Below are 72,089 nucleotides of genomic sequence, written 5' to 3' on the forward strand. Positions count from 1 at the left end.
GTAACGCTATCGCAACATGTAACACTCGAATGTCTGACTTACATAATTTAGTAAATTCTCAGTCGACAAAAATTGACGCTTGCATCTCGGAAATAGCGGTTCTAAGAAGAGAAAACGAACAGCTAAAAATTAAAATCCAGAAAATAGAATCCTCTCCTCCCGAAAATATCCTTATAGAGCTGGCTGATAGAAAACAAAGGGAAAAAAATGTTTTGCTCATGGGTGTTCCAGAAAATACAGAATCCGATGAAGTTAATGCACAACAAATATTAAATCAGGTAGCTCCTAACTTACAAATAGCTTCGCATCGCCGGCTTGGCTTTCCTCGCCAAGATATGAAACCAAGGCCGCTGAAAGTTACTATGATGTCCAGTGAAGATGCCCTTTTTGTTCTTAAAAATAAATCTAAACTGAATCAAAACTCAAACTCAAACATATACATAAAACAAGATCTGACACCTTGCCAGTCAAAATATCTAGCTGAATTACGAACAGAGCTACAAAGTCGTATAGATAATGGGGAGAAAAATTTAACGATTAGATACATAAACAAAATACCTAGAATTACTACAAGAGGAACAACCAAACGTGATAGAGAGGAACAGGAATCACCTAGACGTGAAAAGGGACTCAAGACTTCAAAGCCTGCTTTATGTGGGGCAAACTCATCTGTACCTGAATAGCAATCATTCAAAATAGTATTTTGGAACTGTCAAGGATTTGCCAATCTGGATGAATTTGTTAGAGATTACGATGATTTTTCGGTTTTATGTCTTACTGAAACATGGCTACTTAATGAGTGTAATAATTTGTCAATTGTTTTGTCATCCTATAATGTTATAAGTAGTCCTGCTTCGAAAGAGAAATCCGTGGGCAGAGCAAGCGGTGGTATCTACATATTTTATAAAAATGTATACAACTGTGTAATTTTAGAAAAAACACCGTGGTGGCTATTTTGCAGACTGGTTTCTCCTTCGGAAGAGTCTATTATTATTTGCACAGTATATTTTAAACCGTCCCTAGATATTGTGTATATTCTAGAACTTTTTCAAGTATCTCTGTCGGAAATTCTAGAAAACCATTTCGATGTTCCGCTTCTAATTGGCGGTGACTTTAACAGTAGAATATCAGATATTGGAGAAGTTCCGCCAGAGATGCTGGAGGGCACAAATCTATCGGAGTATCGTCTAAGCAATGACATGGTTTTAAATACTAAGGGGCGCCATATTATTGACTTCATGAACACCAACTCTTTCTGTCTACTTAATGGGAGGACTGAGTCTGACACACCGGCACAATTTACTCACATTAGCAAAGCTGGAAATAGTGTAATTGACTTAGCATTTATCCAGAACAGTGCAATACCTATTATCCAAGATTTATGTGTAATGAACCATAACAGCCCTTCTGACCACTTTGGTATACTGGTAACTTGCGTTTCCGACTTTTTTCGAGAAAGTCGTTTCAAAAAAGCACTTCCTATACAAAAAAAAACTATATATCAATGGAATACTGACCTTGCCTTTTTCTATAAAATTTCTATGCAACATTCGAATAAAACGTCTCTTTCTATAAATATTGATGCACAGGAACTATACAATAATCTAATGTCAGCAATTAAAGAAACTGCTTCGCAATTACAACTTTGTAAAGAAAAATCTTTCCCGTCGTGTATCAGGCAAAGTCCTCCATGGTTTGATCATGAATGTACCTCAGCTAAAAACAACATGAAACAAAGCCTCAAAACAGCTAAATCAAATAACTTCCGCGACCCCTATAAAACAAATTTTTTGACATCAAAAAAAGCCTATAGACAAATAATTAAAAAGAAAAAACATATATATTTTCATAACCTGTATTCTCAACTTGCAAACAGCAGGGACTCCAAAACATTCTGGTCAGTGATTAGGAAATTTCGGAAAAATCACAATACTTCTTTTATCGATGTAGACGTATGGGAGCAATTTTATTCGAATATATATCCCCCAAAACTATATCATAATGCCCGTTTTTTTGATGCAAGACATCCCATTTTTGACGCTATTATAACCAGTGACGAAATATATAGAGTCCTAAATAACTGTCCCAATCGTAAAGCACCTGGAACTGACCATATTTCTTATGAATTCTTTAAAAATCTTCCAAATAATTGGATACTGTATTTAACGGGCATGTTTAATAGAATACTGGAAACAACCATTACGCCGCATAACTGGAGTGAAGTCATTTTTACTATGATATTTAAAAAGGGCAACAGAGATGATCCAGCAAACTATAGAGGTATTGCCTTACTTAATTGTGTTGAAAAAATATTTACTAATATTTTGTTAAACAGACTCAGAGATTGGGTTGAAGTAAATAATGTTCTTCCCGAATGTCAGTCGGGTTTCAGGGGATCAAGGGGTTGCATTGATAATGTATTCACCCTCACTTCTGCTGTACAACTGCAACTACGACTGAAAAAACGCAAAGTGTACGCTGCCTTTGTAGATTATAAGCGGGCTTTTGACTCCATTATCCATCATTGGCTGTGGCAAAAGCTATTTGGCCTTGGGGTGAGTTCTAAAATAATAGCCATTTTGAAAAACATTTATGATAATGCTAGGATGTACATCAAAACTCCAAACGGCTACACAAGACCATTTGATATTTCAACAGGAGTCTTACAGGGTGAACCTTTGAGTCCACTATTATTTAGTTTATTTATTGCGGATATAGAACAGTTTTTTATTAGTCAAGGATCACAAGGTATCTCCATTGATAGCCAAAATCAAATAATAATGCTATTGTATGCTGATGATTTGGTCATTCTTTGTGACTCGGAAGTTGAACTCGGTAAAAATTTAAGTTATCTAGAAAAATACAGTGACAAAAACCAGCTAACTGTAAATGTTGGCAAAACCAAAATTCTTCCATTTGCCCGAAGCGGTCAAATTGGCAATAAAGGCGTTAAGTTCCTATATAAGAATGAAAAAATAGAAGTTGTTAACAAATTTGTATATCTTGGAGTCACCCTAACCACAACATCACTTTTTAAAGCAATGGCCGATACAACAGTGGAAAGAGCAAAACACGCAATTGGTAACGTGATAGGTTTAATGGCTAAAACCAAAATGAATTCTTGGACATCTCGTGTGCAACTTTTCGATTCGCTAGTTCAAAGCCTTGTTATGAACTGTGTGCCCGTTTGGGGAATGAGATATGCTGACCAGTTAGAAAGAATACAAATAACTTTCTTTAAAAAACTTTTACATCTCAGTATCAATACACCTGATTATGCTGTTAGGTTGGAGACAGGAAGAGTAAAAATTTCTTTTACTATTTTCAAGCTAACTTTAAATTGGCTTATCAAGCTATCGCAAATGCATGATTTAAGACTTCCTCTTATTTGTTTTCTGCGTCAGCTTCAAATTTCTTCAGCAAATAATTCAATAAATACGAACAGATACAACTGGGTTTCACAGTTTAAGCAATATTTTCAAATATTAGATTATGAATTTTCTTGGGATGAAAACATCTCTGATTGGCTATTAAAAAACAAGAAAAGCATGTTAAAAAAGTATATGGATATGCTTCATCAAGAAGACATTCAAGCAGTCTCCATGTCAACATTCTCAACTATTTACAAACATTTATCCGTAGATACCTCAGTACAGAAATATCTGGAATTTCAAATTCCCATAAAATACATTCGTGCCATGGCGCAACTTCGAACATCTAATCGCCATGTGTTAAAATTTACCTATAATGGTATAACATATCATATACGACCATCTGAAATCTGTACTATTTGTAACACAAACAAGTTGGAAACTCTTGAACATTTACTGTTTGAATGTCCCATTTACAGTTCAATGAAACCGGTTAATATGGCCCCCCTTAATAATTGCACCGACCTTATTGGTTGTCTTAATAATGTAACTATAATATCTCTGAAAGCAATTTCAATATATATTTGGAATATCATAAAACTTAGATCTTTTGTTTTAAATGAATAAGCTTCAGTTTCTCCTTCATTGGTGTTTATTTAAGAAAACGAGTCTCCATTTCAGTTAGTAATAGCGATTAACTTTTGTTTAAATTTGTTAATGGTTACTTATGTTCTAGACTAGTTGTTAGTTATATTCTGTACTTCAGTTTCTCCTTCATTGGTGTTTATTAAAAAAACCAAGTTCTCCATTTCAGTTAGTGATAGCGCTTAGCTTTTGTTTAAATTTGTTAATAGTTATTTATGTTCTAGACTAGTTGTTAGTTATATTCTGTACTTACTAAACTCATTGTTGTAAAACTGTAGTTTTTAAAAACAATAAATGTCTATCTATCTATCTATCCAATGCTATTTCTTTCCATCTCTCAATGTTACTTTTCTTCAAGTCTTCGTACACACTATCCTTCCATCTTTTTCTTGGCCTGCCTTTCCTCCTCTTTTGTATTGGTCTTCGTGAGAGTACCATTTTTGGAATTCGTTTACTTCCCATTCTCTCGATATGCCTCAAATATCGTATTCTCTGTGCTTTGACCGTCGTCGTGATCGTTGGCTCTTGATATAGTTCTTCCAATTCTTTATTGGTCCTTCTTCTCCACTCACCTTCTATTTTCACACCTCCATATATTGCTCTTTGCATTTTTCTCTCCCATCTTTCTAAAAGGTCTGTTTCTGACTTTTTGAGCACCCATGTTTCGCATGCGTAGGTTACTGTAGGTCTGATAACAGTCTTATAAATTCTTATTTTTGTTTTTCTTGATAAGTATTTGGATTTCAATAGGGTGCATAATGTTCCATATTTTTTATTTCCTTTAGCTATTCTTGCCTTTATCTCCCCTTCTTCATGAACAATTTCATCTATTTTGGCTTCCAGGTAAATAATTTCTTTGGCTCTTTTGAACGAGTATATTTTTTCTCCATCTATTAGTACATAATATGATGTTAGGTATTTTCTTTTTCATTTTGGATCTCTCCCATTATCATATACTTTGTCTTTTCTTCATTTATTTTAAGTCCGAATTTTTGGCTTCTGTTATTATGTTTTTCATTAACTTTTGTAGTTCTTTTTGCTTGTTAATAGCGTCAGATCATCTGCAAATGCTATGCATTGGTGGCCGTTTTTAAATATCGTTTCTTGCATGCTTATTCTGCTTTTCCTGATTATTCCTTCCAATGTTAGATTAAATGCAGTTGTTGATAGTGGGTCTCCTTGTCGTAATCCTTCCTTGGTTTCAAACTTTTTGGATGTATACCCTTTCCAAGCTATATCGTTTGTTGTGTTTTCTATCGTCATCTTTACCATCCTGACAATTTTACTTGGTATCCCCCAAATTTTTCAACAGTTCGTACATCTGTTGTCTGTTTACTGTGTCGTAAGCCTGCTTAAAGTCGATGAACAAAGCATATAGTACTGTTTTATGTTCGTAACAGGTAGTCTGTATTTCTTTTAAGGCAAATATTTGGTCAGTCTTTGATCTGTTGTTTCTAAAACCTGCCTGGTATTCTCCCAGTATTTTTTCCGAATATTGACTTTATCTTATACTTTGTGCCAAGATTTTGTAAACTATTTCTAGTAGTGCGATGCCTCTGTAGTTTTCGCATAGCATTCTATCACCTTTTTATATATAGGGCATATCCTTGCTGATCCTCTTCTGGCATTTTTTTACTTCCCATATTCTTTTAATCAGGTCATATATCTCTTTCTTTAGTCTTTTCCCTCCTGATTTTATCATTTCTGCCGATATTTCTGTTATTCCTGGTTTTGTTATTTTTCAAGCGCTTTATTTCGTTTTCTACTTCTTGTTCTGTGGGTACACCAAGAGAAAAAAATTCTTGACATAAAGAAACTTTATTAATATTTAAGAGAGATCGACTTGGCATATTGCCTAAGAAATATATCTTTGTATGTAAGATATAATTTTCTAAAATATTTCAAATAAATTCTACTATAGCCAAAGAAATATATCTTAAACATGATTGAACTATCACTTTCTGGCAAACTTCAAACCCATTTATCAGAAAGAAATTACACTTGATGTTAATTAATTTTATTAGTCATAAAAATATATTTTCTACACATAAGAAAACTATTCTTTCTGAGCAATAATATTTCTTAATAAGGAATATTATTATTTTACTATTTATAATTTATTTATTTAATGTTAAGAAATATATTTCGCAGAGATAAACTTATATTTAGAGTTACGTTAATATTTCTTGAAAATAAATTGATATTACATACGGCGAAATAAATCATTGTGTTAAGGTAAAATCATTATTTATTAATATAACAAGATATAAAACGTTATTATTACATACAAATATTTTCTCCACTCTTAAACCACTGGCTTCTACACAACAATAAAAGGATGGAGAGGCAAATTCAACTTCCTCAAATTTTCCTTCTTTTGTTAATGGCACTTTGTATATCAGCAATTCACTAAAACAACATCGTTATGTAGAAAGAGTAAACTTACTTTAATAAAAATTTTTTTATAAAGAGATAGATATTTATTTTGACAAATTTAAGAAATACAAAAAAAAAAACAAATACACGGCCCCACATAAGAACTATTAATACTAATAATAATCAATCACATTTAGTTCAAACATGGCATTATTTAACCTACACATCTTTGTTTATTTTTTCTTTTTGTTAATGAAATATTAATTATTTGTCTGTATAAGTCTGTCTTAAGTCACACAATAAACATTGTTTAGCTAAAACAAGAGGGAAAATACAACCAATGTAAAACATTGAAGCAGACATAATAATATGTAATTTTCTTAATTTTTATAATCTAAAAGAGACAGCATACCTAATCATTAAGAAATTTTATTACGGGAAAGTATTATTAGTTTACATCTAAGTCATTTAATACATATTAACTAATTCACGGTTTTCGGCAATAACATTTCTTAACCATAAACATATATTTCTTTTAGACTAACTGATTTCTTTATCTCAAATAAATTAACAGAAAAAATCCTCAGCGTTGCACCCGCCATGTTTGATATAGCGTTGTATTGTATGTTTTTATAGAAGACGATACATTCAAGAAACCTTATTATAGTTGATACCTAAGTATACACATTTTTAAAAAGGTACTTACATGTATGAAGTTCTACCATTTCTGGAAGGCCCCGCAGTTGGTTAATAACTGCTTTCTTAATATTGTTCTGAAGCTATATATTATATCATTCTGTCCCAGCTTTAAATTGTGGCATATTTCCCAGTTAGAATAATAAGCTCCTTTATTTCAGAGTCGTCCATCATTATAAATACCTAAAAAGCATATAAAGGTACTATTATGTTTCTTTTTTAACCATTCGGATACGCAACAATTTTATTATTACATCTTAAATTACTCAATTTACTTTTATTTGATACCTATATATGTACGTACCTTCAAAATATCCGTTAATTTTTAAAGAACACCAATAAATCAAAAATCCATCTATATGAACATGAACATATCACGCCATCTTGACAAACACTGACGACTAAATCATAAATAGTTAATCTGCGCAATTCTTTTGTGGAAGAAAATCTCTTTGCAAGTAACATTTGGGCATTATTGACAAAGTTTTTATTTTATAACCGTAGTTACTACAGAGGGTATTTCTGAAGAATCATTTCTTGTGGTTTAAAATATTTATTTGACTGCAAGAAAATTTCTTGTTCACAAATATAAATATGGATTAACTTAATATTATGTTTCTTATACTACAAAATATTTGTAGTTTTCAATTTAAGAAATAAAAACTTTAGGATAAGAAAATTAAATGTAACCATTAATGCATTTCTTAGTATTGAAGAAATTATCTGTAAGAAATTATTGAGTTGTGTTTAAAAAACTCGTTTCTTCATATGTGAACCGATATGTTTAAGTTAATAGGATATGTTAATTTTAAGAAATATTGCTCAAAGAAATCGGTGTTTTAGGAGAAAAGAAATTGTTCTCTCGGTGTATTGCTATTGCTATCTGATTATCTTTAATTTCATGGTTTGTTTCCTTTTGTATTTCGCTCTTATTTAGCAGTTCTGTGAAATAGTTTTGCCAGATTCCCATTATTTTTTTTTTGCTCATTAAGCAACATCCATTTATCATCTCTCATATATGAGTTGCTTTTCTGATATCCTCTTTCCAGTTTTTTTGCTTCCTGGTAGAATGATCTTATTTCTTTTTTTTTGAAATTTTTCTTCTATTTCTTTCAGTTTGTTCTCGTTGTAGTTTCTCTCTTTGCTTCTACATTTTCTTTTCATGATTTTTCTCAATTCTCTGACAACTTTTTTAGTGCTTAAAAATAGCTTTATTGTTGTTTTATAAAAATTATCTAATATCAAAAGTAAACAAGTTACGCTCAAAATAAAGTTGGTCCCTTTTTTGTACAAAAATCAGGAACCTACCCCCAGAACCCTTACCCCCTAATTAGAATCTAAAATAAACTTAATCGTTACCGCTCCAAGATGCTTTACTCGTGTATGTATTCTTTACACGATCTGTCGGTTTCTTCGATTGAACGTTGTTATTTTTGAAACGGCTGTAGTTGAAAATGCTTGACGAAGTCACTAATCACGCGGGTATGCACATTTTGAACAGCCATATTTTAACCAATTTTTGTCTTAACGAAAAAAAAAAATACAAAATATTCAGAAAAGCAAATCCGCCCATTTTTTATTGTATAAGATTTTTGGTATTTCGAATAATGTTTATGTTATTTTGAAAAAAAGTATTTTTTTCAAAGACTAAGTTTTCACTCTAATGGCATATAAAACAACGTAATGTTACTGTACACCCCACCAGACTGAAACCAATGGGAACCTTCTCTGGTTACACCTCTGAGGCTTCCACAATTTACAAGCCATACGGATGTTGAGACTAAGGAAGATGAGGGAATTTTACAATTTATAATTCACGTCCCATCTGCTCAGCGCGGTAAAGTTCCAACGAGAATGGTTCCCTTCGTATTCCAATCAGAGTAAACATGTAAATCAAAAATGAATAACCATTTTCAGTTTCGTTGCAAAACGAAAATACAGCCGCATCATATTCTAGTCCAATCAGAGAGTGCAGCAAGCACCTCTACCGGTTTCGAAACTTATTAGTCTCTCATCAGGAGGCACATATGCTGCTCTCTCTGATCGAACCAAAACAAACCCCCGCGTGAATCACGGATTGCAACGAACGAAATGGCATATATGCCCTAGCGGCAACTGCTCTAGCAAAAGACTAAGTTTTCACTCTAATGGCATATAAAACAACGTAATGTTACTCTACATCCCACCAGACTAAAAACAATGGGGACCTTCTCTGGTTACACCTCCGAGGCTTCCACAATTTGCAAGCCATACGGATGCTGAGACTAAGGAAGATGAGGGAATTTTACAATTTATGACTTGAATCCAGGTACATCGGAGACCATCGCCGTCATGAAATTCGTATTCAGTGACCTCCAAATCCAAAAACCCCAAGTATAAAACTTGAACTCATTTCCGTCAATATTTCCATTATTTCCGAGTTCTAAATTTTTCGTTTTCTCATTTTCTCATTTTCTCATGAAACTGCATTTTCTCATGAACAACATTTTTTCCCGAAGATCAGTTTAGTTTACAAAATTGCCTGACACTCTCTCGAATCGAATGCAACAATTTCCATGACGATTTATCTTACTGCACAAAATTCCTAGGTTTAATGCTTGGTTGCTAATAGAAATGGGAAAAACCTATAGGTTTAAACCTAAAACCGGTTTTTACTTCGCAATAACCGGTTTTGCCGGTTGTTTTTTTGTCCCGGTTAAAACCGGTTTTTTCTTTTTAAAGTAAAAACCGGTTATTAGGTTTTTACGGTGATTAGGATTAGGTTAGGTATTATTTTGGATACCAATCATAATTATTATTATCAAGTAATTATTCAAAACAAAACCATAATTTAAATTTAATTTTATAAATATAGAAGCAAACTAAAAAAGTGCAAACTCACATCAGCCAGAAACAATAATTAAATTTTATTATAATATTTCGTTGAAAAGGTATTTGTAATCATAATATTTAATAAGAAGTGGTCTGGTTGAAGTAGACGCAAACATCATCTATTTTTTACACTTGACATTGAAAGTGGGTGAATGACTTTTTCTGATTAGGTACCAAAAATAATGTTCTGACTATGAATATCAAATAAACGATTACGAATACGAATCTCCAAGGATTTCCCTACGTTTTCAAAACGATACACCCCTACAGGAAGTACTGACCCTTATCCGGGCAACACATTTTACTTACGTAACCGGGCAACTCGGGTCCTTTAGGCCCACCACTGTTCTTGAATGTACTATTCATATTTACCTATATAATGCTAACATTCTTTTTTGATTTTTTATTAAAGTTAGATTTAAATTGTCTAGATTAAAAAAAGGTGCTACTATAGTATGCGGTCTACCTCGAGGGTGCGATCTACCTGAAGGATTTGCACAAAATAATGAAATGCAAGAAAACTTCTGTCGAAAAAATATTTATTCACAAGTAATAAACATTTGGACCCAAATAAAGACTTAATTAATTAATAATTACAAACTTTTGCAAATCTACCAGGCCATTTTGCACTTTTTGCACTTTGCTTTTTATTATGTCGCAGGATCGCATACGTCCTGTCGGTTGTGGTTGACTCTTCCAGTTAATTCTATCCTTAGTTACTCTAGTAAAAAGTATTCTTCCCTAACAAAAATTACACACTCTGAAATCTGGGAACTTGTAGCTACACATTCTTCTTCATTATCACTCAATACTACTTGCTGATCATCCTCTTCACTTGCTTCCGAAAGATGGTCTTCAATTTCAGAGTCACTTTCAATGCCACCTACTTCAGGAGATTCTTCATCATCGGAATCTCATAAATTATTAACAATATCTTGCAGTTCTGCCGCTGACAATGGTATTCGGAACATTTCACTGTAATTTAATATAATTTTAGGAGCTTAGTTGTCGACACTAACATCGATATCAAACGACTGATAGCAGATGCATTATTTATTTCAAAATATGTATAGGTACCTACCTAACAATATTATTGCATTCCAACAATGATTATCAGTTTTTAAAATTCATTTAGAATAGATATAACACCTATTGTAAGCATCTCTTTGATGTTCACATCAAAGAGGTTTACATTGTTTGTTACACGTTTAGACTTTATTATTGGATTTCCGGAATCATAAAAGTCGTTTAGATAATGCACAAAAACATTATCTGACTGCCAGATTAACTTCTGCAACAAAGATTTAGACTTTAGGTATAAATACAAATAGGGTCCGACGGGCCCGTGTTGCCCATTTACGTGACAAAATTCTTTGGGCGCACTAATTTCAAAAATGGTAATATATATTTTGAATAGCTCATGACTATATTGAAGGAAACATACTTTGAAACAAATTCAGTGATGCATAAAATTCAATAACATTTTTTTATCAGTTTATGATAAAATAATTGCCCGGATAGAGGGTTAAATGAGGTAAAATGTACCTATTATACAAATATACAAATATGTTAAATAATACATGATAGATTTTTTTTGATGGTAGTAAAAATAAAAGATAAATTGCATTCTCCAATTTATTTTCAACTAAAATATTTATGTTGCTATTATTTTTTTTAAATCCCATTTGAAAGAGTCTGGAAAATTTTTTATAAGTTGAAATAGTTGGGGAATTTTTTGGGTTTGGGGGGAGAGGAAAATTGGTGGGTATTTTAGGGGATTATATTTTAAATGGTAAATTAAACATAATGTGCCTTGTAAATGTAACATTGTAATATATTGGATTAAAAAAACCGAAAACCGGTTTTTGGAAAAACCGGTTTTTGGCCGGTTATAACCGCCAGGTTAAACCGCAAGAAAAAACGGTATAACCGAAAACCGGTGATGCTAGGCAACTAAGAGAGGAAAGTGGTGCACTTATGACAGATATAAATCAGAAAATGCAGAGATAGACACAATATATAGCACAGCTTTTTGCAGACAAAGAGAGAACACAAGCACCAAAAGAATTTAAAGATGATACTGGACCTGACATTATACGAGAAGAAGTCGAATATGCAATGAAACAAGCTAAAAGTGGTAAATCTCCCGGGCCTGATGAAGTTTCTATCGAATTACTCAAAATTGTGGATACTGAATCTATTGACCTTCTTTTGGATTTATTTAAAACCATATAATATATATATATATATATATATATATATATATATATATATATATATATATATATATATATATATATATATATATAACAGGTATAATACCTAAAGAAAGGCTCCAATCGACATTTATACTGCTACCATAGCCTTAATGAATCATGTCTTGAAATTTTTTTAAAAGTGATTCACAATAGAATACATAAGAAATTAGACGAAGGTATGAGTGATACACAAATGGGATTTAGCAAAGGTCTGGGAACACGGGACACACTGTTTGCAGTAAGTGTTCTTTCGCAGAGATGCCTAGATATGAATCAGGAAGTATATGCCTGTTTCATTGATTTTGAGAAGGCATTTGACAAAGTGCAGCATAATCGTCTCAAAGAAATTTTAAATAAAAACATAGACAGTAGAGACATTAGAATTATATGTAACCTCTATTGAAATCAAACAGCAAAAGTGAAAGTTGAAAATGAACTCACTGAGGATATCCAGATTCGTCGTGGAACTCACTGAGGATATCCAGATTCGTCGTGGGGTGCGCCAAGGGTGTATTTTATTACCATTGTTATTTAATTTATATAGTGAAGGCATCTCAGAATTAGCGTTGGCCGAAGTCAATGAGGACCTAATAATAAACGTTGAGCCACTTAATAATAAAGATATGCTGACGATACCGTACTTCTAGCGGGAACACTGGAAGAATTGCAACACCTTGCTCAACAACTAAATATACATTGCAACGATTATGGACTAAAAATAAATTTGAAGAAAACCAAGTTCATGGTATTTACAAAAGCACAAAACATCAGAGTTAGACTATTACTGGATAATACAGAAATTGAGCAAATATCTTCGTACAAATACCTTGGAGCATGGATCACAGAAGATACTGATCAGACAAAAGAAATAAGATGCCGCATTGAAATTGCTCGATCGCTTTTTAAAAGAATGAGGAAACTTTTCTGTAATCGCAATATCAATATAACGCTCCGGATAAGAATGCTTCGTTGTTATGTTTTCTCCACCCTTTTGAATGGGGTTGAGGCATGGACACTAAAACAATCCTAAATTAAAAACCTGGAAGCATTCGAAATGTGGTGTTATAGACGTATTCTAAAAATATCATGAACAGATCGTAAAACAAACGCACAAGTGCTCGAACAACTAGGAAAACAATGCGAAGTTTTAAATTCCATAACAATCAGGAAGTTGGAATACTTGGGGCACATCATGAGAGGTGAAAAATACGAACTACTAAGGAATATAATGCAGGGCTGCAGGGCAAAATCAAAGGCAGAAGAAGCGTAGAAAGACGTAAAATCTCGTGGCTACGCAATCTCCGTGAATGGTTTGGATGCAGCTCAATTGAACTATTCCGGCGCGTAACCAACAAAATTATAATTGCCAGAATGATTTCCAATCTCCGATAGGAGCGGAACTTTAAGAAGAAGAATGCTTGGTTGTATCGCCTGAAAATCATGTTACATTTCTTTCCAAAAACGTTCCTACTGTTTTTTTTCTTCTTAGGGGTACATTTGTTCTGTTTCCTATTGTCTTGTAATTATTGTATGCCTATTGTGTTTTGGTTGACGTGTTGTTCAGGTAGGCTTTTCTCTTTTCTTTAAACTTTTGCTTCACGACTCTACAAAACTATGAAGTTCTTCACCTTGGGAACGATTTTATTTTTATTAATATTCTTTTTTGGTTCAAACTAAGATATTTGACTTTATTTTTGCCCAGCTTACTTCGACTCCATCACTTTGTATGACATTATATTTTTTTGTTTCTTTTTGTTATTCTTTTTTTGAATAGGTATCTCATCCTGTAAACTTTCGACTGTTACCTTGGTGGTGGATTTTGGTGTTTTGTTGCCACATATACATGTGTTTTCATTCTTATTTTGAGGTTTCGGAGGCCGATTTTCGAAGTGGAAATGGAAATGTCAACATAATGTATTATCAAATTATTAAAATTATTGTTATTTAATTAGTTCCCAATAAAAATAGTGGATACTATGTCTATGTTATACTTGGTGACATACTGATATCTAAATAATAAAAAAATGTAAATGATGAAAGGGTTGCCAATGCGAGTCCATTATACAATTGGATATAGTAATTGAGTCAATACTCGCAATCTTAAGTTTGTATTTTATTAGTTGTTATATAATCATGGGGCAACCGGTTTCGAGTCTTACGGTATATGACTCATCATCAGGCCCAGTACAAAAAGTCTTCACAATACAAACTAAAAGATAACAGCTACTGAAACTGTTCTACAGCCAAAGATGAACCTGGAAGTCACCAGCCCCATAAGAACAGTTGACCAGTCAAACAGCCCTTAGTCTCTTAAATTGTTTATTATGTTCAATGTGGAACCTGGCATAAATTCCTGTGTTCCCAGTGGTGTATGTTTTTTATCCTTAACAGTTGTTAATTGTCTGATATAGCAGTTGTTTTTTATTTTTAATGTTAAGAAAGTGTAAAAAAGAATGTGTGTGTACTTTGTACACACGTAAGAAGTTATACTTCTATTATATGATTTTGAACGAAATTAATATACTTTTTATTTATATTTTGTTTAAATATTAAACTAATTTTTACTTACTACTTCTCAAACATTTTTATTAGAACAGTGCCAAAAATTAAAATAATAAAAGAATAAAACACACACAAACACATGCCACAAATGATGTCTGAACATTAATTGTCGAAAATTTTTTTAACTAAATACGTATTTTATGAAAATACAATTATATAATAAATATACTTACAATCATAAAATGTATTAAAAAAAGAAAGTTTCTATTGGGACTCGAACCAGCGCTGATAAGCGCGGTTGGTATTGGAATTCATTCGCCTTCAACGCTTAGCCACGGACACTATGTGTCATTATTTACGAAGATCGACTAACTAAACGGATTAAACTTGTGATATTTTGATATTTTGAAAATTGATCAAATTATTTTAATTTTGAATTGAAATGATTTAGAATTGAAAAAATACAACAAAACATAGAGTAAGAAAACAATATATTAGGTGAATATTGATAGAAATTTTGATGGTAATCAAATTATATAAATAAAAGTATTACATACTATGTATTTTTGCAGATCAAATAGGTAGGTTTATACCCATGATACATTAACAATTATTACGTACCTGTTGCTTTTAAAAACTATTTAAAAGTCACTACAATATTATAAAAATTTTTGTTTCTGTCCTCACAACAATAAAACTAATATATTATACATTTGTTTACCTTTACTTTTACCTCCAAACCACCGCTGTCCTACAGCTGCCATATCGGATAATTTTTGATATGTCATTTGAACATCCAATCAGAACAAAGTTATAATGCGCATGCGCCGGGCTGATAGGTTTTAACATGTAAAAATTCACCCTCTATCGCCGGTAAAGAAGTATAACTTCAAAAACATTTAATAATTTAATAATGGGACATCAGTCACAAAATTTTTCACATGCACAAATTTTAAAATTGTTTTTTGGTTGCCAAAAACTTTTTATTATTTTTTATGATAAATATATTGTTTACGATATTTTTTATGATTTTATAAAAAATAATAAAAGGTCTCTGGCAACCAAAAACATTTTTAAAATTTGTGCATGTGAAAAATTTTGTGAGTGATGTCCCATTATTAACCCGGCACCTGCCACGTGACTTTGCAAGGCGCCAACTGCCACGTGGGGTGCTCACAGCACCCCTTAAAAATTTTCTGTGATCTACTTGTTTGAAAAACAAAATAATATGTTGAGTAACACAAGAATATAAAAAAAACATGTTTTATTAAGTTATTAGCCACTAATATGCCATAAAAGTTAAAAAATAAAATGAAAAAGGTGTTATAAGCAAATTAGCCAGTACCAAGCCATAATAAATAAAGTCAAGTAAAATATCTAAAAATAAATAAGATTTAGTGAGTATAGAGTCTATATTAATCATTTAAATCGGTTATTTCAATAAAAAAAATGTAAATTTGACCTGTTTATCAAAAATACAAAAAAAAAACTTAAAACTTAAAGTGCTAGATGATGACACCCTAATTCGACTTTAGAGCTATAAGTTCAGATTGACACTAAATATCCTCTTCAAACACTAACACATCTATCCTATATAATATTATAGAAAGCTACTATGACGCACAGCTCGGTTACCAAACTTGAAATACCAAATATTTGATAAAAATGTGTTATGGGGTGCTGGTAGCACCCCACGTGGCAGGTGCCGGGTTAAATTATTAAATGTATTTTTACATTTTCATAACATTAAAAATATAAAACAACTGCTCTATCAGACAAACAACAACTGTTAAAGATAAAAAACATACACCACTGGGAACACAGGAATTTATGCCAGGTTCCACATTGAACATAATAAACAATTTAAGAGACTAAGGGCTGTTTGACTGGTCAACTGTTCTTATGGGGCTGGTGACTTCCAGGTACATCTTTGGCTGTAGAACAGTTTCAGTAGCTGTTATCTTGTAGTTTGTATTGTGAAGACTTTTTGTACTGGGCCTGATGATGAGTCATATATTGTAAGACTCGAAACCGGTTGCCCCATGATTATATAACAACTAATAAAATACAAACTTAAGATTGCGAATATTGACTCAATTACTACATCCAATTGAAAAAAATGTAATTTGATAAATTATAAAACGTTTTCGTACATAAACTCACCGGCACAAAATTCCGCCACCAAAAATTTTTGATTATGTTTGACAATCTATAACTTTATTATTTGTACTCCGACTTTCAATATTCTTGCATCAACTTGTAGGTACATGTATTGGTGTCGTTTGTTATTATTCCAGTAACAAAAATGTTTTGCTTATAGATGGCATTATACAGAGGTGAATGAAAGCGTTGTTTTTTCTCCTAACTTTAAAAATTTCTGTGAAAAAACTGGAGGGCTGATTTTATTTCATATTCCTTTTTGTATTATCCTGGAGGTATCACTAAGGTTTTGTTTATAGAATTATCTGAATAGCTCTTTTCTTGTAAGAGCTGTAAATAAAAACATTTCTTTGAAGGTTTCTTTAATTAAAAATATCAAACACAGTAAAATTACCAATAGTGCAGTCATTGAAGGTTTTCACCTCCGATTTCGTTGAACCTCCATCGATTTTCATGAAAATTTGTGAGTAATTAGAGGATACCTCAAGAAACAAAGGTGACATGATGCCAACTTGTGCTTTTACCCTGGAGGTGGATGCCACCCCTTCTCGGGGGTAAAAATTATTTTATTAAAAATAATACCATAACTCGATAGAGGGACAAATTATGAGCAAAATTTGTTATATAAAGTTATTAAAATAAATCAGCACTTTTTGAGTTATTAAAGAACAAAAATTTTATTTTTTCGTAAAAAAATGCATGTTTTAAATCGGTTTTTTACGTATAAATAAAAAACTATAAGCTTTTACAAAAAAGTTGTAATTACTGAAATTGAAGATAATAAAAAATTTAATACATTCCTTACATAAAGAACTAAACTAATGTTAGTTCAAAGTGAGTTATTGGCAATTGAATGTGTATTTTTTTCGACGAGTACTCAAATCTAATTATTATTCAAGCTTAAATAACGGGAAAACGATGCAATGTATAAAACATTCCTGCTAAACATTTGCCAAAGTACTTCGGAATACATATCAAATGGGCTACAGAACAAGGTAATAGCGTCAAAATTAAGCAAGTTATAATGAAAATAAAAGAACCGTTTCGAATTTTTTAGGAAAAAGTGAAAAATAAAATATACGCCAGTTCCACAAAAATTAAAATTTATAGTAATCCTCAAAAGGAGTTCTTTATATCAGCATAAGTAATGTTTTCGATAATTTTGACCGGTTTAGAATGCATATTTTCGAAAAAAGATATGATTTAAAAAAATCATAATTTTTAAAATTATTGTAATTCGCATATTCTTTTAATAATAACTTTAAAAATACTTAATATACGTAAAAAATTATATATTAACCAAATTTTAGTTTTTTTATGCCAAATATTTTACCTGTCTACTATTTCTATAAAGCAAAAATAACCGAGATAGAAACGTTTAGTTTAAATCTTAAATTTTGCTGTGGGAACCATGCAACCGGGGTCATTTAACCTTTAATTTTTAAAAAAGTAAGGGGTTTAGAAGATTAGGTTTAACATGCTTAAATAGCACTTGGAATTAACTTTTAAACAGTTTCTAGATAAACCTGATATCTTAAACACAAACGGAGTTATTAAAAAAAAAACAATAACATTTTTTGGAAAAATGTTTAAAAGATAAATTTTGAAAAAATTTTGGAGCATAAATTTTAACGCTATCAACATGATTGGGGGCTCATTAAATAGATATTTTTAAGTACTTTGACAAATGTTAAATAAGTTTATGTTATAAAATGCATCAATTTCACGTTATTTCAGCTTGAATACTTAGAGTATTTTACTCTCCGAAAAAAAAATATACAGTCAATTACCTATAACTCACTTTCAGTTAACATTAAAAGGTTTTTGTAGTAAGGGTTTTATTTCGTTTCTTATTAGCTTCAATTTTGATGATATTAACTTTTTTATAAAAACTTACACTTTTTGAGTTATTGATGAAAAATTGGTTAAAAACATGCATTTTTCTCAAGAAAAATTAAAATCTTTTATCTTTAATAACTCAAAAAGTTTTGATTTATTTTAATAACTTTATATAACAAATTTTGCTTGAAATTTGTCCCTCTATCAAATTATGGGGCTATTTTTAATAAAATCATTTTCACCCCGAGAAGGGGTGGCATCCACCCCCAAGGTAAAAGCGCAAGTTGGCACCGTGTCACCTTTGTTCATTGAGATATCCTCTAACCACTCACCAATTTTCATGCAAATCGATGGAGGTTAAACGAAATCGTAGGTAATAGCTCATATCCACCTTCAGTGACTCCACTACAAAACAAAACAAAATTAAAAACAAAACAATTCTATAGCTGATATGTCCACCTTTTGCAGCAACGCCTGCTCATAATCTGTTTAGTATCGAATAAAGATGTGTTATCCTTGCCTGGAGAATAGTGCAATATTCCTCTACCAGGGCCATAACTGTACCAAACTTTCTGGAGGCCTAGGATGATGGCGAATATTTTTTTTAATTCATCCCATAAATGCTCAATAGGATTGGAATCTGGGCAGCATGCGAGCCATTATATTCTTATCAATCCAACCTCTATTTTATGAGTCAATCAGTGTTTTTATTTACAAAAAATGTTACAGCTCTTACAAGAAAATAGGTATTCGGATAATTTAAAAATCAAAATTTTAGCGATGCCTCCGGGAGAATATGACAGGACTATGAAACAAAATCAGATATTCCATTTTTCCACAGAATTTTTTAAAGTTAGGAGATAATACAACGCTTCCATTTACCCCTGTATAATGCCATGCCAGCACATTTTTTTATTACTGGAATAATACCAAACGATACCAATACATGTACCTACAAACTGGTTGAATAATCTTGAAAATCGGAGCACAAATAATAAAGCTATAAATTGTCAAACTTAATCAAACATTTTGGGTGGCGGAATTTTGTGCCGGTGAGTGTAGTTAACAACGATACACTAAACTACTAAACAATAATACCGCGCTGGTGGCGTATTTTGGCGTGAAATGTATTTTCGACGAGTATGTAATTGACTCGTAGATTCGAGTTACAGTACTGACAATATTACGGTGGAGATCATGTCATTAGATAGCGGTTTGTTATACGAGTATGGTCTGTAGTAATCTCTATATGATTACCATTTATTTTCTGGATACACTAGGGCACATAAATTGTTTCACTTTGGTTTGAATTTCATGCAGCACAGAACTCTAACTGTATGCCAATAAATTGTCCAGGTTTATCGATTGAGCTTATTCAATCAAGTTTTTTTTTCGTTGCAGATTTGTATATTAATATTTATTTCCATATTATTATGATCCATATCATGAATATCTTGGAAAAGGGGATATTTGGTGAATGTGGGGTTATTGGGTTATAAGAACAGCGAATCTGTGTACTGTACACCCAGGTTAGCAGTAGATGTGAGCTTCGTAAACCAGACGAGGATACACATTTTTTTTGTTGCTTATATTACAGAGTTTCCACGGTTCCTATAAATATTGACTGATTTCTTTGTATACCGGGTGGTGAATTGGAAAAGGGCGATAGGAAACTCAATGTAAAATTCTAGATTGTTGAATTCCTGCTTCCCTAATTATTTTACATCAAAAGTCATGAGAAACTATTTGTAGAGGATTAACATCTGCATTAAAAACAAAAGTTAAAATTGTTCTACGATTTAAACAGAGTCCAAAATTTTGAAAAATAGAATACATTTGCCATACCTAAGTAAGTGCCTAAAAGTAAGGCCACACGTTACTATTTCTGACAATAGGCAAACTATTGACTGAATAAAACATCTTTATTATTACTACTTTCTCCTCAACTGAGGACATCTTTTCGACTTTATTGTTTTGATAAAATAAAAAGACTGACAGTTCAAAATATTGTTAATATAATAATTTCATTGTTACCGAAGGCACATTCTTGCACTGTGTGTGGCCTAAATTTGGCAAATACTTTGATACAATTTATTATATTTTACAAAATTTTGGAATGTGTTTAATTCGTAGAACAATTTAAACAATTGTTTTCAATAAAGATTTCAATCCTCTACAAATAGTTTCTCATGTCTTTTGATGTAGAATAATTAGGGAAGCAGGAATTCAACAGTTGAGAATTTGACATTGAGTTTCCTATGGCCCGTTTTCCAATTCACCGCCCTGTATATAGAAATGTTAAATGTTATTTAATTTTTTTTGCAAACTAATGACTAATGAGTATTTAACGAGTTGCATTAGAGTATCTAAAATATTGAAATAAATGGTTATTAAAAAACTAAAAATAGTTAAAATCATTTGTAGAAGGTATATTTATATAAAATCACTAAAATAACTACATCACAAAACGTTTTTGGAGTAACAATTCCATAGTCAGTCCTTATTACAGGTTAAACTACATGCCTGAGTCACCAATACATGTGGGTAAAACTTTTTTGGAAATTATAAAGTTTTAAATTGTTTTCAAAAGAGTATTAAAATAAGTAAAGAGTCCAGGGGAAAAAAAAGATAAGCGCCATTTTTCTAATTTTACAGGAGAGCGACAAAACGCTTCAAAACCTATTAATATGAAAACTGCTATACTAATTTGTAATAATTATGGTTTTTAGGTTTACAAATCATGGTAATAGGTAATTAAATAAATACTAAATTTTGGAAACCAGAAATATTTTAATATAAATATATATACGGTGGTCCGATAAGTACTTAGCCTCTCCCTCCGATGGCGCGACTATCGCATGATTGCTACTATCGTGTAATTGCATTCTTGTAGACGCTATATGCCCAAAATCAGACGAATCTGACTCGTAGTTTTGTTTTGACCGCGTGTGAAAGTGGGCGTGTCTGGGTATTTTAGAAAAATGAAAACAGAGCACTATGGGTCTTCTTCTTCTTCTTTAAGTACCGTGCCCAAATTTTTAGGCGTGGGTAGCTTCCATAACAATTTGCCGATATCGTTCTCGATCTTGTGCGGCATGTAACAATTGATCTGCTGATAAGCCAGTCCATTGTCGAAGGTTTCGGAGCCATGAATATTTATTTCGACCAATTCCCCTTTTTCCGTCGATCTTTCCATTGAGTATTGACTGCAGCATCCTGTATCTGCTACCTCTTATTATATGCCCCAGATATTCAAGTTTTCTCTTTTTTATCATCTTCATTAAGTCACCTTCGCCTTGACCTACTCTGTTTAAGACTTCTCTTTTGAAATGCGTTGAACCCAAGATATTCTGAGCATTCTACGATACGACCACATCTCAAAGGCTTCTAATTTGTTCATCATGTTAACCTTCATGATCCAGGTTTCACATCCATATAGTAATACAGGATACACATAACATTTTAGGAACTTGATTCTTAGTTGTAAGTTCAGCTGAGAGTTGCTCAGAATAGATCTAAGTTTCATAAATGCTCCTCTTGCAATTTCTATACGAGTTTTAATTTCTTCATCCGGATTTAGTGTCTCGTTTATCCAACATCCTAGGTATTTAAAATGGTTAACTTTTGTTATTGATTCATCATTGACAATTAGTTGCATAGGGCCGACGTCTTGTTTACTAACCACAAGTAACTTTTTCTTTGTTGCATTTATGTTAAGTCCGTTATTGGAGCATTCTCTAGTGACTCGATCTATAAGGAATTGAAGATCTTCGATATTTTCAGCCATGATCGCGGTGTCGTCTGCATATCTGATGTTGTTAATAGTTTCTCCCCCGATTCGAACTCCACATTGTCGTTCCAAGGCTTCATTAAAAATTATTTCTGAGTATACGTTAAACAAAGTTGGGGATAACACACAACCCTGTCTGACACCTCTTTGAATGCAAATTTTGTCTGTTTCTTTGCCGTCTACCAGAATAGAAGCTTCTTGATTCCAATATAGATGTTGTAAAAGTCTCAGATCTTTATCGTCTATTCCAATCATTTCTAGATATTCAAACAATCTATCATGTTGAACTCTACCAAACGCCTTCTCAAAATCTATAAAGCAGACGTAAATTGGTTTCTGTACTTCCCATGATCGTTGAAGTAATGTTAACATTGAGGACAAAGCTTCCCTTGTTCCCAATCCTTCTCTGAAACCGAATTCACTATGGGTCGGTGATTCGATTCTTGTTTTTGGAAGGGAAATCCTGCAGGAAATCCAAAAGCACTTGAATGATGTGTAGGTTGACTCTTCTCCTTCAATGAAGACCATCAAAAATTGGTGGCGATCTCCTCGAACGTGCTTCGAAGAGATCGAGGACCGTCAAGTCGGCCGAAAAGGTCATCATCATCATCCAGCCCTTTGCGTCCACTGCTGGACATTGGCTTCCCTCATTTTTTCCATTGTGCTCTATTTTGAGCACTTTGCATCCAATTTCTAGACATTTTCTTGAGATTGTCAGTCCAACGAGTATGTGGTCTTCCTCTACTTCTTTTGTCTAATCTAGGCCTCCACTCAAGTAATCTCTTCGTCCATCTTCCATCACTGATTCGGGCGACGTGTCCGGCCCAGTTCCATTTCAGAGGGGCAATTCGGGAAATTACATCGGTAACTCCTGTTCTTCATCTTAAGTCTTCATTTCTAACTCGGTCACGAAGCAATATACTCAGCATTTATCTTTCCATTTTCCTCTGGGTTATTTGCAGCATTTTAGAAGTTGTAGCTGTCAATGTCAAAGTTTCGGCACCATATGGCAACACACATTGGTCAAATGTTTTACGTTTTGAAGAAATTGGTATATTGCTTTTAAAGATGTCTTTGAGTATTCCATAGGCTGCCCATGCTAGGCCCATGCTGCCCAAGGTATATATATTTTTCCACTAGCTCTACTTCGTTGTCTCCAATATTGATATTTCCGCTAGGTACTAGGTTTGTCATGAATTTTGTTTTAGAAATGTTTATTTTAAAACCTACACTGGCACACACTAACTGAAGTTAGTGGTTATGGCCACCAATTTCTTTAATTCACAAGGTGTGATCTAAATCAACTTCCTGGAAAAGAGTAAAACGGTCACAGGGATTTACTATGCCGCACTATTGGGCTGACTCGAAGCCGAATTTCGGAAAAAACAGTACCAATTGTCGAAAATAAATTACTCTTTCACCATGAAAACGCTCCGACCCACACCTCCACCATCGCCATGGCCAAATTGGTCGAATTGGGCTACGAACTGCTTTCTTATCCACCGTATTTTCCAGATTTGGCCCCGTGCGACTAATTTTTATTTCCAAACTCGAAAAACAAGTCCAAACTCGCTGGACAGAAATTTAAGTCGAATTAGAAGTTTATCACCGCCACGGAAGCCTACTTTGCAGACCTCGAAAAAACTTCTTTTTCAGACTGGTTAAAGATGATGGAGCAATACTTGGTTAAGTGTATCGAGCGAAAAGGGGACTACGTTCAGACATAAGTCGCCACTTTTCCAATATTTTCGTTTTTCTTTTGAAGGCTAAGCACTTATCGTATCGCCCTAGTAGATATATATGAGCTTTAAGGCTCTATATTATATCCTTATACTTCTCAGAAGATAGTAGCAGTAAACACGCACACTTATAAAAAAGAAACAAACAATGAAAAGTCAATGATCGTGTACAAATGACAGGATTCAATACCAAATAAAAATGACACAATAAAATGGACTTAGAAGTCCATTTGAAATGAAGTTATTTCCCTGGACGGCTGGTAGTTATCAGGTTCTTTCTTTCTATGTATGTTTTTGATATGCATAATCACGGTAGTTAAAAGCTTAATTCACTGTAGAGTTTATACACTTTGTACGGACCAGTTAGACATACTATGTTTTTGCTAAATCCTAAAATTAATAAATTGGAGCTTAACCCTTAACTGGTCCGGCGTCGTCTGACAGACGATTCAATAAATTTTATTATTTTTTATTGGAAATTGGCACCGCCCCCAGGCAAGTCGTTCTATCTAATCCTTAAACTATTGGAGCTTGACAAGTGGGTGTATTTGAGACAAGTTTCTCTCAGTTCCTAAAAAGTTATCGCAACAGTTTGGTTGAGAGTAGTTCCTCAGACTACGCCGGACCGTTTGTGTCACTTTTTTGTGTTCATATTTGGAGTTCAAGAAGAGCAAGAGGATGTTCTTATTTTAGAAAAGGCGCAAGATTTGCAGTTTATGTCCTTGTAGAAAGCGCAGGATAACAAAATACCTGTGCTTGAGTTGCAAAAAGCCTGTTTGTTTGGGATGTATAAAACCACTACCTATGTAAAAATTGCATATAAAGTAGGTAAAGTTTGACTGATGCTGGAAACAAACATTTTTGATCGATTTTTATTTTACCTAGTTTTTTGTTTAGTGTGCAGTTTGAACATCTATCCTAGCAATACATTTTTTTTCATGTTGTTTTTTTTTATATTTTTTTTATTTACTTTACGAAACTATGTACTTTTTCACAAATATTTGTGCGGATTTCAGTTTTATTTTAATATTTTTTTCTTAACAAAAATAATGCCCAAATCTAATACGTTCACTTTTATATAAACATATCAAGGTATGTTTGTAACAAGTGTTGTTTTGCTTTCTTGAAAAGAGTAGTTTCGCAGACGACGCCGGACCAGTTACGCGACTGCTACAGTACCGGACCAGTTAAGGGTTAACATGTTTTTCCCCTGGACCCCTCAAGTGTGATGAACTTTCAGCCGGACGCGATGCCGTAATTTACTGCGTAAACTCAAATTTTCCAGGTGAAGTGTTAACGGGATATGCTATGTACGTGATCTTTTTAAAATCCACTTATTGATTAATCCTCAGCAGTGGATAAGCACTAGTTATCGCACTTTGTTTTGAATATTGCATACTTCCACGTGATACAACCGAGTTCCTGTTCAGGATGTTTCCGAAGCAACCACTCCCTCACCAAGAAGACGAAAATCCTGCTAAACGTGGTAGATGCTGCAATTGTTACAGTGAACAAATTAAGCCGTATAGATCTATGAAATGCACAAAATGTAATGCATTCACTTGTAAACGACATTCTAAATCTAATATTCTATGTACCAACAGATTGTAATGATCAAATATATTAAAGTTTTTTTTATTCAAATTATTAAAATTAGATAAACTAATAAATCTTTTTTATTTCTTGACAAAATAAATAAACATACAGTTAATCATTAATAAAAAAAGTGTCGAAAATAATAAGAAAATACATGGCAGCAAATTGCTGCTGCGCGCCCGACGTTGTAATTTTTTAAGGCGGCCCGGCGCAAGGTTAAAATATTCCGGGATTGAACTTAAGGCATCACAGGACTCTCCCCACGCGGGATGTTGTGTCCAAAATATAGAACCTGACATCACGGACTTCAAGCGGCAACTTCAAGTTGCTAGATCACACTTAGTTTAATACCATAATGTAAACAATTAGTTGTTTAGTACAATTAGTAGATTACTTACTTAGAGGTTGCAAAATTGAAACGGAGATTTGCCGGACACACTATAAGACAAAAAAAAAGACCGATGGAACAAAATTCTCATACACTGGAGACCGTGGGAATATAAACGAAGCAGAGGAAGGCCACAAATGAGATGGGCAGATGATGTCAAGAAGCACGTGGGCTCTAGGTGGATAACTGTAGCGACAGACAGAGAAGAATGGAAAAGAATTGGGGAGGCCTCTGTCCTAAGATGGACCGAAGAAGACTAATTAGATAAATAGATAGATTACTTAATAATTTTTCTTCCAACATATCAACTTGGTAATGACCCGATTTTAATTGGGTGTAAAAAACAAATTTCGTGTGAATTTTATTTACAGTGGGTACTTGTTTTTTAGTTTTGTGGTCATAAAGCATAATTCAATGATTATGTTTTGTGACTATTTTCCCATTAATTCAGAAAATATCGACCGCACGAAAACTTTGTAAAAAAGAGATTGTAGAAAATCGCATCTGCAACAATCAGTCCTTACAATTTTTGTATAAAAGTTGAAAATAGCGGAGATTTTGACCAAAATTGGTTCTGCTTTAAATACAAGATGGCAGCTAACGGAACAGCGGAATTCAGTCGCGACTTTAAATTTACACTACTATTGACAACCCAAATTTTTTTAATAATAACATTCCGTTTAGCTCGCCATGCAAGGTTAGATCTTTTTTCTTCTAACCTGACTGGACTATAAAAAAAGTTCGGACATAGATTTTACTTTTTGATGCATAACAAGCTGAAAATGCGATCATAACGAAAACTTTGTTTATTTTCGTATTTAAATTCATACTACGTAAAATTGCTATTGTGAAAAGTTGTTTAGAATTAAAATATATGTTTTAATGTGCAATTATATCCTAATTTAAATATTGTGATCTATAAAGGTACTTAATTCTGGAGCGAAATTCATATTTTTTAAAATACCTGGTATAAAATTAATAAAATTGGATATATTATAATGATTGCATCTTAGATTTTAGACCATGCAGATGTTTTTATGAAGAATAACTTCTTATCGCCAAATTAAAAATAAAAGAGTTATAGATGAAAATGGTATTGGTATCTGTAATTTGGGAAAAAAAGTAATTGCATATATTATTAGAACATAGTTTTTAATTCCAAACAACTTTTTATAATAACACTTTTCAAATATTGTGAAAAATAAAGATACTTTTATCTTGATCGAACTTCATATTTTTTGACATACCTCGTATAATATAGATTTGATATATGATGGTTGAATATTCTGTTTTAGACCATACAGAACTTTTTATGAAGAATAAAATTTTCGCAAAATTAAAAATAAAAAAGTATTCCATAAAATGTGTCCAAGTCCAACTTAAGTAGACACGCTCTATATATTATGATAATTAAAGCTCGGATTATAGGCAAAATGCCTTTTTTGACTATTTTGCCTATTATAATTGTTTTTTGCACTTTTTGCTTTTTTTCGCAAATTCCGCCTATTTGTGCCTTTTTTAAAATTTCATGGTACTACCCATGATATTATTCTATTACTAAACCATTATATAATAAAATTTTGGGTCAATAATAAAATATCAATGGTTTGTTTATATAACAGATTTCTAGGAAAATGTACCTGATCGAGACTGGAGGGTTAACTATTTGGAAATCCCTAAGCTTTATTAGTTTATTATCAGTTGTACAGTCGGTTACTGTATCAGAGTTTAGTCACAAATTGCTATATCCTAGTTTAGTTTTTTGCGTCTACCGAAAAGCAAAGAACACGTTTTAAAATGTTTTAGATATTTTTGTGAAAAGATGACATCTAAATTAAGGCTATGGATCGCACCTTATTCGGAACTTTCTCTAGAAGGAGATGGAGCATTTTGTAAACCATGCGGCAAATCGGTAGGTTTTATTTTTTCTCTTTTTTTCTCGTCCCACAACATAACTAAATTCTAAAGCGGTTTTAGAATTCCAATTATTTTGTTTTAAATTCTCAGATTTCAAGTAGAAAAAAGTACTTTATTGACCAGCATTATGGAACCCCACTTCATAAACGTAATTTGGAAAAATTAAATTCCTCTAAGTTAGCCCAAATATCTCTGCGGGATAGTTTAAGCAGTTCAAAAGAAAGGAGGAAGACGCATTTAAATTTTATTTATGCCAGATGATGACTGCATCCAACATTCCTCTACATAAAGTTAATAACCCTAGTTTTAAATGATTTTTCGAAAAATATCTTAATAAATCCTTACCGGACGAGAGTACATTGAGAAAACATACTGTGGAAAAATGTTATGTGGAATGTATTTCAAAAATTAAGCGGGAGTTAGAGGGCAATTTTTTGTATATTATCGTGGATGAAACGACAGATGTATGCGGAAGGTATATAGCTAATTTAATGATAGGAATTTTGAACGAAAACTTTGCGAGAAAACCTTATTTAGTTGCCGTTAAAGACTTGGAAAGGATTCGATGTTTAGACAGCTACCGATGAACAAGTGTTTTTGGTTATCGAGCTAGTTAAATAGTAATTACTGAAACATATTTAAAAGTAATTAAAATAAAAAGTACTATAATATAAAAGTACTAGTGAAAGTGATTTTTATACGGAATATTTTAATTGTAAGTAGATGAAATTTATTATTTGTGTCTATTTGGATTGAATATTTCAATAAATCACGACAATTATCTCTACATTATCTAATTCCATGAACGGGTGTCACAGCGAAAGCTGTGAGACAGCACCGGAGTTGGATTTTAAATAAATTTAAAAGATGTCATCTTCCAGTCAACCACAACAAATTGCATCATATTCAAAAGCAGTTAGCCAACCACGCAATATATTAACTCCAGACAGAGATCAAGCCATTTTATTTAACACTCTAGAGAATTGTACAATCAATGACTATCTTGAAGGATTGAGTCAGCATATAGAACCAAGAAATATAATTTTCGCATCCCGTATATCAAACGGTAGAATATGCATATATCTATCATCTAAAAACTTAGTAGACAAATTCCTAACAGAAACAAAGAAGATAAAAGTAAATGGAAATATACTAGAAGCAAGAAGATTAATAACTCCATCAGTCCGCTTAATTCTGTCCGGTGTATGTCCAAGTATACCTTCGAACTTAATTAAAGACGAATTAATAAAACTAGGTCTAAATCCTCTATCAGACATATCATACCTAAGAATAGGAGCAACCAATCCTGCTTTCAGTCACATTCTAAGCTTCCGACGACAAATTTTCATTTCACCTCTGCCAGACAACTTTGTATTACCTGAATCTTTTTTTGTCGAGTTAGAACAAACATCATACCGCATATTTATAGCCCAAAACGATACATGTTTCAAATGCAAATTAACTGGACACCAGGCAGCTAATTGTCCAAATATTTCATCTCATAGCCATCCTTACAATGATAATGCAGTGCAAACAGAGATGAAACAAACTTTACCAATAAATCATACTCAACAAGATAATCCGCAAAATACTCCCACAATTTCAAATACCATTCCCTCCACACCTACCATGTCTTCTCAAACCACATCGCAAACAGAAGCCATCCCGCATTTATCAATAAACACAACCCAACAACCACCACTACAAAATAGATCCATACATTTAACCACGTCTTCAGTCAACACTACAATCGCAACACCTACATCGTCTGAGTCATCCTATAATATCCAAAAACAAAAATCAACCTCACCCGAAGCAAGTCAAAACTTACCTCTAAACAAAAATACACAGATGAATACTCACGAACCCCAGATAACTTCGGATAAAACAACAGGAAAAAGAACCTTAGAAGATGCAACATCGCCACCCGCCGAAGACGAATTCGAAAAACCTAAACTTCAATTAATGAAAAAAACCAAAACTGACGACAAAAACTTAACAGATGAGATAACAAATCTTAAAACGTTTTTAGAACCAGTTCGAGAATATCTAGAAAAAAGCGAAACACAATTGTTAAACTTTGATCAAGTAGTGGATTTATTCGAAAATATACAAGGAGCAAAAGACATAATCAGCATAACAAAATTATACTCAGATGACTCTCAGGCACTTATAAAGTTTCTAACAGAATTACATCCATATTATACCGACAAAAGAATGAAAAACAAAAGCACCAGATTAAGGAAAAAACTTAGCAAATACATTGGTTTAAAAACTTAATTCTCGGGAGAAGACTCCGACTCGTCTATAAGCTCTTCTAAAGAATAATTAAATTCACTTCTCTACTTCAATGGAACTTAAATGGGTTCTATACCCATTTCGAAAAACTGAAACATATTATCTCTGAAACCCACCCATCTATTATCTGCCTACAGGAAACAAATTTCAAAAATTCAAGCCACGTATATAACTTTCGTAATTATTCATGTTTCTACAAAAACAGATTAAACCAAAATATTGCCACTGGAGGAGTAGCAATTTACGTAGATGAAAAATTCATGAGCACAAAGTTAACAGTGACTTCAAATAATATTGAATTAATAGCTATCTCAATAAATATACCTCAAAAGATTTATATATGTAATATGTATATCCCACCAAATCAATCCATATCCCAAGAAGATTTAATAGCTATTATGGAACAAATTCCTTCACCTAGAATTATCGTCGGAGATCTTAACGGCCACAATCCGATGTGGGGCTCCATAAAACTCAACTCGAAAGGTCGTATTATAGAAGACATAATAACATCCCAAAATCTGAATCTACTTAACGACGGAAGACCAACCAGATTCAACATCCAAAATGGCACAACATCGGCAATTGATATTTCTCTGTGTGACCCAATTTTGTCCACCACATTAACATGGGACGTACTACCCTATTTATACGGTAGTGACCACTACCCCATTATAATTTCTTTAACACATCAGAGCACAATAAATATTGAGTCATCTATCATAAAGTGGAATATTAAAAACGCTGATTGGACTAACTTTACCAAACAAATTGAACAGGACATTAACCAAACCAACTTCACATCATCAAACGACATAGACAAATTTTTAAGTACATTTTTACAAATGATCACTAATGCCGCCATGACATATGTAGGAAAAACAAAAATATTAAAGAAACATAAGCCTCTTCCATGGTGGACACCTGAATGCAGCCAAGCTACGAGAGAGTATAAGAAAGCTTTCAATAAACTAAAGCGTCACAAAACAGACGAAAACACAACGGAATACAAAAAACGACGAGCTGAGGCAAGATACATTTTAAAAAAGAATAGAAAAGAATCCTGGAAAAAATTCATCTCATCTCTAAATACCTCTTCAACAATAAGTACAGTTTGGAGAAACTTAAGAAAAATCTCTGGTAAAAGCCAACCATATAAAATTCCTTTTCTAGCAAAAAATAACAAAATAATTAGAGATAGAAAAGAAATCGTAGATATGTTAGCAGACCAATACGAGTTAAATTCCAGTGATGAAAATTATACTGACGATTTCAAAATGCATAAAAACAACGTAGAAAAAAACATACTGGGATTTGACGAACATGAGATTCACAACCTTAACGTTCCTTTTTCCTTAATAGAACTTGCCGAAGCCTTAAACTCTTCGAAAGATGCAAGCCCGGGACCAGACGGTATTCCCCTAGCATTTCTACTACATCTTCCAGACAATGGGAACAATTTATTATTAGACCTTTATAATTCAATCTGGAGTAACCAGGTTTTCCCTTCAACCTGGTCCGAAGCAATAATACTACCTCTTCTCAAACCTGATAAATCCCGGACATCACCAGAATCATATCGACCAATATCTTTAACCAATATTATATGTAAAGTGCTAGAGAAAATGATAAATAAAAGACTGAGATGGTATTTAGAACAACAAAAACTTCTTATCCCACAGCAAAGCGGATTTAGGCAAAATCGATCCACTGTAGACAACTTAATAGACTTAGAGTCAGGCATACATGAAGCATTTGCAAATAAGCAAGATTGTATCGCAGTCTTCTTTGATATTAATAAAGCTTACGATACTGTGTGGCGATTCAATATCATAACGAAATTGCATAATTGGAATATCAGAGGAAATATGTTAAAATTTATATCAAATTTTCTTCAATCTCGCAGCTTCATAGTTCGATCAGACAACGTTAACTCAGATAAAAAAGTTCAAAAGAACGGAGTACCACAAGGATCAGTTAAAAGCTCAACCCTTTTCCTAATAGCCATAAACGATATACTTCAACAATGCTCACCAATTGTCAAAGGAAGACTATACGCTGATGACTTAGTTTTATTTGCCAAAGGAAAAAACTCTACATCTATACAAAAACATTTACAACAAACAATCAATCAGTTAGAAACATGGTCTAGGTCTATCGGATTACAATTCTCACCGACAAAAACTAAATGTATTCTATTCACAAGAAAACATAACACTCGAACTCCGCATCTGAAGCTATATAACCAAACCCTTAGTTTCACAAATAATGTCCGATTTTTAGGTATGGTTTTCGATCAAAAGTTATCATGGAAAAAACATACAGAAGAACTTAAAAAATCATGCCAAGCAGGATTAAATGTTATGAAAACTATTTCCAGCAAAAACTGGGGAGCAGATCAAAATACACTATTACACGTATATAAATCTTTAGTCAGATACAAACTCGACTATAGTACGATAGTTTATTCATCAAGCAAAATGTCAGTATTGAAAACCTTAGAAACTGTTCAAAACGCGGCTCTACGAATAGCTACAGGTGCGTTTCGAACGACACCAGTTGAAAGTTTACAATGCTTAACAGGAGAACCACCCCTAAGTTTACGATGCAAATATCTTTCTCTCTCATATGCTTCTAAAATAGCCAGTAACAAAGAACACCCTACTTATACCAATACATTCACAGATCGATTTCAAGGCACTTTCTCTGCAACAAGATTAGATCCACCATTTTACGAAAGAATTAGGAGAAACCTTTATGACCTACATCTTCAATTTCCTGAAATTATCCCAACAAATTTCCCAACTTCTCCACCCTGGTTAATACCAATTCCCAAAATTAATACTAACCTTAGTATATACAAAAAAAGTGAGACCATAACAGACCTAATCAAACAATCATTATTAAAAGAAATGGAAACTTTTAAAAATCACTACAAGATATACACTGACGCATCCAAATCATCAGACGGTGTTGGTGCAGCCATCCTCACACCCAATACATCATTAAAATTTAAATTCAAGCCTATTACGTCGTCATTCACTGCAGAGTTGTATGCAATATTACAAGCACTGATCCACATAAAAGAGTCGAAACAATCCCCGTCTCTCATAATAACCGATTCACTCAGCTCACTTAACATTATCAAACGTCTTTACACCAATAATCCAATTGCCTTACATATCCAATCAGAAATAGCGATCCTAAATAAAAATAAGATCACTGTCGACTTTATGTTTGTCCCATCACACTCAGGTATACAAGGAAATGAGGAAGTAGATCTACTAGCCCGTTCAGCATCCCTCAGCCAGGACTCCATCCTTATTAACGAGGTTTCTTCCGATGACCTGAAGTCAGAAATAAAATATAAAGTGTTTAGTGCGTGGCAAAATAAATGGAGTGCGTCGCAAAATAAACTCAAGGAAATCAAACAATCAGTGAAACCGTGGCCGCAAATAATAGCGAACAGACCCGACCAAGTGAAAATAACACGTTTACGGCTGGGACACAGCAACCTAACACACAAACATCTCTTTACGCGAACTGTGCCGCATATGTGTGAAAACTGTGAAACAACACTCTCCGTGAAACATATATTAACTGAGTGCAAAACATATGAAACAATAAGAAAGAAGTATACCATCCCAATGAATATAAAGGAAGCCTTAGGAGTAAACATGAATGTTAAAAACACAATAAATTATCTTAAAGACTCTGGACTGTATCACCTATTGTAATTTTTATTAACTTTACTTTTGTTATATTTTTTAGATCGCTAATAACCCCTGTGGTTACAGCGTAAATAAATAAAAAAAAAAGACTTGGAAAAAACAAACAATTTAACAATAAGTCGATTTATACAAGATAATTCAACAAACCTCTTTTTACCCAACCCTATACCAGTGACTAAAATAGTTTTAATGCTTTCAGATGCTGCGGCAAATATGTTAAAATCTGCTGTTAATTTAAAGATTTTTTATCCTAATTTAATTCATTGCACTTGTGTAGCCCACGGGGTAAATAGAATTGCTGAAGAAATAAGAAATCTGTTTCCGTTGGTAAATAATTTTATAAATTTTATGAAAAAAGTTTTTGTAAAGGCTCCGTTGAGGGTGCAAATATATAAAGAAAGACTTCCCGGTGTCCCTTTGCCACCTAAACCAGTAATTACAAGGTGAGGATCCTGGCTCGAAGCAGTTTTTTTTTTACTTTGAACACTGTAATGAAATAGAATTATTTATGTCAGAATTTGATGATGTTATTTCCGAAGCCATTCGAGAAGAAAAAAAATATTAAAAAATCCCAAATTGAAACAGGAACTCGCTTATATCAATGACAATTATAAATTAATAGTTAATACCACAATTACCTTATTAGAAAAACAAGAGATAAATTTATGTGAGTCAGTAAAATTAATAGATAATTTAAAGACGAAAATTAAATCGGCACCTGGAAGTAACGGTCAATTAATTTAAAAAAAAATGAAATATGTTTTCGAAAAGAATGAAGGTTTTTCGTTTTTATCTAATGTTGCTAAAGTTTTGAATGGGGCATTTTCCGAGGAATTACAAATTATGCCAGATTTATTATTCGCTCTGAAATATGCTCCAATTATATCTGTCGATGTCGAACGTTCGTTTTAAATGTACAAATTAATTTTAAGTGATCGAAGACATAGTTTTAAGACCGAAAATATTGAAAAACATTTTGTTTCTATTAATGATAAAATTTTAAGTGGTTACAATGTTTAATTATTAATTAACAGTTATTTAGTTACTTGTTTATTTATACTAATGTTATGTATGATGTTTAAATATACCTGCCTTAAGTTAATATTACGTTAATTCACTTTGTACAATAAATAATAGGTTATATTCCTTTATTGCCTATATTTTGCCTAAATGTTAATATTCCTGCCTTTTTTAATAAAAACCTTTGCCTATATAGACGCCTTTTTCTTCAATTTTTGTTGCTTATAAATCCGAGCTTTAATGATAATACAGTGGAACCCCGATAAGTCCGGCTAACCCGGACCGACTTTTATCAGACAAACATTTCAACAATAAAAATGTATGTAATATAATATTTGAGAGATAATGGGTATTTGTGTGAACTAAAAGATAGTAAAAATGACTCATGGCACACGGCGGCAGAGGCGATTATCGGAAACAACAGACACCTGTTATTCCTTTTTTGTACACCTATTTATTTGAAACTGTATTAGCATTGTTTAAAAAAATAATAAAGACTACATATTTAAAAAATTATTTTTTAAAAAAAGGTATGTTCTTAAATTACATGCGATTGTGACCACATTGTGTGTAGTACACAGTCGTATTGTTCGCTTCCGTTAAGTAATCGTGCTTCAGATAAATTTTGTGATTGCGTGTTTTTTGTCTACGTAATGACAACAAAACGTAAAAATGTTGTAGTAACAATGGAAGAGACACTAGAAGCATTAGGTAGGATTGATGAAGGCGAATCTTTAAAAACAATTGTAGCATCATAATGGTGTCGGCATATCTACAGTATCGGATTGGAAGAAAAATAGAACTAAAATCAAAGAATTTTGTTTCAAAATGATAACAACAGACCGTTTGGACAGTCGGTGTCGGTGCAAAGCTAAAAATGAGACTCTCGACGACGCTTTGTATGTGTGGTTCTGTGCGGAACGCGAACGTGGTTTACCAGTGAAGAAATGAAATATACTATATACAACTATACGTAATTTAGATGTGTACTGTGCATATATATTTCATGTTATTTCAATTATAACGGAATTTTTCTGTAAGTATACCGTATTTTATTAATTTTTATCATATTTTCCGCCTAACCCGGATTTTCGATAACCCGGATCGGCCGCGGTCCCGATTAATCCGAGTTATCGAGGTTCCACTGTACATAAAATATAATGTACTGCCATTGTTTATATAGGGAGATAGTTGGTCAGCCCAATAGGTAAATATGTTTGATTCAAATTGAGACAGTCATCAGATGTCCTCACAAATTGTGTCAGGGTCGCAATTTCAAAATGCATAGACACCAAGTTGGATACAATCCTATTCATAACACCCCAACTCGCATACATATTAAAAAAATAAATACATAGAAGAATAGATTTAGAAATTGAATTAATGATGTCATGCTACTATACATTATATATATATATAATACCATGACATCATTAATTCAATTTCTAAATATATTCTTCCATATATATTTATTTTTCTTAATATGTATGCGAGTTGGGGTGTTATGAATAGGATCGTATCCAACTTGGTGTCTATGCATTTTGACGTGGCGACCCTGACAGAAATTGTGGGGACATCACTGGTGACTGTCTCAATTTGAATCAAACAAATTTTCCTATTGGGCTGACCAACTATCCCTATATAAACACTGATACTACATAATATTATATATGCTTTTTTTATGAGCATTTTTCAGTGCGTCACAAATGATAGAAAAAAAGGTAAGTCCGTGATAATAAACATTTTAGTCACATGACATTTTAGTTAAATCTGACAGTTGTCACATTTTATTTGCAATTTGGCATAAAATCAAATCAATTTTTGCATTTATAAAATGGTATTTTCTTTTACTTGTAAATTGAAAAAATTATATTCGTAGATATATTATATAATTCGTAAATATTTTTTTTTCGATTATAGCGCCATCTATTGACAACTAGAATAAATGTTATAAATGTCACCGACGTGCGTTTTTTTTCTGTCACATGCAATTTAATGCGTTAGAAAGAAATCGAAAAACTGTGACGCACTGAAAGATCCTCATGAGAAAAAGCATATCATTGAGTAGACAGTTCAAATAAAACAACCGTCTCAGGCAGGCTGTGATAATTACGACTATAGGCGTTTATAGTCGACTGTGATGTTGAAGCCGATATACCATATTATTTATATTTATTAATATAAATATTTGCCAGAAAATTCATATTTAAACTATTTTATTGAAAAAATAAATAAATACGAAATAAACAAAGTTTTCGTGGAAAATAGTGAACTGTAATTTATCATTATATTAACATATTATATAAATAAAATTTATTTATCTGATATTTAAATTTTATGTTGACGTTTAGTGGCGTCAAACGAAAACAAGTTAAGTTGGCGTCAAACGAAAACAAGTTAAGTTGACGTTTCTATGTCGGAAAAAAATGAATATTTAAAGAAGGCTTGTGGCGCCACAATGACGGATATGAAGACTGATATCTCAAAGATAGTTAGAGATAGCGAAATGCAGTTTTCATATTTGGATTCAGAAGACAAAACTACATAGGAATCCATTGCTAGGTGGCCTCTAAATATTGCAGGAGCGGCAAAGCACGAACGAACACAGTTTGCGAATTTATAAACGAAAACTTTTCATAAAACATTAATAAATACAATTTATTTATTATTTGACATTTCAACTTGACGTTTACGTGTCAAACAAAACAAAGACTTGCATCTCGGGACAGCAATTTAGGGTCCTGATAACAAGCGTTTATAGCCGATGTCCGTCGAAGTCACGCACTAGTTTGAAATATTATGAAATTTTTATTTGCATTTTTACATAATATATTAGGTTTAATAACTTTTTAGCGTGTCTCTATTGCAGAATTATCTCGCTATGTAAACCTTGCTAAAAGACAATAAATTGCTGTCCCGAGATGCAAGTTGACTTTTAGGTTGGTTATCTCATAGATTGTTTAAGAAATCGAAATGCCGTTTGCAGATTTTGATTCAGGAGACAAAAATACATGGCGATCAATCGGTAGAAATGCTCCAAGTATTCCAGGGACGGCAACGTACGAACAAACGAACTTACAAACGAACGAACGTACAGACTATGCAAATTTTTATAAACGACAACAAAATTTTCGTTGAAAATATGTCTTACAATAAATTTCCTGCCATAGATATTTCTCTATATTATTATAATTTAATAGTTTACTCAAGGCCCGGCGTATCTAAGCGGTAGCGTGCTTGGCTCGCGTGCCGGTGATCCGGAGTTCAAATCCTACCGCCGGCAAGAACAATTTGACATTTTTAAAATGTTTATAGGCTCCAGGTCGACTCAGCCTGAATAAAATGAGTACCTTGGGTTAAGCCAGAAGTAATAATAGGCGGTTGAAGCATAGCACTGACCATGGCCCTGTTATCTTCATTTTATACCGTAGGCCCTAGATATAGCAGACTACCTGGCTATACTCCCAAAGCCACGTGAGCGGTATAAAACGGGAGACTATTATTATTATTAATAGTTCATCCTATTTCTTATAATTTCGAACAACCAGGTGAAACAAAATTGACAATAAACAAAGCGTGCTGGATTAGTAGCTTAAATTAATTACTTATTTAGACAATACCGATTCACAAAATAATTCCATTATTCCGTTAACTGACGGGTACAGTAATTCCATTAGAAAGTGTTGCGTCTTGTTATCGTTGTCTCATTTTAAGTTTGTTCGTTTCAAAGTAGCAGAAAATTAGTGCAAGAAAATTTTACAGCAGCAATTATAAAAGAAAAATCTACCAGATAATATAATAAATAAGGTTAATCACTATTTTATATTTGTTGTAATTTTTTATTTACTCGACGGTATTACATTTGTGCATAATAGTATTTTATTCAACGAGCATGCAATAGCCATTACATGCTAGTAGAATACTATACTTTTTCTATGACCTTTTTTATTTTAATTAATAAAAAAATATAATTATCATCTACTCCAGACTAAAAGTATAATTTACAAAAATAAATGTTGTTTTAGTACGTTCTTTAGCGGTAAAATATTGCAAAACCTCTAAATTTTAAAGAACCGCTTGGATTGACATGAAAATTGGCATTAATAAAAAAATATAATTATCATCTACTCCAGACTAAAAGTATAATTTACAAAAATAAATGTTGTTTTAGTACGTTCTTTAGCGGTAAAATATTGCAAAACCTCTAAATTTTAAAGAACCGCTTGGATTGACATGAAAATTGGCATACGCATAGCTAATAAGTCAAAGAAAAAAAGTGATATTGTGAGGATGTGTCTTTTGCCCTGGGGGTGAGTCTCACCCCTTATCGTGGGTGAAAAAGTATATGTCCAAAATAAGTTCGGAATTCGATAAACTGACTAATTCTAAGCAACTTTTGTTCTATAGAGTTTTTTCACCAAGTTAATACTTTTCGAGTTATTTGCGAGTGAATTTGTTCATTTTTAAAAAATATCCACGTTTTTAGACGGTTTTTCGCAAATAACTCAAAAAGTAAGTATTTTGTCGGAAAAAATATTCTTAATAAAAATATAGCTTATAAAAAAATAAAAAAAATTTTGCTTATATTAAGTCTGTAGACCCAGTACAAGCAATGTTGTTGCTAATGAAAAATAGGTCAAATTCCAAATCGAATACTTCATCGAGAAATTACCAAAAAACGGAACACTTTTCGGGGAACACTCATTTCAACTTCTTTAAAGTGTTTAAAAACAGGTTTATTTTTGTTTCTAAAAAAAAAATTCTAACGTTAAAAGTAAGTGCCTTATGCTCAAAATATTGTTGGTACCTTTTATTTTTTGGTAAAAACAATCGCGAAAAGCACCCCCTAATTAGCATATCAAATAAAATTAATCGTTACCGCTTCACAAGTTACTTTGCTTATTTATTCTTTATACGATCTGTAAGTCTCAGTGGTTCAAAGTGCTTATTTTTGAAAAGGCTGTAGTTAAAATGGCTTGAACGAGTCACTAATCCCGAGTGTATGCAAATTTTGAACAGCCATAGCATAACCGATTTTTGTTTAACAGGAAAACAAAAAGTCCAAAATATTCAGAAAAGAAAAAGGTACATTTTATTATTTTTTGAGATTTTTGGTATTACTAATAAGTTTTAAGTTATTTTGAAAAAGAGCATTTTTTCAAGATTAAAAATTTTAAAATTTTATTTTCAAACCACTTTTTTTCCAAAAATAAGTACGTTGAATCGATGAAACTTACAGATCATATAGACACAACTTAACCCTCCGTTACTCGCACACGGTGTGTGAGACCGGTGATGTAAATAACTTCCTGTAACTCTGATTGTAGTGGAGATTTTGAATTGCTGCTGCATATACCTCTTCAGTCATCAGTTAACTGTTGGAGAAGTCCACGTGCAGTGTAAAAAAGAGTATTGTACCCTTATTATTAGGCAACACTGTGCGGTACACCGGGTGCGAATATTTGTGCACAAATTGTTATGTTTAAATCAGACATCGATAGTTTTAATTAGGAAGGTAATTTAAGATATTTTTCTTATTTTCAACGTTTATATATTTGTTAATTTATATTTAGATATGGATTACGAGAAGGAGAAGCAAAGATTATTAAAATTATTTGAGCAAGTATCGACTGACGAGGAAACGTATGAAGATGATTATGAACAAAGTTACTTTTGATTAAAGTAAAATAATGTTGACACAAACGTATTTTTACAAAATTGTATTATCACATATTTATTAGATAAAATGATTGTACACAATTTTTACAAAGTTTCTTTTTTTTTAAATGTCGCTGACGCATATTTTTGGACCCGGTCTTCAGCACCGTGCGCGAGCGGAATGGGACGTTTCGATGCCGCCGGTTCATCGCCGGCCGTTTCGATGCCGCCGGTTCATCGCCAGTCCATTTAATCGCCGTCATATCTCGCAATTCCTAGAACTCCTAATTAATACTAAAAATAACTAATAATTGTAACTGTCGAAAATTCGGAAATATATCAGATAGCGATTAATTGACTGGCGATGAATCGGCCGGCATCGGCATCGAACTGGCGGCATCGAAACGGCGGCGATGAAACGTCCTAGACCCTGCGCGAGTATGCGATCACAAAAAATTGGCGCGAGTAACGGAAGGTTAAATAAAGCAACATGTGAAGCGGTAACGATTAATTCCATTTAAGCTGGTAATTAGGGGGCGATTTTCCCGATATTTTTTATGCCAAATCAAAACGGACCAACTGTATTTTGAGCGTAACTGGCGCACATTTGATGCTAGAATATTTTTAATAAAAATAGACAAAGCTTTTTAAACTCTTTAAAAAAGTTGTAATGAGTTTTTTTTCCAAAAAGTGCTTCATTTTTGGTTATTTCACGTTAAAATATATTTATTTGCAGTTTGGCGAATATGAACCTAATTTTCTTTAGGTATAACTCTGCTTCTACTAGGTCTAGAGACTTCATGTATACATCTTTTTTTCACTTTTTTACAAGCTATACTTTTGCTAACAATGGTTTTTTCGATAAAATACTTACATTTTAAATTATTTGCGCAAAAATTGTCTAAAAACGTGTTTGTTTTGTTGAAAAATGAACATATTCACTCGCAAATAACTCGAAAAGTATTGACTTAGAGAAAAAACTGTATAGAATAAAAGTTGCTTAGAATTAGGCGTTTTATAGAATTTCGGACTTTTTTGAACATATGTTTTTCACCCCCGAGAAGGGGTGAAACTCACCCCCAGGGCAAAAGCACACATCGGCACGATGTTACTTTTTTTCTTTGACATGTTGACCATGCGTGTGCCAAATTGTATGTCAATCCAAACGGTCCTTTAAAATTTACAGCAAAAACCGTCAAATAATGTACTATTTACTAACAGTACGCTGCTGAATAATTGGTTGCCTACGATTAGCAGATGCTGTCTTATGTCTTAGGACAAAGTCTTAGGACTAAGGAAAAATTTCCTTTATTTCATAAAGATGTCGTACCTAGCGTAGTGCACTCGGTTTAGTTTATTAAACGACCTAGGCGTATCGCATTTCATTTCACTCGGAACACTCATCTATGTGCTCCTGACGAGTCTTTGATATGAAGACGAAATACGTATAGGGTACCGATGGTGTTCAGAGTGAAGCGAAATGCAATCGACGATTCTCTCATATTACGGTTTCTCCGTACTTGACGAATGCGTGGCAAATAACGTCGATTTGTAGATATATCTGTGATACAAAATGGTCTCTTATATCGTTTCGTTGCTTTCATGAAAGCTTTGAATTCACATTTTACGTTCGCCGTCCGCTACTGGAGGGATTTCTTTCTACACGAGAGAAATATTTTTCTTTATTTCATAAAGATGTCGTACCTAGAGTACTGAAGTCGGTTTAGTTTATTAAACGACCTAGGCATATCGCATTTAATTTCACTCGAAACACTCATCTAGGTGCTCCTGACGAGTCTTTGATATGAAGACAAAATGTGTATAGGTACCGATGGTGTTCAGTAGTGTTGCCCAAAATCGGTCTTGGTCTTGTTCTTGCGTTTTAGCAAGACCAAGACCAAGACCAAGACCGCCATATTTTAGCAAGACCAAGACCAAGACTGACCGGGCAAGACTTGAGCAAGAACAAGACTAAGCCTGCGAGACTCTTGCTTCTTGCAGTCAGGATTGAGTGTTGTTTTATGGAATAATACAGGGTGTAACAAAAATACAGGTCATAAATTTAATCACATATTCTGGGACCAAAAATAGTTCCACTGAACCTAACTTACCTTAGTACAAATGTTCACATAAAAAAAGTTACAGCCCTTTGAAGTTACAAAATGAAAATGGATTTTTTCCAATATATCGAAAACTATTGGAGATTTTTTATGGAAAATGAACATGTGGTATTCTTTTGGCAGTAGTATATTAAAAAAAATATAGTGAAATTTAGACACCCCATAAAAATTTTATGGGGGTTTTGTTCCTTTAAACCCCCCCAAACTTTTGGTGAGTTCCAATTTAATTATTATTGTAGTATTATTAGTTAAACACAATGCTTTAAAAACTTCTTTGCCTCTTAGTACTTTTTCGAAAAATCAGTATTTATCGAGATATTTTGCATATTTGTCAAATCCACCACATATTTGTATATGGCTAAGTACGATTATGGAGACTTGATAATAATAGGAAAATTTATTTATGATTTACATTTTTAGGTATATTTTGAACCATATTAAAAAAGAAGCCACATCTCGATAAAAGGTGCCTTATCGAAAAAATACAAAGAAGCAAAAAAGTTTTAAAAACACTGTATTTAACTAATGATATCGCAGTAATAGTTTAATTGGAAGGTATACAAGCATTTGGGAGGTTTAAAGGAACAAAACCCCCATAAAATCTCTATCTAAACATAGAAAAGAAGCCTCAACTCGATAAAAACTGCCTTGTCAAAAAAATACTAAGAACCAAAAAAGTTTTAAAAATATTGAATTTAACTAATAGTATCACAATAATAATTTAATTGGAACGTACACAAAAGTTTGGATGGGTTTAAGGGAACAAAACACCCATAACATTTTTATGGGTTGCACAAATTTCACTATAATTTTTCTTTAAGATATTCCTCCCATAAAAATACCACATGTCCATTTTCAATAAAAAATCTCTAATAGTTTTCGATATATTGGAAAAAATCGATTTTTATTTTGTAACTTCAAAGGGCTGTAACTTTTTTATGTGCATATTTGTACTAAGGTAAATTAGGTTCATTCGAACTATTTTTGGTCCCAGAATAGGTGATTTAATTTATGACCTGTATTTTTGTTACACCCTGTATATTAGTTCGGGTATACGCTTAGAGACTATAAGATACAAAAAAATATGTAACAAAAATTTGGAAAATTGGATTTATCCGCATTATGAACAATATGATAAACATACATACCGAATTAAAATATTCATATAAGAACACTCTTATTCATTGGATACGTACTTAGAGGTGATAATAAATTATTATACAATGTAAACATAAAGTATTTCATTCTTTCCTAATATCAGACGACGCCTTCGCTCCGAAATTAATTACAATTGAGTATTGTCTAAATTTTGAGAATAGCTAACCTTTCATAAAATAATCTTCTTGTGTTGTGTTACGCCGACACGGTAGTATAATAATATCGCATTGAAACTTTTAAAGAAGTATGTCGCCTAACAAAGGTAATAAAAATATAATATGAATAGCATATCAAGTGTTAGGGACAACCACTCAACTGTTTTTCCTTATCCATATCGTAAAGACTAAACGTCCTACTTATAAACTGTTTGCCGGGTGTGCAATTAGATATTAGATCAATCAAAAGGCACTAGATAAGATAATGTTTGGCTACCCTGTATAGTCCATTCACGCACGGTAAAATGTTACAAAACCTTAAAATTTCAAACAAAGAAGTATTATTATATAAAAAGAGATATTGGCCGATGTGTGATTTTGCCCTGGGGATGAGTTTCACCCCTTCTTGGGGGGTTAAAAAACAAAGGTTCAAAATAAGTCTAGGTTGAATAAGCTGACTAATTCTAAGCAAATTTTGTTCTATTTTATTCATCTACAAATAAACCAAGTCAATACTTTTCGAGCTATTTGCGACTGAATATGTTCATTTTTTAACAAAGAAAAAACACGTTTTTCGACGGTTTTTGCGCAAATGACTCAAAAAGTAAGTATTCTATTGAAAAAGATATTCTAAGCAAAAATATATCTTATAAAAAATTGAAATAAAATGATGTATTTAATGGTAGGGGAGCCCAAGCCGAGATTTTTGCAGTATCACATGGGGAGAAACCTTGTACCCTGTAAATGTACCTCTACCATAAATTGGCTTTTAATACAGGGGAATTCGTTAAGGGAGGCCCGAAAAATATATATATTCTTAGAAAAACTCAAAATCGTCAGATTAAGATAAGGTAAGTTAAGTATGTACACGCAAAACAGTGTATATTTAAAAAATCTGACGATTTGTGCGAGGCGTAAGGAAATGATCGAGTCACAAAGTTTGACAAAAAAGCGAACATTTCGCGAAATGAATGTCAAATCGAAAAATTTAAAAATCCGTTCAATATTTTTCAAAAATCTGTCGAATGATTTAAACACGACCACCCACGGAGAGGGGTGGGGAGTAAATTTTAAATTGTAAATGCGAACCTCGCGATATTTCGCGAAATGAATATCAGATCGAAAAACTGAAAATTACACGTATTCAATATTTTTGAAAAATCTATCGAATGACAAATGACACCAAACGCGGTCCCTGCGGAGGTGGGGTGGGGGGTACTTTAAATTTTAAATTTTAAATTTTAATTTTTAAATTTTAAATAGTATCCCCCATTTTTTATTGCAGATTTGGATTCCTTACGTAATTCCTTTACGAATCCTTTGGATTCGTAAAAATAAATTGGAACGCAAAAATTGGAAATGGAAAATGAATTTAAAAAAATGGATTAAAAAGGAATTTTTTTAAAAGAGGATTCAAATTTACCGTACAGTAATGCTAGTTTGTAACTGGTCCAACATCCGCCAAGTTTACTCCTCTGTTATGAAATTTTGACACTACTGGCATTTCATAGGTTAATTAAGTTATATCGGCGATTTTTGTGTTTTTTCTGCTATTCCTTTAATTTCTAGATTTTTAGTCTACTTTTATATAAAAAATAGTAGTTGTTTTTGGGACCCTTTAGCGACGTATTAGTATAATATAATTTGTATGGATTACGGTCGAACGCCGATATGGTCAACCAAAAAAGAAGATGTACAGACTGACTCCCGTGGGACATGGTAGATAGCCCAGTTAGTTAGAGTATAGGCAGGGATAGTTTAGATCGTGGGTACAAACCCACCTAATGTGAGTTGTTTATTAATTAATATCAATATGCTAGTGGATAACTGCGAGACTTGCAAGACTCTTGCTGCAAGACCAAGATCAAGACCAAGACTAGGAGTGCAATACCAAGACCAAGACAAAGACCAGGTATACTGGTGCAATACCAAGACCAAGACTGTCCAAGTCTCGTCTTGGTCTTGCATTTGGGCAACACTAGTGTTCAGAATGAAGAAAAAAGGCAATCGCCGATTCTCTCATATTACGGTTTCCCCGTACTTGACGAATGCGTGGCAAATAACGTCGATTTGTAGATATATATGTGAGACAAAATGGTCTCTTTATATCGTTTCGTTGCTTTTAGGAAAGCTTTGAATTCACATTTCACGTTCGCCGTTCGCCGTTCGCTGCTGGAGGGATTTCTTTCTTTTCTCGACTAGAGAAATATTTCCTTTATTTCATAAAGATATCGTACCTATCGTACTGAAGTCGGTTTAGTTTATTAAACGACCTAGGCCTATCGTACTTCATTCCACTCTGAACACTCATCTAGGTACTGATGGGGTTCAGAATGTAGTGAAATACAATAGCCGATTCTCTCATATTACGGTTTCTCTGTACTTGATGAATGCGTGGCAAATAACGTCGGTTTTTAGATATATATGTCAGACAAAATAATGTTCTCTTATATCGTTTCATTGGTTTTTTGAAAGCTTTAAATTCACGCATTCAAGGAGTGATTTCTTTCTATACGAGAGAAATATTTTCCTTTATTTTATTAAGATATCGTACCTAGCGTACTGAAGTCGGTTTAGTTTATTAAAGAACCAAGGCATATTGCATTTTACTCCATTCGAAACACTCATCTAAGTGCTCCTGACCAGTCTTTCACTATTATAGGTATAACCGATCAAAAGATAAGAGGGGGTACGGACTTTTGACTAGCACTGTATATGTTATAGTTAAACCCGAATTTCAGGCACTCCTAGGTTTGACTAGGGAATCCTCAGGTCTGACGGACGGTCTTAGTCAAAGCCCGAAATGTATTACAGTTTCGGCCTTTGACTAGTTAAACCTAGGAGTGACTAAGTTGGTCAGGCAAAGGTAGAAATTTAATTTTATGAAATCGGTGTTTGACTAGTCAACTTCATCAGCTATTAAAATGTCGAAATTTATTTGATTAGGTTTAATAAAAGGTCATTTTTTTAATTTCAATGTTTATTATTTTTTTATTGCCGTAATTAAAATAAAAAAATAGTGTTTATTCTCACATGTTGAGGCATTATGGCATTTAAAGTTGCAAAATACCTTAGACCTTTAACACTTACATAATTTTGAAGAGCATTTCTTATTGTAGTAGCATTTTATAAAGCCTTGTCCTCCAAATTTAAAATCTTTTGTACTAATTTCTCTTAGAGACAGCTTAACGTCTAGAACATTCTCGAAATTAAGAAAATTCTCTTTGCATTCTCTTATTTGATATCTTGAAAAACGTGTGTTTATTGTTTCGTATTTCATACCAACTCTATATAAACCGTCAATAGTTTTATCTTGTATGATGCCCACAATATTTCGAGCAACTCCTTTGGCTCTATCAAAGCTGGGGATAGGTATTGTTACAGTTTTTCCGATCGAAATTTGAGGAAATTTTTTTCCACTTAATTTTTTAATAGCATTAACCTAATCATGAAGACTTTCAATCGCCTTTCCTTTATTTATTTAAATCTTTTCTGCCTGTGCACAACGTATGCATGTAACTTTTCTTTCAACACCTTCATAGTAGGCACCAAGTATGCTGTCAGCGCACACAACATGTACCACCTGATTACAAATTGCACGTATGTGCATCTTTTTGGCAAATACAACAAACCACATCTGAAGAAGTACCTAATTTGAATTGTTTGACAATTTTCTTCCTCTCTTAGTGACGACGGTCCAGGGGCTTCGTCAGTATTATGGTGATCCTTGAGTTTTTCTCCGATTGCAATATCTTCTTTCACAGTTGACGATGATATTCCCATTCCATCTCTGTGTGCTAAAATAAAATTCATATACTTAGTCAAACCAAATTAGGTGTAAATATTAATCAAACTCCTTTCGCTCAACTCATTTTGACAGACTCAGAATAGGAAACGTACAACACAAAATTTTCCTATTTCACAATATTAACAGCTCACTAAACAGAAGCGAATGGAGAAAACTGGAGGAAGCCTATGTTCAAAATTTGACGAATTAAAGGGCAAAAGAAGAAGAAGAATAGCTCAAATTAATAAAGTTTCATTAAACAAAGAAGAATTGTTGGAAATATTGGGAGTGTATACTAAACTCATACGATTCTGTGGAATCAATTTCCTCAAAATATTTTTATTCTGTGTAAAAAATTTAATAATAATTTTAAATATTTAATGTTAAATAATTTTCTCATCTGTCATGGTGTAAATAGAAATAGATTATAATTATTTATTGGCGTAAGCTTTTTGTTATTTATGTTTGGTTAGATATTTTTAATATTGGCTATCAGTACATGCACTTGGTTGTATAGTAATTTCCAGCCACGTCTAGTCTAAACACAATTTTTTTTATTTTAATTACGACAATAAAATAATAAACCTTCCGTTACTCGTGCCAATATTTTGTGATCGAATACTCGCGCACGGTGCAGAAGACCGGGTCCAAAAATATGGGTTAGCAATATTAAAAAAAAATTTTTGCAAAATTGTGTACAATTATATTATTTAATGAATATATAATCATATAATTTTGTAGATATGCGTTTGTGTCAACTTTATATTATTACTTTAATAAAAAGTAACTTTGTTCATCATGAACTTCATACGTTTCTTCGTCAGTCGACACTTTCACAAATAATTTTAATAATTTTTGCTTCTCCTTCTCGTAATCAATCTCTAAATATAAATAAACAAATGTGTAAACATTGAAAATAAGAAAAAGGTCTTAAATTATCTTTGGAAAAGACTGCAAGACTTGTACACACTTCTAAATAGGTCAAAACGGCAAACAGTAATTGTGGTTTAGTATACAGTATACCCAACAATTTATGAAAGTTTTTTGAACACTACTTTTACGTACTCTTGAGTTTTCGTTCATTATTTACATATTTGTAAACAAGTAAATATTTGTTATTTGTCTGAATTAATCAATAAGGTATTTTTAATAACAGCTTTCGAACTCTGAGCTTGTCAAATGATATTTTTCCTAGGTATGATTTCATTTAACTTCTTCTACACTTGGTCAAACTATAACAGTTTTGTTTTCTGGAAGAATTTTGATAACTTTTAATATACACGTTAACATTTCACTTCAATAGTAATAATAGAAATTTTTTGAAAATTTAACTTTAAATTTAGTATTTTAACTTTAAATTCATTTAACCTATACATGGCTTTTTAGTAATTTTCAATTTTTAATTAATATTTATGAACATAGAGGTCACATAAGCTTGTAGTTCCTTCTTTATCATTTTATTAAATGAGTCTTCCTCAGCTGATCTGCTGTTCACGTGGGCTCAAAATGGTTTGACTCAGCCATGTTGTCTTATTAATTAATAAAAGAATTTAGATGTGATTTTATTTTTAAAGGGTTATTATACCCTATATCTGTGGCTTTTGCCCAGTATCCATGTTTTTTATTGTGTCGTTTAGCAATTGCTCTTCTATGAAAGTTTTATGAGTGGACGTAAGTTTTTCACTCATTTTTTATATAAAAAAAATCTTATCTTAAATATGCCCTTTTAGGAAGCTCTGATGACGTCACGTTAGGTGTCGAAAGTACTTAGCTGATAATAAAATATTTTTTACACACTATCAAAAGTTTTTTGAAAACATACACCTGTTTGTCGTTTTGACTTAAATTATCTTACCAATTAAAACTGTCGATGTCTGAATTAAACACAAAAAATTGTGCACAAATACTCACAGCCGTTGTACCACACCGTGTTGCCTAATATCCCTAATATCTAATAATAAAAGTACAAGACTCTTTTTTACACTGCCCGTGGACTTCACCCACAGTTGACTGATGACTGAAGAGGTATATGCAGCAGCAATTCAAAATCTCAACTACAATCAGAGTTATAGAAAGTTATTTAGAGGGCCTGTCTCATACACCGTGTGCGAGTAACAGAGGGTCAAAATTAAAAAATGACGTTTTATTAAAACAAATCACGACATTTTAATAGCTAGTCAAACCCCGATTCCATAAAATTAAATTTCGACCTTTGCCTGACCAACTTAGTCTCCCCTAGGTTTGACTAGTCAAAGGCCGAAACTGTAATTTATTTCGGGCTTTGACTAAGACTGTCAGTCAGACCTGAGGATTTCCGAGTCAAACCTAGGAGAGCCTGAAATTCGGGCTTTGACTGTAACATATACAGTGCGTCCATAAAGTAACGCATAAATTCATTATTTCTTAAATCGACGACTTTAACAAAAAAACCCGAAACAGGTCCATTTTTATTTTTAAATTACGATTTTTTGCCATAGATATCATACAAGTGACGTCAAACATCTGGGCGTGATGACGTAATCGATGATTTTTTAAATAATAATAGGGATCATGTGATAGCTCATTTGAAAGGGTATTTAATTCTCTATTTACTAATATACGCATTAACATAACATTAATTATTTATACAGGGTGTCCAAAATTTTTTTTTTAATTAAATTAATTTATTTAAAAATTTAAATAAATTAATCCCCCACGTCTCTGCATTCATCACCCTTTATTCCTTGCAAATTTTAGAAGGATGGGGAATAGGTATAAGAGAGAATCTGTTTCCGAACTAAGAAATCCAAAGATTTTATTATTTTTAAACATTTTTTTGTTTGAAATTGGAGTCTTTTGGTTTCGACAAGTTGTTAATAGATGTCGCTATAGCGTCTGAATGTTAATTATATTTTATAATTGACAGAAATGGAAAAGATTTTTATTTTCTTTTCAGAGCATCATTACGGTAGCTTTCCTGATGAGAACTAAGGGGTTTGAAATGGCCATAGAAAGAGGGTAATGATCTCTGAATTGAAAATAAAAATAATGCCTTTATCTACCTACGTTCTTACTCACGTATTGAGTACAAGGAGACAGTTTCGTTGATCTTTGCCTCGATGAAAAGATGTGTTGTGGAGTGCAACTATATAGACCCCCACGTCTCTGCATTCATCACCCTTTATTCCTTGCAAATTTTAGAAGGATGGGGAATAGGTATAAGAGAGAATCTGTTTCCGAACTAAGAAATTCAAAGATTTTATTATTTTTAAACATTTATTTGTTTGAAAATGGAGTCTTTTGGTTTCGACAAGTTGTTAAAAATTTAAATTTAATTTAATTAATTTAATTTAATTATTTTCTGGTAACAGTAAAACTTATTTTGAATTAAATAAATTGTATACATTATTCTTATTGTGTCAATTAATTTAATTAAAAAATTGTTTTTAAACACCCTGTACAAATAATTATATTAATGTTTATATTAGTGAATAGATAATTGAATACCCTTTCAAATGAGCTATCACGAGTTGACCCCTATTCTCATTTACAAAAATCATCGATTACGTCATCAAGCCCAGATGGATAACGTCACTAGTATAATATATTATATGCCAGAAAATCGTAAATATAAAAATAAAAATCGACCTGTTTCGGGATTTTTCTTTAAAGTCGCCTTTTACGAAATAATTAACTTATGCGATACTTTATGAACGCACTGTATATGAAACTTAATGCTAGAATTCAATAAAAGTATATAAATTAATTTACTACTTAACTTTCTGGTATCTAATTACTTACTTGTAAGTATATCTATCTTTTAAATTTTGTCAATTCCTCCTTCGCCTTTAACTTGACTAATGTACAACAACACTGCACTGTAACCAATGAAGTTAAAATATTTTTCTTCTGTAGATTCCAGCTATATACTGTTATTTGTAATACAGTTAATTCACCTTTATTGCAATACGACATTTACACTTTGTAAACGACAATATAAGTTTGCGTAAAAACCTTAATTGTAATAAAATTCTATTACCACACTAACTCTAGACCCAACTCTTCGAGCAAACTTCCGCAATTCACGCCTTCTCAAAGTCCATCTCGCTAATAGAATTTAAGAAACTTTGGAACTCAATAACTCCTTCTAGATACCCTTTTATAGGGTCCTCTGAATTAAACATTTTACTGATTGTCACGATACCTTATTTCCTTCTTAAAAGAGTTCAGATGTCTATGTAATTTTTAAGCCTCGACTCAAAATAAAAAGAAATTGTTTTCTAATACAAATATTAAGCTCAAAAATATACTAAAAGGGCCTAGCCGGGTAAGATGGTGAAAAGTGCCCCCAACCCAATCTAAATTCCATATAGGTCACTTTTTAGCACATATAGAGGAACTCATTTTCTGAAATTTTTAGCCCCCTAGGTGGTCACGTGACCCCCCTAGAGCCTAATTAGTCTTTTTAAGTTTTTATTTTTTATCTCAGCCGCATTAAGAGCTAGCCAAAAACTTTATTTAAGAAAGTTGTAAGTTTCAAAAAGATCTATATAAAATTTTTTTTTATTTTTTTGGCGGGAAATTCGAATTTTTAGAACAATTTTAATCTTTTAAATAAATCTGAAAAAAAAACTAAGACACTCGTTTTTACGAAAATTAATTACAATATGTATTTTTGCACAATCTTTCACCCTGAATTTTTTCAGATTTTTAAAATTGGTGAAACGTACCTTTAAAAATAAAAAACCGCATTTTTTCGGTTTTTTTTTTTCGTTTTTTTGATACAATTTTATACATATTTTTCAAAAAATTCAACACCTTTACTAGAATAGGTAAAAAACTGAAAAATAATTGGGATTTGCTTCATAACAATTTTTTGTAACGCCATCCATTTTCAAGATACAGGGCGTTGAAGAAAACAAAATTTTACATATTTTTTACGATTTTGCCGAAACTACTGGCAACATTGTAATAAAACTTGGCGGGTTTTAAGAGGTAGTTATTGTGCATGTTTTGACATACAACTAAGGATTTAATACTCATCATTGGCGCGCATAAGGGTAATGGTCTGAACTTTTCAAAGAAAAAAAGATAGTACGCCACTGACATATTTCAAATTAACAATCATTTTTGAATTCCTCGTTCAATTGGCAATAAAAAATCTATCTTCTCATTTTTTCATACGACGCGCTGTTTTGCTGCAAAAAATAAAATATCTTAACGCTTCCAAAGTATTCGAATTAATTTTGATAATGGATGTATGAGTTTATTATGTATGTAAATTTGTAGATGTAGAAACTACTAGAAGTTCGAATACTTTGTAAGGGTTAAGATCTTTTATTTTTTGAATAAAAATGGCGCGTCGTATGAAAAAATAAGAAGACACATTTTTTGTCAAAAATTGAACGAGAAATTAAAAAACGATTGTTAATTTGAAATATGTCAGTGGCGTACTATCTTTATTCTTTAAAAAGTTCAGACCATTACCCCTATGCGAGCCAATGATGAATATCAAATCATTAATTGTATGTCAAAATATGCACAATGACCAGATCTTAAACCCCGCCAAGTTTTATTACAATGTTGCCAGTAGTTTCAGCAAAATCGTAAAAATGTGTAAAATTTTGTTTTCTTCAACGCCCTGTATTTTGAAAATGGATGGCTTTACAAAAAATTTTTATTAAGCAAACCCCAATTATTTTTCAGTTTTTTACCTATTCTAGTGACAGTGTTACCTTTTTTGAAAAATATGTATAAAATTGTTTCAAAATACGAAAAAAAAACTGAAAAAATGCGGTTTTTTATTTTTAAAGGTACGTTTCACCAATTTTAAAAGTCTGAAAAAATTCAGGGTGAAATATTGTGCAAAAATTCACATTATAATTAATTTTCGTAAAAACGAGTGTTTTAGTTTTTTTTTTCAGAGTCATTTAAAAGATTAAAATTGTTCTAAAAATTCGAATTTCCCGCCAAAAAATAAAAAAAAAAATTTTTTCTTATAGATCTTTTTGGAACTTACAACTTTTTTTAATAAAGTTTTTGGCTAGCTCTTGATGCGCCTGAGATAAAAAATAAAAACATAAAAAGCCTAATTAGGCTCTAGGGGGGTCACGTGACCACCTAGGGGGCTAAAAATTTCAGAAAGTGAGTTCCTCTATATGTGCTAAAAATTGGCCTATGTGGAATTTAAATCGAGCTGGGGGCACTTTTCACCATCTTACCCGGCTAGGCCCTTTAAATAATTAACTAATAGAGCCGATTTTATTTTTAAATCCGATTTTTGTAATAATGTGAGCAAAATGATCACGACACCAATTTTATCACTGTTGCGTAATCGTTCAGTTTATTTTTTTTTAATTGCAGTATGTAATATTTATTACAATTGTAATACCTCATTTTAATCGTCGATACCTAATTTTGAGAAAGAACTTGACTAACTCAAAAACGAAGTTAAAATTGGTACGAAAACAAAACAGGCATAAATCTGTTGAGATAGTCAGCATTTCCCAACCAGTGGGTCGCGACCCACTAGTGGGTCGCGGGCAGATTTCAGCTGGGTCGCCGCGTGGCTTTTACAGTAGCTGAGTAGCGTACATTATCATCATGGGCGAGGGATGGCGAATATGCAAAAACCTCAGAAGGTGGGTCGCCAGACATAAAAAGTTGGGAACCACTGAGATAGATGATATACCTTACGAAATAATATGAACCATAGATGACACCAAGCTGTATCTATATATACATAATTGCATATATAACAAGCCGTTAATATTAATATTTGTAGACTTTGAGAAAGCGTTTGACTCAGTACAGCATAGCTCTATATTAATAGTACACATAGTGCAGTGTTGATCGTAGTTACCCAACTCTCCTTCTGAATATACATATATATAATAGGGCAACAGCGGGAGTGGGAATGTACTATGGCGACACAAATACATTTTTATTGAATAGGGGTATTATGGTAGAGGAGCGCAAGCGGGGATTTTGCGCGTTACTCGAGCGCGTCAGAAAATCACATGGTAGAAACTTTGTGCCCTGTAAATGCACCCCTACCATATATAGACTTTTAATACAGCGGCGTGCATTGAGGACAGCCCGTAAAAAAATATATCCTTAGAAAAACTCGAGCGCGTTAGATTAAGACAGAAAATCACATGGTAGAAACTTTGTGACCTGTAAATGCACCCCTACCATATATATGGACTCTTAATACAGGGGCGTGCGTTGAGGGCAGTCCGTAAAAAATATATCCTTAGAAAAACTCGAGCGCGTTAGATTAAGACACGGTAAGTTAAGTATGGTGTGGGTACCAGAGAGGCATTATTCTCCTTCAACGTGCTGACACAGTGATGTTTGGATGTTAACCATCCTCTTTACGTCTGTTTTATAGACTACAATAAAGCGTTTGATAAAGTAAAACATGATCGACTCATGGAAATCCTAAAAAATAAAAACCTAGATGAAAGAGATTTAAGACTAATAACACACCTCTATTACAATCAGCGAGCAATAGTAAGAATTGAAAAGGAAACATCTGAAGAAATGGAAATAAAGAGAGGAGTCAGGCAAGGCTGCATACTATCACCTCTATTATTTAACGCTTATTCTGAAGAGGTAATGCGAGAACTCTGAAAGATGAAACAGTGGGCATAAGAGTAAATGGAGTCTTAGTTAACAACATCAGATAGGCAGATGATACAGTAATAATAGCCGATAGTTTACAAGACGTGCAAATACTCATGAGTAAAATAGTAAGGTGTAGTAGGGAGTGCGGACTCTCTCTCAATATCAAAAAGACCAAGTTTATGAAAATTAGTAAAAACAACCATAATACTAACGAAATTTTGATAGTACAGGGCCAGCTGATCGAAAGAGTAAAAAAGTACAATTACCTAGGAACACTTATAACAGAAAGTAATGACTACACTACAGAAATAAAAGTCAGAATCGAAAAAGCACGTTCTAATTTTATAAAAATGAAAAAGGTCTTATATAGCAAAGATTTAACATAGACGAATTTCATGGCTGAAGAACCTGAGAGAACGGTTTGGATGTAGCTCAAAACAACTACTTAGAGCTACTGCATCAAAAATTAAAATAGCTATGATGATTGCCAACCTCTGTAGCGGAGCTGGCAACTGAAGAAGAAGAAGAAGTTAAGTACATGATGAATACTCTATTAAACCGACTAGTACGCTTATACAGATCTTACACATATTACGAAGGTCTTAATCACTCCACATGGTAAATCAATGTTTTTAAATTATTTGCAAAAATTAGTGATGTATAATTATTAACGCCTTTACAAAAAGAGGATGTGCCTAGTTTATTGTTCTTACTGGGAAGAAAGTCACAACAAAAAGGGCGCAAAGGAATAGTGACCAAATCATCATTTAATCTTCGCTTGTCCACTGGTGGACATAGATCTCCCTCATAATTCTCCATCTAATTCGATTTTGTGCCTCTTGCATACAATTCCTATGACAACGTTTTAGATCATCAATCCAACGTGTTGATGTACGACCTCGGCTTCGGTAGGCATCATCTCTTGGTCTCCATTCCAGTATCCGCTTTTTCCGTCCGTTATCTGTCATTCTAGCCGCGTGACCTGCCCAGTTCCATTTCTGTGTTGCTATTCTCTCTACTGTCTCAGCCGTTCCTAATCTTTTTCGTAGCTGGCGGTTTGGGATTTTGTCTCGTAGTGAAACGTTTAACATAGCACGCCCCATGCCATTTGGGACACACGGATCCTTTGCACTGTTCTTCTTATCATGATTAACCTTTCCGCTCCGTAAGTCAACACTAGTAACACAAACTGATTAAAGGATTTTCTTTTAAGGCATATTGGTATGTCAGACGATTTTAAAATATGGTTCAGCTTGCCGAAGGGTGCCAAGTCAGTCTTATATGATGGAGAAGCTCAACAGTTTGATTACCTCTTCCTATGCGCATCTAACGACCTATGTATTTATAGAACAGATCTCGTTCCTACGCATATATCTTCCTGACTACAATATTTCTCATCATCTGGATTTTAGATATATTTATTTTCAATCCCCCTTCTGGCGAGGGAAGGTAAGCTGATTTAAAAGTTCTTTGGCTTCATCTATCCTATCAGCTATTAGCACAATATCATCTGCAAACCTCAGATGGTTAAGCTTTTTTCCATTTATGAGACCTTGCATAAACAGAGAAAAATTGACAAAATGGGTAGCATTATAAACTTATTTTGTTGTTGTGATTGTTGCCCTGGGCAACATTTAAAAATTGCAAAAACTTAGGAACTTCATCTTCTTCTGGACTGGGTGAGTTGCATCCACTACGATCCATCTTCTACGATCATGCGCTTCCATTTCTCATTGTTGTACCTGTACCCCAATCCTAGATAAATCGGCTCCTACATCATCCTTCCATCTCTTTATGGGAGGGCCTACTGATCTTCCACCGTCTAGTCTTTAAAAAAAACTTTATTTTATACTCTGTCTTCCTCTGATCTTACCACATGAACTGCAAATATCATCCGCTTAGCTTTTATATGTATGACGATGTTTTCAGTACCATGCAGAGTCACCAATTCAGCATTGCGACGCGACTCCTGCTCCACTCTCCTTGAGGGCCAAATATCATTCTGAGAACCCTTCTTGTAAATACTAGTAGCTTATTTATTTCCGTCTGATGTAGAATCCATGTTTCAGTTCCATATATAACAACTGGACAAATAAGTCACATATATCGCCGGACCGGAAGATCCTGAATTAATTTATTTAGAAAATTTTATATTTTTTATTTTGATGTATTTAGGAGAAGGTTTTAACACAAAATACATACATTTTTTTTCTTAATTATTTTTGATTTTTTAGAAAATTGCCGTTACATAAATATATACGTAACGCTAGGAAGATATAGAAGCAAAAATATTTAAAATATTTCCGATTATAAATTTCAAAATAAGAAACAAATTCAAAACTAGATAAGTAAAAAATCATAATCAAGTTATTTTAGATGAAAATCTATGTTGCACTTGATGCATACTCCCACATTGCACTTGCAACCCATGGTACGGATATATGAACTACAGCATTCATCTACAAAACGTCTCCTTTTCTTATCAGGAATATAGGTCAGCAGATGATCAATCTTATCATATCTTATATCTTCGACTACTTTGAACGAAGATGGCCTGCCTGTATCTTTTGGTTTGGTAACATACTTCGTAAGATACGATGTTACTACATAGATACCTTCGAAATTCTAGTTGTGGCATAGGATCATAGCATCTATTATGTCCAGTTATATCCAGCATCAATGTAAATAGACCATTATCTCCATAGTTATGTCCAGCATCAATGTAGATAGACGCCACCACCATTTTTTCGAGCAAATTCCTACTTGGTATCTTGCTATATTCTGGTCCATAAGATCAACTTCAACTTTTCTTTCACTAGTTTTTTAGCTTTTGTTGATGATCTGGAAACCTGAGCCTCGTTAATATCATCACATATTTCGGAGTCTCTTTCACTCTTTTGTAACACAAGTTCAACAGGTGCTCTAAGGGTAAGAACAGAACAAGTGGGTCTCGGTGGAGGTGGATGTGGAGGTCGCGGTCGATGTCGACATCCATGTAAAACAAACCCGTTGTACTGAATGAAAGAGAACAGAGCAAGTAAGTCGCGGTGGAGGTTTAGCGCGATGCCATCCAGGAGGTTTACATCGATGCTGTTGAAATTTAAATGAGTTTGTTTTACATGGATGTCTACTGCGCGGCTTACAAGGATGCTTCCCTGTGATTGGTCCGTTCGAAGCCAAGTTGTCATTACCTGCGCTATCTGAGTTGATATTTTTTATATAAGTAATCCCTTTTTGTATTCAGTTTTTTTTTTGATATTCTATGACTTGACTGACATAAAATCGCAAATCACAGTCTTTTTGTCATTCAAATTTCTTTAAACTACTTCGCTTGATAGTGATTCTAGCTCGACTGACAGCGCAGGTGACCCCCTTGCTATGTGCTGTCGACATCGACCGCGACTTAACTAGTGGCATCTACCGCGACCTACACCTCCACCTCGACCCACTTGTTCTGTTCTTACCCTTAGAATTCTCTCGAACACCCTGTTAAAATTATTATGTTCCTCATCACCAGACTCCTCGTCTGTAAGGACATAGGCCTAGACATAGGTCTGGACATAGGCCTCCCTCAGATCTTTTCAGTCTTTTCTACACTAGGACGCTTGTAGCCAGATTCCAGTTACTCTTCTCGGTCGGTCCATCTAGTCGGTAGTCATCCTCTGCTTCTTTAATAGTTTCTGAGCTTCCATTATACGAATCGTCATGTCTACCGTCCATCTAGTGTTCAATATAAGTTCCCTGTGCAGTTTCACTTAAGCGTTTTGATTTTTTCGATGGCGTTTTGAACTCCTAATCTTTGCCTGATTTGTTGTAATATTATGTGGTCTCGAAGGCTCACGTTCAGCATTGCACGTTCCATGGTTCACTGTGTAAGGCTCAGTTTCTTTGAGGTTTTTGGTGTCAGTGTTAAAGCCACTGCTCCATAAGATTGCACGGGCAAACACATTGTTATAAACCTTTGCCTTGAGAAACATGGGCATTGCACTTTTTAAAATATGGTTTACTTTGCGGAATGCTACCCATATCAAGCCTATTTGCCTGTTTACCTCATGTGTTTGATTATCTCTGCTTATTTTGATTTTATGTCCTAGATATTTTTAAGTGTCTCTTCATTGTATGGCTTTATTATCAGTAATTATATTCCCACCCATTACGAGATTTGTCAAAGCTTAGTTTTTTCAAAGTTTCTTTTAATCCTGTTTTCTAGGACAGAGTTTTAAGCGAATGATTAAGAAACTATATCTTAAAGGTTGTCTGCGATTAATACAACATCACTAAATGATGCAAACTTCAGATAGTTTAATCTTTCTCAATCTATATTGATGCCCATATCTTGCCTTTTAGTGTTCTTAAATATTGACTCTAGAGCTGCCATAAACAAATGTAGTCTCATCTGAAATATTGTCTACTTGTCTTACTCCTCGACCTAAACTAAATTTTGCTCTGTCTTAGGGTAGTCATATAAAGTCATTAAAGGAGATAGTATAACTATCTATATAATCTTTTGTCTTTCTGTTTTTGTGAAAACTCGAAACTGAACACAATCCATTGTAAAGTGTTAGTGCAGTTTGGTTTAATTGTTTTCGTATCTGGTTTCATAGTCATTACATTCACATGTACATAAAAAGGACGTGTTTTATGTTTAGTGACAAGAGGTGTCAACTTTGGTTCATTCATTTTAGAAGTAAGTAAAAATAGACACAATGGGTACGTATTCATACGTTAGTGCTCCGTGCTCAGTGTAGCAGCTCCACATAGTGGATACGTTGGCGTTCGCCGCTCGGCGCTCACCCTCTTCGATTCAACCGGTTTGCGGATTTAATATGTAGGGGAGCGCATGCCGTATCCATTTGAGCAGATACACCGAGCACGGAGCACCGACGTATGGATACGTACCTTTATACGCTGTAGTAGTCTTTCCCTAAAGCATGAAATTTTATGTTTGGATTTCTATGAAGGAAATCTTGATGGACGCTTACAAACATTTAACTTTTTCCTATGAATTTTCTCATATTTCTCTGAATATAGAATGGTTGAGATAGTTTCAAGCATAGCTAAAACCATACTTCCATAAATAATGGAAGTTGGCATGGTACTGTTGCTTTCACAATCGGATAGTGTAATGTGTAATGTGTATGTTGAGGAAATATCTTGTTACTTATTGAAGTCGACTCATTGTCTTTACAAAGAGACGCCAATTTTATCCGAACGTCTGCGATCCCTTCGGTGAGTACCGATCCCAGAAGGATAGAAACTATTTTCATTTATTAATTTTTAATAAATTTCATTTACTAATTTCCCAGCCAGATGAGATTCGAACTCACAACTCTTAGATCCAAAGATAGGCTCTCTTACTAATCGTCTGTAAGCACATTCAATTATGGGGGTTCAGTACCTATATGTATGTATATAGCATCAACGTCTAAAGTTTCAACGGCATCAATCATCTTCAGCGCTTCTTGAAGAGAAACTCCTTTTCTGGAACAAAAAATACGTTACAATTCTAAAAGTTCCGATTTCCGCTCCCATATGTTCCTAACGTTACATATAATATGTAACATCAAAAATTAAAGCCATTTTTTACAAAACCAGGATAAAATTTTTAAAAAATTTATATTATCAATAAGAAAAGACATTAATTGATTCTCAATTGAAAACACTTGAACACACAAAATATAATAACAAAAGAATAAATAAAGATATACAGGGTATCCAGAAACTCTACCGACAAACGAAGACAGGAGATTCCTCAGATAATTTTATGACAATTTAACCCAATTCACATAGTCCGAAAATGCTTCCTAAGGGAGCTAGAGCTCTTTGAAGATGGCGCCATGTAATAAGTTTTTCTTAAATACCTCCAGAACGCTTCTATTTAGAAAAACGAAAATTGGTATACATATTTACTTTCCTGAAATAAATCGATTCCGTCCATTGCGAATTTCTAGTACCGGTCATAGGCGTACGTTTTGGGTAGGGCAACGGTTATTTTATCGCATAACTTTTTTGTCTTTAACTTTTAAGCATTTTTGATACTGGATTATTAAATTGTGAGGTATTCTAGTACTAAAAATCGATTTGAAAGTTTTTCGTTTTGGGAATTTGAAAAAAAAAAGTTAAAAAAAATAAAAAAAAACCGATGTATTTTACCAACTTAAAGCAAGAGTAACTTTTAATACTCGAATATCTCATAATTAAATAATCTAGTGTCAAAAATACTTAAAAATTTAAGACAATAAAGTATGCTATAAAATAACTGTTGACCTACCCAAAACGGACGCCTATGACCGATACTAGAAATTCGCCATTAATGAAATCGATTAATCTCTGGAATATAAATAAATGTACCAGTTTTCATCTTTCTAAATAGTTTTTTCTAAATCTTTTTTTTTTCATTCAAGGAACGAGAAATTTTCAAATCGATTTTTCTAGAAAACGGTGTATCCCATCGACTTAAACTAAGAGTACCTTTTAGTACTAGAATAACTCACAATTCAATAATTCAGAGTCAAAAATGCTTAAAAATTAAAGACAAAAAAGTTAGGCGATAAAATAACCGTTTACCTGCCCAAAACGGACGCCTATGACCTGTACTAGAAATTCGCAATGGATGGAATCGATTCATTTCTGGAAAATAAATGTGTATACCAATTTTCGTTTTTCTAAATAGAAGCGTTCTGGAGGTATTTAAGAAAAACTAATTACATGACGCCATTTTCAAAGAGCTCTAGCTCCCTTAGGAAGCATTTTCGGACTAGGTGAATTGGGTTAAATTATCTTAAAATTATCTGAGGAATCTCCTGTCTTCGTTTGTCTGTAGAGTTTCTGGACACCCTGTATAAATAAGAATAAATAATAACAAAATAATAAATAATAAACACCGTCACATAAAACACTAAACTAAACAAACAGGTTATATCAAATCCTCGAACTAACTGCTGAAAACTAATAAACAAGTGTCCCTTGAAAGTCTTGCATCACCATCTAGTTAAAATTGGAATTACTTCCCGAATTTAAGGCTTAAGATTTTAGCGGTTTCTGCGTTACATATATGTAACGCTAGGAGCTTAAGGGTGAGGAATTACATAACTGCAAATTCTGTCAATTCATGTTTATTGCGTAATTAAATTCTAAAATACTATGTACAGATGATACAAAAGCAACAACAGAACTGTAACTATGTGCTGAGCCACTACAGGGTAGTTGAGTCGTTATTGAAATGCACCATTTAAGACCTTGTTTCAGATGAATAATAACGCAACTGTAAATAGGGTTGAAAATGAGGGGACTAAATTAAGATAATGCAATTCGGACCAATAGGGATGAAAATAAAAGCCATCGCTGTAAGAATAAACGGCATACTAAATATTTAAAAATAGTTTTATAGCACAGAAAAATTTAGTAAATAGGGTTAAAAATGGGGGCATTAAATTTAGATAATGAAATTCGAACCAATAGGGATAAAAATAAAAGCCATCATTGTAAGAATAATCGGCCATACCGATCCTCGTGGACGATTACTCCTCATTTAATACCAATTTTAAATATCTAAAAATTGTTTTTTTTTGTTATCCTGAGAAATTTGGCTTTTTGCAGTTACATCATTCTTATTCCGGACCGGCGATATATAGACTTAATTTAGATTGTCTTTTTATCAGCTAAGATCCTGATGAGGACGATAGAAAGTATAATGCTCTATTCTCCACAGCTATTCTTGTTAAAGCTTCTTTTTTTATGTGGTTGTCATCTGTGATTAAAGCCTCTAGATATTTAGACGTTATATTTAAAGACCAACAATAGTTTTGATCATCGATTAGCAAATCCTCCTGTCAGCTCAGTCGATATTTTTACTTATTCCATTCTTTAAGGTCAGATTGAATAGCAACGGAGATACGGGGTCTTCTTGTCTAAGTCCCGTTGTTATACTAAAGGACATCAATGTTCTGTTTCCTATCGGTACCTGTGCATATTATGAGTCTGTCACGCACATTTGAGTTAGGTCCACTAGTTTTCTTAGTATTTCCATTTCTGGTATTGCTGGAGATAGTCTGCATCTATTTATCGAATCATGTGCTTGCTGGAAATCTACGAAAATTTCATGTAGGTAGTACATCTTTGTTGAATTTCCTGGGTTTTTCTAATATTTATTGGATCGTAAATATTTGATCTATTATTGACTTCCCAGCATAGAAGCCGCATTGGGGTTCGCCTAGAATCTAGAGTATCTTCCGAATAAGGAGAGAACCTCAGTATTAAGGAGATGTAACAGTTAACAACCATTTAGAATTATTATTTGCTTACGCAAATATCTTATATTAGGGGAGCCTTGGATGCTAAATTTGCAGTTAGTAAAGCGTCATGGAGACTTATTGTGTTGGGAAGATTGGGTTCTAAAACCAAAACAAAAATTAAGTTAAGTTTTCCATTTTAGTGGGGATTTTCCATATTTCAATTTAATTTTCTATTTCCAAAAATCATTTTTTCCGATTGTAGCGTTATCTATCCATAATTATATGCAAGTGGTAAATTAGCGAACGTACTCCTTGAAATGGAAAACCTCAAAATTGATGTTCTAGGTATAAGTGACGTACAGTGGCCAGGTTCAGGCAAACAAACGACAAATAATGGAACCAGGTATTATTCAGGTAACAACGAGACTAATCATCGCTATGGTGTTGCTATCTTAGTTGCAAAAAAGGTCAACTACTCTGTAGTAAGTTTTACTCCTTATTCTGATAGAATCCTATCAATACAACTTCAGTCTAAGAAAGGTATGGTGAATTTTATTCAAGTTTATGCTCCAACGGCAGATAAAGAGGAAGACGAAATGGAACTATTTTACCATGATTGGGAACAAGTCTTAAAGTCAATGAAGAGATATCACACTATAATAGTAATGGGCGACTTCAATGCCAAAGTTGGCCAGGAAAGAGTGGATGGATATGTGGGTGAATATGGTCTAGGAAATAGAAATGAACGTGGTGACCGTTTAATACAATTCTCTCAGATGGAAGAATTTCTAATAGCTAACACACTCTTTAAGCTACCAAAAAGAAGATTGTATACATGGAAATCTGCAATAGACACAACCAATAGAACAATCCGAAATCAAATTGACTTTGTCCTCATTAGAAAACGATTTCGTAATTCTATACTTTCTGCCAAAACTTACCCTGGAGCAGATATCGGTTCAGACCATAACCCCATAGTAGTCACATTACGAATCAAATTAAAGCTGATTAAAAAACCCACGCAAAGTAGAATTGCTTTTAAGAGATTAAGGGAACCACAAACAAAGGAACAAACTGTAAAAACCCTTACTAAAAATTTACATATTGCCCAAGAACTGAATAAAAGTAGCTATAATATAACATTGATCAGAAATGGGAAAATATAAAACAAGCAGTAATTAAAACAGCGAGTGAAATCTTAAAACCAAAGAAAAGAAAACAAAAAGACTGGAGAACTGAAGAGATAATATTATTAATGAATGAAAGAAAATCATTCAAAACAAAAAATCCAATTACATATAATGTAACCGATAGATTAATTAAAAAGAAAATAAAAGAAGCTAAAGAGATAATGTTACATGAGCAGTGCCAGGAACTGGAAGAGTTTGAGAAAAAATATGACTTTTTTAACATGCATAAAAGAATTAGAGAACTAACAGGAATAAAAAAAACACTTCAAACTATGCAACTAAGAGATGAAAGTGGTGCACTTATGACAGATATAAACCAGAAAATGCAGAGATGGACACAATATATAGCACAGCTTTTTGAAGACAAAGAGAGAACAGAAGCACCAAAAGAATTTAAAGATGATACTTGACCTGACATTATACGAGAAGAAGTCGAATATGCAATAAAACAAGCTAAAAGTGGTAAATCTCCCGGACCTGATGAAGTTGCTGTCAAATTACTCAAAATTGTGGATACTGAATCTATTGACATAAGAATGGCTCCAATCGACATTTATACTGCTATACAAAAAAGCCAATGCAAAGGAGTGCAATGAACATCGCACCATAGCCTTAATGAGTCATGTCTTGAAATTGTTTTTAAAATTGATTCACAATAGAATACATAAGAAATTAGACGAAGGCATAAGTGATACACAAATGGGATTTAGGAAAGGTCTGGGAACACGGGACGCACTGTTTGCAGTAAGTGTTCTTTCGCAGAGATGCCTAGATATGAATCAGGAAGTATATGCCTGCTTCGTTGATTTTGATAAGGCATTTGACAAAGTACAGCATAATCGTCTCAAAGAAATTTTGTTAAATAAAAACATAGAGAGTAGAGACATTACAATTATATAACCTCTATTGGAATCAAACAGCAAAAGTGAAAGTTGAAAATGAACTGACTGAGGATATCCAGATTCGTCGTGGGGTACGCCAAGGGTGTATTTTATCACCATTGTTATTTAATTTATATAGTGAAGCCATCTCAGAATTAGAGCTGGCCGAAGTCAATGGGGGCCTAATAATAAACGGTGAGACACTTAATAATATAAGATGTGCTGACGATACCGTACTTCTAGCGGGAACACTGGAAGAATTGCAACACCTTGCTCAACAACTAAATATACATTGCAACGATTATGGACTTAAAATAAATTTGAAGGAAACCAAGTTCATGGTATTTACAAAAGCACAAAACATCAGAGTTAGACTAGTACTGGATAATACAGAAATTGAGCAAATATCTTCGTACAAATACCTTGGAGCATGGATCACAGAAGATACTGATCAGACAAAAGAAATAAGATGCCGCATTGAAATTGCTCGATCGCTTTTTAAAAGAATGAGGAAACTTTTCTGTAATCGCAATATCAATATAACGCTCCGGATAAGAATGCTTCGTTGTTATGTTTTCTCCACCCTTTTGAATGGGGTTGAGGCATGGACACTAAAACAATCCAGCATTAAAAACCTGGAAGCATTCGAAATGTGGTGTTATAGACGTATTCTGAAAATATTATGGAGAGATCGTAAAACAAACGCACAAGTGCTCGAACAACTAGGAAAACAATGCGAAGTTTTAAATTCCATAAAAATCAGGAAGTTGGAATATTTGGGGCACATCATGAGAGGTGAAAAATACGAACTATTAAGGAGTATAATGCAGGGCAAAATCAAAAGCAGAAGAAGCGTAGGAAGACGTAAAACCTCGTGGCTACGCAATCTCCGTGAATGGTTTGGATGCAGCTCAATTGAACTATTCCGGCGCGTAACCAACAAAATTATAATTGCCAGAATGATTTCCAATCTCCGATAGGAGCGGAATTTTGAGGAGAAGAAGAAGAAGAATCCATAATTAAAAAAAAGTGTCTCGAATAAAAGTTTCTTATTTCTATATCTATCACCTAAGGTGTCCAAATCTGCAATAAAAATGGGGGTTCCTATTAATGATTTTAAAATAACCCCCACCCCACTTTCGTCGGGGTCGTGTTTAGTGTCATTTAATACATTTTTGAAAAATATTCAACACGTATATTTCAGTTTTAAAGTTTCAGTTTCAGTTCCTAAAGATTTTAAAGTTATCCCCCACTCCCGTCCGTGGGGTGTCGTGTTTGGTATCATTCGATAAATTTTTGAAAAATATTGAAGACTTATTTTATAGTTTTTCGATCTGACGTTCATTTTGCGAATTATTCGCTTTTTCGTGAAACTTTGTGATTCGCCCATTTCGCTATGCTCCGCCCAAATCCTCAGATTTTTTAAATTTACACTGTTCTTCGTGTACTTAACTTACCTTCTCTTAATTTGAAATTTTCGAGTTTTTCTAAGGTAAAATTTTTTTACGGACTCCTCTCAACGCACTCCCCTGTATTAAGGGTCCATATATGGTAAGGGTACAATTAAACGGTACAAGGTTTTTTTGTGATTTTCTGACGCGCTCGAGTAACGCCCAAAATTACCGCTTGGACTCCCCTACCATTACTCCTTACCTAAGCTTATCAGCTTTCAATATTAATTGTAGGTTGAAAATGAATTTATAGTATTAAAATACTTATTTTCTTCGTTTTAATAAGAAAATCTCCCACCTTTAATTTTTAGATATTCTGTTTTTTGACATCCAGTTTTGGGCAATATTTACTGCAAGTAGTTAAACTTTTTTATTGATACAAAACACAAGGACCCATGCTCCAGAAATAGTAATAAAAAAACTTTTTACAGCACTTTTCAAATCAAGCACGGATTTTCTTTTTAATTTAAACGGAAAATGACGGTGGAATAAATTTGCACGAAATGAATTTCTGCGGTGGAAATAAAGCCCTTTGAACCTTTGTTCCAAATTGATTTAAATCTGTAAATATTTTTAATATCTTTTAATTTAAAACGGAGAATGGGAATCCTTTTGAAAAATAAACAGGTGATTTGGTTTCTTTGGAAAATAACGCAAAGAACTTTAGAAATTGTAAAAGAAACTAGGTATCTACCAATATCAATAAATAATCGAAAGCTTCGGCTACAAAAAACTACTTCCTTTCTAAGTTGTTTTATGCAATCATTCATTGGTAGGGTACTAGTTTCATAAAAAACGTTATATTTAAATACACGAGAGAAAAACTTTTGAAAAATAGTAAGTTTTAACAGTTTATTTTTACACATTTATATTTCGACTAGTGATTTGGCCCGTTGCCATGCGATGGGAAATACAATCAATTGCTTTCTACAGTGACTGCACTCAATTTTTTGTGGCATCCTCCTATTTTATGGTATCTCCTTTCAGTTTTTTCTGACACCCTCCATTTTTTCGGACTCTGATTTTAGTTATATTCTTTTATTTTAAAATACGGATGGCGGTTTTTGAGAAAATATGGGTTTCCGGTTATACCGGTTTTTTTTTTCACTTACGGTTTAACCTGGCAGTTATAACTAAAGCTCGGATTATAGGCAAAATGCCTTTTTTTGCCTATTTTGCCTATTATAATTGTTTTTTTGCACTTTTTGCCTTTTTCGTAAATTCCGCCTATTTGTGCTTTTTTTAAAATTTCATGGTACTACCCATGATATTATTCTATTACTAAAACCATTCTATAATAAAATTTTGGGTCAATAATAAAATGTCAATGGTTTGTTTATATAACAGATTTCTAGGAAAATGTACCTGATCGAGACTTGAGGGTTAAGTATTTGGAAATCCCTAAGCTTTATTAGTTTATTATTAGTTGTACAGTCGGTTACTGTATCAGAGTTTAGTCACAAATTGCTATATCCTAGTTTAGTTTTGTTGCGTATACCGAGAAGCAAAGAACACGTTTTAAAACGTTTTAGATATTTGTGTGAAAAGATGACATCTAAATTAAGGCTATGGATCGCACCTTATTCGGAACTTTCTCTAGAAGGAGATGGAGCATTTTGTAAACCATGCGGCAAATCGGTATGTTTTATTTTTTCTCGTCCCACAACATAACTAAATTCTAAAGCGGTTTAAGAATTCTAATTATTTTTTTTTTAATTCTCAGATTTCAAGTAGAAAAAAGTACTTTATTGACCAGCATTGTGGACATTGTGGAACCCCACTTGATAAACGTAATTTGGAAAAATTAAATTCCTCTAAGTTAGCCCAAATATCTCTGCGGGATAGTTTAAGCAGTTCAAAAAAAGGAGGAAGACGCATTTAAATTTGATTTATGCCAGATGATGATTGCATCCAACATTCCTCTATATAAAGTTAATAAACCTAGTTTTAAATGCTTTTTCGAAAAATATCTTAATAAATCCTTACCGGACGAGAGTACATTGCGAAAACATACTGTGGAAAAATGTTATGTGGAATGTATTTCAAAAATTAAGCGGGAGTTAGAGGGCAATTTTTTGTATCTTGTCGATCCCAATTGGGATCAAAAATATAAATCAGTCATCAGTGTTGTCAAAACGGTTGCGATTTCAGTCAAAGGTAACTTTTCCGGTGTTTTGTTGGTTATTACCTTAAAACGAAAAAACCGGTTATAAGCGGGACAAAAAAAAAACCGGAAGAACCGATTGTTGCGGAGTAAAACAACCGGTATTAGGTTATAACCGGTAGGTTTTTCCCATCCCTATTTTATAACTCGAAAAGGACTGGATGGATTTGGCAACATCTGATTTAGAAATATGTATTTGTAGAAGTCTATGGAAGAAGATCTTCACAAGAACCCATCAGATATCAAATTTTATTAGTTGTATAGTAGTCTGGGCAGATTATCGTAGAATAGGCCATTTTTGGGAAAAGTTATTTACCAGCAATTTTATTGCTGGAATTGAATCTTATGATTCTATATATTAATAATACAGTTATGCAAAGTCCGCAGATAGTGTGCTACTTTTTTTATAAAGCAAATGGCGCCCAAAAATTGTGTTTTTTCCAATTTTTGCTCTATAACTCCAAAGATTTTAACTTTACACCAAAAAAACCCAAATAAAAATTCACCGTAATTAAATTCTGCATAGAGACGTGTTTTTTCCGATTAACTTCGACAAAAATTTTCCCCGGAAAATGCGGGTATTTTCAACAAAATCTTTATAGTTCAACTAAAATTTTAGATAAGTAATTGCTTATCAATAATTAAATAATCTAACAATGTAAAAGCTCTTTTCATATAGATAATAATTCCAGAAGCCGATGGAAATTGAATGAACAGTTTATCAACAATTAAATTGTTAATTAAAAATTTACAGTCGCTATAATACCCACAATAATTATGATACATATGAATAACTCTGGTTGTTGTATAAAACGAAATTGTACCTATCTAATATACTTTACAGAATTGAAATTTAACTATTTAAGCGGCATCAGTAATATTTTAAAATTATAAACAATTTTTTGGCTTATAAACAAGTAGAATATCTCGGGAAATGTTAAATTCAATTAAATCATAAAAACGATATTGGAAAATAAGCGACAGGTCGCTTTTTCCAAATGAAAAACGTTTAACTGCGCTGAGCGTTTCCTGAGATACAACCGGTCAAAGTTGACCTGCATTTACGGCAAAGATATAAACAACAGGATCATAATTTTCAAACCATCACCTTCTTATTTTTGTTTTCTTTCTCCGCACCAGTTTTCATATCGCTAAATTACTCATAACGTATATTATTATAATAAAAACTATCGATATTACTGGTGAAAATTGCCAAAAATAGCACAATTCCAATCAAAAATTAGGTTGGAGAAACTGTTCAAAAGGTCTCAAAGATCAAAATCGGTATACGTTAAAAAATGCATTTTCTCGGCTTCCCATAGAGCAATTTTCTTCATTCTTCTTTTGTTCCCAAGTAACTCGAGTAGAGCCATATAACTAACGCATCATTAAATGTCAAATTTGGTATTGTTTTAATTAGATTTTAATAAAAGGTTGTTTAAATAATTATACAGCTTTTAAATGAGAATATTTGTGTTTTTAACGGTAAAAAGTACAGTTGTAGTAAGTTTACCTAAGAAAAGTCTGCAGCTGGAAACAATTAGTAGTTTTCTTTTCTTATAAATATATTAATCTATTACAACAAAACAAAAAAAAAAAGCATAAGTTAGATGGCTCTGCTCGAGTTACTTGGGAACAAAATAAGAATGAACAAAATTGCTCCATGGGAATCCGAGTTTTGATTGAAATTTTGCTATTTTTGGTAATTTTCACTCGTAATATCGATAGTTTTTACTATAATATTATATGTTATGAGTATTTAAAAGATATGAAAATTGGTGTGGAGAAAGAGGACAAAACTAAAAAGGTGATGGTTCGAAAATTATGATCGTATTATTTATATCTTTGCCGTAAATGCCGGTCAACTTTGACCTGTTGTATCTCAGAAACCACTAATTACAATTAAACTTTTTTCTTTTAAAGAAAGCGTCCTACCACTTTTTTTCCAATACCGTTTTCATAATTTAATTTAACTGAATATTTCCCGAGATATTTTATTTGTTTTTAAGCAAAAAGATTGTTTATAATTTTAAAATATTCCTGAGGCCCCTTAAATAGTCTAATTTTAATTGTGTAAATTACACTAGATACGTACAGTGTCATTTTGTACAAAAATCATAGTTATTCTTATATAACATAATTATTGTGATTATTATAGTGACCGTAAATTTTTAATTAACAATTCAATTGTTGCTAAACTGTTCATTCACTTTATATCGGCTTCTGGAATTATTAGCTATACGAAAAGTGCTTTTATACTGTTAAGTTATATTGATAAACAATTACTTATCTAAAATTTTAGTTGAAAATTAAAGATTTTGTTGAAAAAACCCGCATTTTCCCGGGGAAAATTTTCGTCGAAGTAAATCGGGAAAAACACGTTTCTATGCAGAATTTAATTACGGTGAATTTTTATTGGCGTGTTTTTGGTGTAAAGTTAAAATCTTTGAGTTATAAAGCAAATATTGAAAAGAACACGATTTTCG

This window comes from Diabrotica virgifera, chromosome 4, assembly GCF_917563875.1.
Source record: "Diabrotica virgifera virgifera chromosome 4, PGI_DIABVI_V3a".
Lineage (NCBI taxonomy): Eukaryota > Metazoa > Arthropoda > Insecta > Coleoptera > Chrysomelidae > Diabrotica > Diabrotica virgifera.